The sequence below is a fragment of the Pimephales promelas genome, chromosome 6, assembly GCF_988280905.1.
Source record: "Pimephales promelas chromosome 6, fPimPro1.hap1.1, whole genome shotgun sequence".
In the NCBI taxonomy this organism is placed as follows: domain Eukaryota; kingdom Metazoa; phylum Chordata; class Actinopteri; order Cypriniformes; family Leuciscidae; genus Pimephales; species Pimephales promelas.
In genome coordinates, this window is record NC_142774.1 from 18,338,656 (window position 1) to 18,393,460 (window position 54,805).

Genomic DNA, 54,805 nt, shown 5'->3' on the forward strand with positions numbered 1-54,805 from the left:
AGACACCATGGAGGAAAGTAAAACGGAATGTGCCTTCAATGTGGAAACAAAGTTGGAAGCAGATTAAACAGGTGTCATCCAGTAACACTTATCACAATATACTGTATGATTTTGGATTTTTCTCTGACCTGTCAGAGACACACTGAATCCAGCCGTGATTGTACTTAAAAATGTTCAGTGAGAGTGAAAAGGGGGTTTCAAAATAGTGTTTGGTGCCTTATTGGTTACAAAGTTATAGTAGCAGTGGTTATAGTAATAGTTATTGACATCCCATAATTGCAACTAGACGGTGAGTACGCCTACTACATTTAATTCTATTTTCTTAATTTTCTTTTCAGGGGCAGTGCTGATTAGGGATCTCAGTAACACTTTGCAATGAGGTTCAATTTGTTAAATTGTCCATGAAATCAAAACTGATTTTTAAATTTTAATTTTAATTTTTTATTATAAGTGTGTGTATATATATATATATATATATATATATATATATATATATATATATAAACACTTCAATATATATATATATATATATTTTTTTTTTTAAATATTTATTTAATCCAATTTTCATCTCCCCCTCATAATATGGGACAATAATCCCTTTTATCCAGCAACATTACTCACACCAGATCACAGCAATTAGACAAAAATCCAATCAATAGTTCACCCAAAAATTAAAATGATCCCAAAGATCCCACTCACCCTCAGTTATATTAAAAAAAATATCCAGTCTCTTCCAAAATTGTATAATGGGAGTAAATAGAGCCTGAGTTTTGGAAGCGACATTGAGTAGGCCTATGGAGATAAACATTTGCCATTATTGTTTATTTCCAGTCATGCCAATAAAGTAACTTTTTAATTGAACTGAATTGATAAAGGTTAGAATTAATGATTTTTAAGGAGTAGCCATTTGCAGCACAACGTAAGTGTATTAGCACCCTTTGTTGTTTGCTCTTGGCTTCTAGGTTTGGTCATTTTAGTATAAATATGTTAGCCTATCTGTTATCGATAAGCGAGTGTGCTCCAAAACAATGATAAAATTTGCATTTTTAAAGGTCCCCTGACATGGGTTTTTTGTATTATTTTATAATGTTTCCTGGGTTTCCCTTATAATGTTAATATGTTTTTTAGATCAAAAATAGTCATAATTTAGAAATAAAAGGCATTTTTCCTAGCCTGATTTTAGCCTCTGCTTAGAACGGTCTGTCAGAAGGGGCGTGTCTGCTGTGGGATTCAATGTAACTGCCCACTGCTGTGATTGGCTGACATGCTTGCATATGAAATAGCTACATATTGCATAAACTCTCTTGAATACGTTTTACTACAGCTATTATACGTTTTTACTATACAGATATCAAGATTACTGATTCGTGAGAAGTTTTTGAAGTATTTAGATTCTCATCACATAAAATATTGCTGTAATGAGCATTGAGCAGCAGATGGCAGTCTGTCGATCGCGAGAATGAAGATCTTATCATTGTAATGCAGTTTCTGCACTCTCTGCTTTTTCCAATGCAGACCCGATGATGTACATACAGTAAGAGCTTCGTTGTGCAGCGTAACGCAGTTTCTGTTCTCTCTAAAGCTCGGAACTCGTCCGCTCTCGTTGAGGTAAAAAGCTGCACTTGAACTAACCGAGAGAACTGCAGCCGACTGTCAGCTAGAATGTGCGTTCTGCGCCTGCGTTTAATAAGCCAACTGTCTATTTCTGCAGATATATTATATATATTAGTCTATATTCGTCATTCAAAAAGGAAAACCGATGCTGCCGGCTGCAGATACACATAACGTAAACAAAGCAGCGCGTGCTTACCGTTTAGAATATCAAAAACACTTTCTTTAAATAAGATTATTTTCATCCTACTCAAAGAAACGATGTGAAGTCGACAATAGTCTGGCTTGACTTACTGATGCATAAACAGTATAGAACGATTTTGAGAGAAAGATTAACTTGCCTGTCTCCTAGCCATACAAAACTTTGGGAGTTGAGTCTGCGCATTTCCAGAGAAAATAAAATTAACCCATTGTTTTTTCAGAGGCGCGGATGAAGAAACTAAAAAATACTTTTGTGTTCATTTGTACATCCGAAAACTGAGCTACTGTCATGCTTCGCTCGTTTGCAAGCCATGATATTTCTCGAGGAAAAACTCAAATCTCAAAGCTATTTCTCTTGGGAAAAAATAAAACGCGCCTGCCCGTGTTCGTACTACCTGTTCCTAGCTCGTTTTCTCATGGTCGGTCTCTGGGCGGGCAAAGCAGAGAAAGGGGAGTAACCTTTACCCCGTATGACGTTATATAGGGGGAGATTCTAGATCAGCGCGTCTGAGATGCAGACAGATGCAGAGAAGAGAAAAATAGCCAAAGCTCGGTTTACACCGATTGAAAATTCTAGACACGGAGGGGACCAAATACAGTCTAGGGGAACACATATTAATGTTAAAAAACCTCAGAAAATGAAAATTTCATGTCAGGGGACCTTTAAGATATAAGCATTCAAAACTTACAGTCTTTACAGACTTCCGCCATGGGGATCAACGATTTTGATGACATCACTGTGCACTTTAACTTCTCATCAGACTTTGTGTCCAATCAAATGCTTTCTACAATCAAAAGTGTCCCGCCCCCTATATAGACGCTAAAGCTGTTTCTGAAATTGGTCACTCTTCACACACTTACTATTTTCTACATGGTGATTGGCACATAGTGCACTATATAGGGGATAGAGAATGATTCAGACAGTGTAAATATGCTTTTCATTCAGACGAATGAAGTCTGGTTTCACATTAGTGGCACACGGTCCAGAGACACAATAGCACAGAGCAGATCATATGCACAAGTTGGCGCAGACCACAAAAAGTATCGAAGTCATTTGAATTCTGCACAAAATGCCATATTTTTAAGTGATATGGAGGATACTTGGAGGAAACTGCGGCTTTGCCGAGCACAACGGCTCTGGCCGACCTATGATATTAATGATACGCTATTGGCTATTTTCAAAAAGGGGAGAAGCTGCTCGATAGGTCCTGCCCTGTCTTCCTGTTTCAGTGGAAATTACTTCAACACATTGAATAATGCTACGCATTTCAATACACTTCAGTGGGCCTGTTCACAAGCAGATTAGGCCTATATAGAAAGCTCGATCCTGATAGTTTATATTTTATATATTTTTATTTCTCAAATCTCTTGTTTATACAAATGCAACAGACATTGCCCCCCCCCCCACCTCACAATGGTTGCATAGGTGGACTGGAACAATCCTTCCTAAAACGTATTTAACTTTAGTTTACAAATAAGTGAAAACTCACCGAGTGGTCTTGCGTGTTCACTGATATGCTCACACAAAAATCTCTGCAAAAGATGCTTTCCAACAGGTATTTTACCATTAGTTGTAAAACTGTAGACCTAATTTTCCAAACGCCTCACACCCGTACATTCTTCCATTGAGAGCTTGAATAATAGACACTCCATCCCAGTTGGTGGCGATAATGCACCTTTGCCAATAGCAAGCAAACCACTGGCATTTCATTGAATACACCAAAGAAGCAGAAGAATACAAACAACCCCATTTCCGTTTCCAGCGGCGGAGATTGTTCCAGTGCACCTATGCAACCATTGTGGAGGTGAGGGGGGTGCAACCACAGAAACCGAAAATTCTCGGTCCAGCAGCATGTGCCCAAATTTGAATCAGAAATGATCTTTAAGTGTAAAACACTGAACTTTTCCTTTAATAATAGGCAAACAGTGACATCATTAGCCGCGTTTCTACTGCTGGGCTAGGGCTGGGCCAGAGCTAACAGCAACCCAATCCATTTCAGTGGGTATTATGAATTAATTTATTTTTTAAGTTAGGAAGATAGCATGTATATTAACTCACCGGCCATGGCTGCAATAGTGTCCTGATTGTCTCGCGAGTCGCCACTAACAGAGGGACGGTGACCCAACACACCGCCCATCAAGTCGACCCATGGAAAAATCCTTCTCTGAACTCTGCTTTGTCCATTGTGCGTTTTAATGGCCTTGTGCAATACTGCGCCCGCAACTTTTTTATTTTTTCCTGAACTTAAGGCATTGCTCGCTGAATGCGTAGAAAGTTCAGCATCGACGTATTTTGTAACATCCTCGTTTCTTCACACGCCATCAAATTGACGTCGTACCTTTTCTTCTGCCCAAATGCTCAGAAGAGCTTTATCTTCGACAAACCAGTACAGGCGATTCTCCATTCCAAGCAGTGATTTTTTGCGCAATATAAAAAAGTGAAATGTGCATCTTGCTTCAGATCATTACATTCCATAACACAGATAAACTCTGCCTTTTACCTTGAGCACGCCTCTAGCCCGAGCTGGCCCACTTTGGCCCAAGGTATTCGACGGGCCAGAAATCCTGGCCGTTGGCCCAGAGTAAGCCCCGATCAAGCCCCGGGAGTGACAATGGAAACGTGACTGGCCCTGGCACGCACTAGCACTGCTCGGCCCTGGCCCGGCAGTGGAGACGCGGCCATTGGTCCTGTTGCAAGGCTAAAAGTTTTGTACAGTGCAATATTTTTTTTTTTAATGGAATCTTTAAAACAGGTAATATTCAGTAATAATTATCATTCATTTTATTTGATAATTGGCTTTGTTAAAAGCTAGATAATGTAGTCAGCTCATCATCATCTTAATGTTAAAGGATTAGTTCACTTTTGAAAAAACTTTTGCTGATAATTTACTCACCCCCATGTCATCCAAGATGTCCATGTCTTTCTTTCCTCAGTCGAAAAGAAATTTAGGTTTTTGATGAAAACATTCCAGGATTTTTCTCCATATAATGGACTTCAATGGGAACCGGATGGTTCAAGGTCCAAAATATAGTGTTAATAACAGTTTTAGATGCAGCTTCAAATGTCTTTAAACGACACCAGACGATGAATAAGGGTCTTATCATGCGAAACGATCGGTTATTTCAAAACTTATTCCAAAAATGTAACTTTTCTAAGGACAAATGCTAGCCTTGCTATATTCTCTGAGGCGCGTTTGTAACGTCACGTAATACGTAATTACGTTCAAAAGGTCACGGGCGACGTAGCTGGAAGTACAGAATCAAAATCGTCCGACATCGTTGTTTTTCCTTTTAATTCCTTTTTTTGTAAACGGTGTTTGAGCTAGTTTGCACGTTCAACCTATGCGTTCAACTTGTAAACACTGACTCTGTACTTTCGGCTACGTCGCCCGTGACCTTTTGAACGTAATTACGTAATACGTGACGTTGCAAACGCGCCTCACAGAATATAGCAAGGCTAGCATTTGTCCTTAGAAAAGTTACATTTTTGGAATAAGTTTTGAAATAACCGATCGTTTCGCATGATAAGACCCTTATATGGAGAAAAATCCTGGAATGTTTTCATCAAAAACCTAAATTTCTTTTCGACTGAGGAAAGAAAGACATGGACATCTTGGATGACATGGGGGTGAGTAAATTATCAGCAAAAGTTTTTTCAAAAGTGAACTAATCCTTTAATTGTTCATTGTTAATTGTTAGTTCATGGTTAACACCAAATGTATTAATCTTAACAAACAGAATCCTGCCAGCATCTTTAAGTCAGGCCAAGGTAGCGGATAGTTCAGGTTGAGAATGCTCCTGGTCTCTGCTTTTACTCTCCTCTCCGGCAAGGTTTTTTTTTTTTTTTTTTCCATTGACATGGGCGCTCCATTCCACTGAATGAGATCTGATTTACTGTCTTGTAAACACATAGGAAGTAGCATTGAGAACGGTTTAACAAAGTCAATAAAAGCAGATATCATTCCTTGTGTAGGGCGTGCATGTGGTCTCCCTCATGCACGCACTTACACTCTCACACTAAAGCAAACACACACTTTTGTGCCTTTTGCTCCCCCTTTCTTCTGTTTTTCTGTTCTGGGCTGGAAAAAAGCGATTGCTTTTGCAGGCCTACCTGCAAGTTTGCTTTGAGTCTTTCTCTTTTTCATCTGGGTGCAGAAAAGTGGCCCCTGGTGTCCAAACAGCTGTGTAGACCTGGGAGGGAAAGAGGCTTGAAAAGGGACGAGAAGAAAGAGAGGAAATTCAGTGGACCTCAGAGACTCTCCTTTTCTGCCTCTTTCCCGTTCTTTAACTCTCTCTTTCTAGCTCTCTCCTCTCCATTTCTGTCTTCACATCCCCCCTTTTCTTATTTCACTTGTCCTCTCTCTTTGACATTCTGCTCTTCATCTCCTCCCATCTGTGCTTTTCCAGCCTCTTTCATTCTCCCTCTCTCTCTCTGCTCCTAAAACATCTTTAGGCCTCTGAAAGATGAGATAGAAATTATTTTTAAATCCTAAACATTTTTGTCCCAGGTGCATCATCGATCAGACCCTCTAGTGCGATTATGTTTCCGAGTTTTGAACTTCTTCGAAAACCCCTCCCAAAAGAGCTTTCTTTAGTACGGCATGGTGGTGGAAATCCCATTTGCTCAAAACCTGGAATATTATGTATAATATATATGGTCTGAATATAAATGTACAAGGTACTGGGCTTACTAAACTGTCATCTGTCCAAAGTTAGGGGGAGAGATGGCTGAAATCTTCCTTGGAGCTATATGGGAGTGTTACCTCCCACAATGGAATTCGCTCTGGAGAGGGTCACTGCTACCCTGTCACTACCTGCTATATCATCTTTCATCCCAAAAAAAGAAAGACGGAAAGCCAAAGATGAAATGGCTCGCTTTTGACCCTAATACTTGGACTTTTAACCTACCTTTTTTGGGGGGCAGAATTCTTAGTGTTAAGAGACATATGGTGATTGATAGGAAACTTGAAACAGAGCTCTACTGATCTCTGTAGGCTTGTGTTCCAATTGACCAGAAACTAATATTAATATTAATTCAACTTAAGCCTAAAAGAATAGAAGATCACTGATCCACATTTACAATGAAACATTCACAATACCTGAACACTTGCTGGAGGATTTAAGGTACCTCATTAGGTCGCAGAATTCAACTGTTTACATTTTGAGAAATCAGAAATGTTTATAACCCACCTGTTTTTTTTAAATGTCAAGATTTTATTTTAAAATCCTTTGCATACTTTATATTTCAAATGTCAATTACAAATTTGAAACACAGATCAGAGAAGCTGCAAAATAGGCAGTGTTGTAGTACTCGAGACTCGGACTCGTCTCGGACTCGGTCTCGAGACCATATTTTAATGGTCTTGGTCTTGTCATGGACTCGTGTGCATTTGGACTCGGAATTGACTCGTACTCGAACATTTTTTTTTTAGGACTCGGAATTATTCCCGAGTCCACTCGAGTTCAATTTAAAATATTTTTCATGATTATTAATGTATGTTAATAAAATAATTCTTTAAATTGATTGACACGCCCAGTGATTGGTGATTTTCTAGTGCGCAACTGCGCATGACAAATTGTAATAAAATTACTTTTAACACCAGCTACTATGTGGCCTTTTTACCCTAAACTGATCATATTTTTTCAACTCTAAGTAAATTCAGTATAAAAAAAGGATTTCTCTAAGTAAATAAAAGTAAATTAGGTAATCAAACCACACTGGTCTCGGTCTCGACCCGGACTCGACTCTCTCTGGTCTCGGACTCGACTCGGACTCGACTCTCTATGGACTCGGTCTTGACTCGGACTCGACTCTCTATGGTCTCGGTCTCGACTCAGACTCGAGTGAGGTGGTCTCGACTACAACACTGAAAATAGGTCAACACATCGGGTTGGTTCTGACACACCTGCTTCTCCAGAAATGTTGCAACACGTCTCTAGAGATTCTACAGAAAAAAAAGAGCAAGAGAGGGAGAAAGAGCATATGTATATATACGTGTGTGTGTGTGTGTGTGTGTGTACTCACATGCAAAACAAAGCGAGAAAACAGAAAGGGATTCGGCTGGCCAGTGTTTCAGAGGGAACTCATCGCGGAGAGGATGAGAGGGGAAAAAAGGGCAGTGTTGAGAGCAGTAGTGTTTGTTTAGTCCCCATCAAAGCCAGGCGTAATTATTTTACCATGCTGAGGTTTGCCTGCTGCAGCTTCTCTCTCTTCAACCTTAACATCACCCACACAACGATCCAACGTGTGCTCCCTCGAAACACGATTTTTCAACATTTTTCTACATGAAAACACACATTTTTCATGGTTTAGCAGGGGTGTGGTGTACTGTAGGTAGATGGCAAGATGAAGAGGATAAATGCAAAAGACTAAACCAAAGGATTAACCATAACCAAACTCAAATGTTAACGAGAACCAACAAATGAGAACTGAAAAAGGCATATAAATACTAGGAACATATGAATGTAGCTACAGTATGTAGGTATGAAACTTCAGTATGTGTGTATGTACAGTATGTTTGCATGTTTGTTTATATGTATTATTGTATGTACAGTATGTATGTACATTATGTTTGTATGATGTATGTACAGTATGTATGTATGAATGAGTGGACGAACACTACTAATAATTATTATACGCAAAGATCTGACATGATAAATCTGGTGGTTTTGGTTGGTATTTTGTTTGACATTAGTTTGTTGGCATCCCCAGTCCTCCATATATCCCATGGTGCATCGGTCTCACTGCAACTGTAAAAGTCACTGTAAAAGTCAGCTATTTCATCATGGAAACATTGCACAGCCAGCCTGGAGAACTAATCATCTGTCTGTCACAGAGGTGAAGCTGTATATGAGTGTGTGTGGCAAGGGGGTTAAATGTGACCCCAGCTTACACCATGACCCCCATCTGGGTGGGAGACAACCACAAGATTGTTAGGGGACCACAAACTCTGCAGAATCATGTTCCTCTGACCCCATCTTCACTCCATCCTTTAAATTTGTCATCTCGTGAGCTTAGAATTATAAGGTTCTATCTCCACTTTTGGTCAAAATTGAGTTTTTGACATAATCTGATCCATTAGGTGTTTATTAATGCCTGTGTGGTGTTATTTTTGTAAAAAAAAAGATTAATAGATAAAGCTATAATAGAAGATTATACTATATAACAGTTTTGCCAGCTGGGATGTAAAAACTTTGATGCTCAATATCTCGGAACTAACCGAAACGGAGATAGAACCTTATAATTCTAAGCTCACGATCTTGCTCTATTATAAAGACCACACCTAGTGTGTGTAAAATAATGAATCTTCTCAAGCTGACGAGTGCAGTCATCTGAGATATTTAGGAGAACCTTTTAAATGTAGCATAAAAACCTTTGTGGGGTTGTGCGACATTCAGAGAATATGAAGAGTTCAGATGCAAAAGCCTCTAAATGCCATTTGAAATTTTCTTCTTTAATGATGATTTTTATCAAACTTGTATATTTAAGTTCAGTAACTTAAACTTGCATCAGTAACTCAGTAACTTGCATCTGAACTCTTCATATATAGAATATATCAGTTAATTTTAATTTTATTTCCTTCCAATTCAGTTCAAATTTAATTTCTGTTTACTTTTTGCTACCTCAATTCAGAGTAAATTAGATTTCAAGAATCATATTGGAATTTAAATGTAATTGTCAATTTATTTCGGAATGGCACGCAACCCTGCAGCCTCCACAGTTTATTACCATTCACATGTAAATTTACAATGAGATATTTTATTTTTTATTTTTGCTGGGCTTGTCCCAATAGTTGGGAATGCTTTTACGTAAAAATGTTCTATCGGACACATCAGAACTTGAGATTGGCACATTTCAGGGGCATTTCTGTCCCCTGTCCCTCTTCAGGCATCTATCATCTCTATTATCAGGACACATACACAGTCGATCTGCAGCACCAGTTTGGGACTGTCAATGTGTTACAGTAATCACCTTAGAATGCAAGAACACACACACTCACACACTCACACACACAGACATACCGTTATGTGGGTCACCAAAAATCCAAATAGTAATAACAGTATTATAAATTACCAACTAACAATACTACAGTAATAATAATCTAATCATCATCAATCATAATATATATATATATATATATAAAATGATTGATGATTATGATGATGATGATGATGATGATTAGATTATTATTAGTATTATTAGTTGGTAATTTATAATATATGTATATATATATATATATATATATATATCCTGTGCCATTGATGTAGTCCAGGTTATATTTTTTTTTACCCTGTTGATTAGTGTTTGGTTTGTCCCAGGTGTGTCTTATCATCTTGTTACCTCTCATGGATATATACCCCTGTGTTTCCTGTGTTCATTATCAGGCCTTGTCCTGTTAGGATGGTGTTTCAGTTTTGTTCTGTTTCAGAAAGAACCTCCATGTTGGTGACAGGTCCAGGACAGGTAGAGAGTTCCGACAAGTTCTGAGATGCAGATGTGTGTGCGGAGGCACTTGCCGTCAGAGGCAGCACCGATGAGAGTGGAAGGACATCTGGGACAAACGGACTTGAGACCACTACTTGTCCACTGGACGTGAGGCCACCGTACTAGTGACCACTGGACTTGGAAGCACTAAGACCAACAGACTTGCCCACCGGACTTGGAAGCACCAAGATCTCCAAACTTCAGACAACTAGACTTGGGACCACTGGACTTGGAAACACAGATTCCACCAGACTTGGGACTTTCACTGGACGTAAGACCACTGGACTTGGGATCATCTGACTAGGGACCACCAGACTTGGAAGGGCTGAGACCTCTACACTTGGGACCATTGTACTTGGATGTGCTGAGACCTCCGGACTTGGGACCGCCAGATTTGGGATTACCAGACTTGGTGCCACCGTACTAGTGACCACTGGACTTGGGATAACTGTACTAGGGACCACTGATTTAGGGCCGCCAGTGGGCGTGAGACCACTGGACTTGAGACCATTGGATTAGTGACCACCAGACTTCTGGGACCATCGGAATAGAGACCACCAGATTTGGAAGCACAGAGATCATTGGACCACCAGATTTGGAACACCTGACTTGGGACCACGGGACTAAGGAGATAGATAGATAGATAGATAGATAGATAGATAGATAGATAGATAGATAGATAGATAGATAGATAGATAGATAGATAGATAGATAGATAGATAGATAGATAGATAGATAGATAGATAGATAGATAGATAGATAGATAGATAGATAGATAGATAGATAGATAGATAGATAGATAGATAGATAGATTATAAAAATAATTATATAATTATAATAATTTCCGATTATCATAGAAACATCATAATCCACACATAGCAGAACACATAATTCTGTGTGCAGTAATCTTTTTTTTTTTTTTTTTTTTTTCAGCAAAAATACCTAACTGTATGAAAAAGAAGACTTGGCTCTCCAGGGTTTCCTGTGGATGAAATGTCTGGAGTCACAGGAAGCTTAGACAGGTATGAAAAACATGCTGTGCCATACAGGAAAGATAAGACAGAGCTCGAATTCCATGGCAAGTTTTTCAAGTGTTGAAAGCATCTGACTGATATGTGCTGGTATTCTTGACAATGAATAGGTGGGGAATTTGGGGAAATTGTGTGTGTGTGTGTGTGTGTGTGTGTGTGTGTGTGTGCACGCCACGCACGTGTGCTTAGTAGGGGCGAAGGGCGGATGGATTGATGTAAGTGATAAGAGCTTAGTGGACACTTGACACAATCTGTCAGTGACAGTGTGTTCTTGCATGTCTCGGGTAGAACTGAGAGGAGTGTTCATCGATCATCAAACACTCTCTCTATCTGCCGCTCTGTCACTCAAAGCCCAGGAGGAGATGCTTGGATGCTCTACCCGAATCTCAGAGTGATGTCCCTGGTTCACAAAACCAGTCACAAGTAGCACGGCTATATTTGTGGCAATAGCCAACAATAAATTATGTGGGTCAAAATGGTCAATTTTTATTTTATGGCAAAAAATCAATAGGATATTAGGTAAAGATCATGTTCCATGAAGATATTTAGTAAATTTCCTACAGTAAATGTATAAATCATTTATTTTTGTGAGTGAACGCAGCACAATCGAACAAAAAACTTTAAAGTCGATTTTCTCAATGTTTTGATTTTTTTGCACCCTCAGATTCCAGATTTTCAAATAGTTGTATCTCGGCCAAAAAGTCCTATCAAACCATACATCAATGGAGAGCTTATTTATTCAGCTTTCAGATGATGTATAAATCTCAATTTAAAATAATTGACCCATGTGACTAGTTTTGTGGTCCAGGGTCACAATGGTGCAAGGTGATCAGGTGACAACTCTACCATTCCTGTCACCTGGGGTGCTGGAAAATGATTCCCCGTGATCATAACATGAGGCTTGTTCAGTTCAGTGCATGTTTATAGACTATGTAAAAATCTCAAAATAAATAAATAAATTGAGAGAAATAATTTTATCACCTCTCATTGGTAGAGACCTTTTTTCTTTTGCCCTACCAGATCATTTGAAAACTCATCTAGGTTTTTAAACTGCATGGTGTCCAGGAACCCCTAGGGGGCCACAAAGGGATGCCCAGCAGATATTTGGTTTACATATCTATAAGTTTGAATAAAACAAACCGTTTCTCTTCCAATTTATACATCTAATACTGCAGATAATATTTTTGAGATATTTTTTTTAATCAATTCTTTTGACTATATAAATAAATAATATAAATAAATACAAATTAATTTTACAAGCACCATGTGGTCTTTATATCTTCACACTTTCTTTCTCTCTCAGATAGTACATCTTCCTTTAATTTTTTTTAAAGGAGGGAGTCCGTCACATGGGGAAGACCCAAGTTTTAGGAAACTGGTCATATTTATGTCCTCGACGCCCTCTGCTGTTTTTTACCTGCACATGTCAAATGTGGTCTTTAATTAATAAACACACTATGAACTATGAATAAAGTGTCATACTGCTTTTCAGATATTTGACTTACATTGTCCTAATTTGGTTATAATTATTTTGATAACCCTTTATTGTTCAAGCTATGGATACCCCTTCTAATGCAAAAAAGACCGTATTCATTTTCTTTGTTATTTCATGGCTTGGCTTTTTTTTTTTAACCTTTTGAAATCACTTTATTTGAGCATTTAATATTTCATGATCTATAAATTTCATGATTTATGAATATTTCAAATTTCCTGTTTATTATCACAAATTCATATTTTAATATTTCCTAGGTTTTGTGTTAATACATCAACACACATGGGTCTAAAATGACCCATCCAGGCTATGCAAGCGTGATAAAACAAAAGAATAAAAAACTTTTTGTTAAAATATCACAGTTGTTTAGATTTTGTTTGACTGGCCACTTTGTCACACAAAACAAACCAAATTGAACTGTAGTACAACTGTAGGGGGATCTCCCCACCACCAATGTGCAGCATCCACCCGGATGATGCGAAAGCAGCCATAGTCCACCAGAACGCCACCACAAGACGGCTCAAGTGACCGATAGCATTGATTTATGACCACAAATAAAAATTGGAGGTCCAAGGATTCTGCCCAGCAGAGACAATATATACTTGTATATATCACTTTCTATTGCAACTTTTATTTTGTTGACCTAGCTAACATTAGATAAAATAGAATATGTCGACCCCAAGCTAGCTAAGAGTATTGGACATGTTTCTCTTTTGCACTAGTAATGGATTTCAAGGTCAAGTTAACCTTAGCCTAAAATTTCAAATATTAGGATACATCTATAACAAATATTTTCTGTGACAAAAAAAAATAAAAAAAATGTATTAAATAAAACTTACATGCATGAAATATACAAAAGCACCCGTGTTGAATTGTGAAATGTGTGGAAGAAATAGTTTTCTGCAGTAAATATAGTTATACTATTTATAAATATCAAAGGTTTCTATATTGGTCATTTTTGACCCATGTGTGTGTTTTTTTAAAGTAAGAAAGAAAAAATAAACATACTGATTTGTGTAAATCAAACACAAGATATTTAATGAATACCTGGATTAATGAATAATAAAATACATTTCTTTCAAATATTCAGCAAAGAAACATGAATTCGGGTCTTTTTAGATCCATGTTGCGCATTAGAAGGGTAGTGACACAAAAACGATTTTTATTTGAAAAGTAAGAAAGGAAAAAATTAAAAAAGGATTTGTAATGATCTAAAACAAGTTAATTTTAGGAATGCCTGGAATACTAAATGATGAAATGAATTTATTGCAAAGATATAGAAAATGAAAACTCAGTCGGGTCTATTTAGAGCCATGTTCTGCATCAAAGGGTTAAGTGTGACGGATGAGTAGTCCACCTCACATATTTTGGCCTCTGTGTTTAAATTGGTTATTTTGAAATTTAAAATAATATGTTATTGTGTTATTTATTTAAATCCCTTATTATAAGATTTAAAAAAAAAACAGGACAAGTTAACAAGTTAGTTTACTAAGTATTTACTGTACAGAAGAGTGCAGACTTCTTATATTCCTCTTTACTGATTAACTCAAGATTCCTCAAGTCCATGGTGTGAGAGGGAAAGGGGATAGGCGATGCTTCAGTCTCCCAATTTGTGCTGCTCCAGAGGAGATTGAATTTTTATTTTATTTCATTCAGTATTATTGTTGTTTGTAGTTTATTTGGTAAAGGATTCTTTTTTTTTAATTTACCTCTATTTTTCATGACCTGCTGATCACAGTGTTTGTTACTTTGTTATTTGGGCCTGTTTAATTTATACTTTCAGTTAACATCCATCTCAAGTCTTTGATTTTTGTATGGACTTTGTTTGGAAATAATGTTCGTTACATCTGATCTTGTATATTTTTTTCTTCTTTTTTTTTTTTAATAAAATAAACCTTTTCATCTGTCCACTGTCCTGCCTGTTCTTGGTCATGACCACAACATTAACTTTAATAAGGCTGCGATTAAAAACTACTGAATGGACAGTGGTAATAATATTAAAACTTTTAGCTTTCAATTAAACTTTCAGTTTTAAAACTTTTAGCCATGTTGTAACTGCCTGGTCACAGATTTCAACGTACAGGACGAAAAGAAATACTCTTTATCTTTAAATATACAAACCAAATAAGAAGCACTTTACAAGTTTTTTGGTTATTTGTAATTTAGCTCATGTGCTCTTTTCCAAAGAGACTTGCAATACAGAAACAGTTCCCTGCAATGCAGCCTGAGGACAGTTATGTGGAACCAGAACCCATATGCTGTTACTTTTCCATAAAATTAGCATCATCACAAATCATAAATTATTCTTTATACCAAAAAGGTTCACGGTGACTATGGGCCGTCACACCCATAAAAAAACTTCATAGAGGTACACTGTCATTCAAAAGTTTTTTTTTTTTTTTTTTTTGGTTGGAAAGAAATTAATACTTTCATTCAGCAAGGATGCATTCAAGGGATAGTTCACTTTGAAATTCATTTTTGATACGTTTTAGCTTACCTCAAAGGCATCCAAAATGTCTTTTGGAAAGTGTCTTTGTTTCCACAGTATTTTCAATTTTGATATTTTTTGGTCAAACCATTCTTGTCTGTCAGTCATATAATGGAGGTCTATGCTCTCAGAGTACTTGGACGTGATTGTGATTACAAGAGGTAAAAACGATATAAATACTGTTCGTTTTCACACACAAAACGCTTGTTTTGTGTCTTAGGCCATCAATACTTACATTTACGAGTCATTAAATCGTGTTTAATTTGGACTTCTCTGTTCATGCTCTTTGAGGTGGTGACCATATACCTCCATTATATGACTGACAGACAAGAACGGTTTGACCGAAAAATGTCAAAATTGAAAATACTGTGGAAACAAACACACCTACATCTTGGATGAAATTCAAAAATGATTTCCAAAGTGAACTATCCCTTTAGCTAATCAAAAGTGACAGCAAAACTTTTACATAAAAACATTAAGCAGCACAACTGTTTTCAACATTAACAATAAGAAATGTTTATTATTAAGGAATATAAATCAGCATACTGGAATGATTTCAAAAGGATCACGTGACACTGAAGACTAGAGTAACGGCTGCTGTAAATTCATCACAGGAAGAAGTCACATTTTAAAATATATTAAAATAGAAAACAGTTATTTTAAATTGTAATAATATTTTACAATATACCGTATTTTGAATAAATAAATAAATGAGTCCTATCCCAAACTTTTGAACAGTAGTGTAGTCCAAATGACTTTTGCTCTTCACAAGGTATACAATAGCTTTGTGTGATGAAGCTCAGAGGCAGTTCAAATTTTGTAGCGTTCAATAAATTGATGACATCTTCAAACAAACTGTCAAATATGGATGCATCTAATATGTAGTTTTGACACAGTCAGGCAACAATGTCTGATGTTGATTTCCATTGAGGCTCCATTTTTGTCAGATAGATGTGGGAAGTTTTTCTGATCATCACACAACCTACTGTATGGCTTTCAAAATACCTGCAGTAAATACTCCACATAATAATTCTTAAATGAAAACATCGCATTCTCACAGCACTCGGAACAGTGTTTTGTAGCACCAGAACACAGCATACGGCCCTCTTTTTTCACAACTATTTCTCTATCCTGTCCATTTTTTCCACATCGGACACCAGTGATCCATACCCATTCATCTTTTTGAGCCTGAGTTGGTCAGTGGTTCCCAATGGCTGGTTTTCAATTTCACAAGCGTTTCTTGAGGCGAACATCTCACTGATCTCCACAAAGGTTTTGTTCTTTGTTTCAGGGATGATGAAGTAGACGTAGGCTGCCACCCCCACACACACACCACAGAACACCAGGTAACAGTACGCTCCAGCTGACATCTGAAATACAATTCAAATCTGGGATTCAAATCTATCATTTTAACCTGGAAATGTCTCTCAAATTAGCATGCTGACAACATCATTTGCAAACAGTGTTGTGCAAGTTACTTCCAAACTGTAATACATTAGGTATTACTTGTTACTGTTATTTAAAAGTAATTCATTACCTTACAATATTACTGTCCCAGAATTGTAATGTGTTACATTACTCATGTATTACTTTTGAGTTACTTTCACCAAAATAACTAAGTAGAACTTAACTTTTGGGCTGTAACGAAATGCAATATGAAACCGAAATCGCGATTCGCCACACGACTCAGATCCACGAACCTACAGAATCGTGACACACCTCTTCCAACTCCAAGCGTTATTCTCCTTACCGTCCAGATCCAATGCTGCCTTATCTTTAAATTAGGCTATTAGTATTATTTGAAGTTAACATTATAAAATACGTAGACCTACACCACAAAACTAGTTGAGGATAAATTATTGAAAATTGGGGAAGTCCAGCATTATGGACATGACATTTGCAGTCAAAACTTGAAATAAAAATTCTCCGAAAATTCATGTATTGAAACGTAGGATATAGGCTACTTCCTTAAAGGACTCCAGACATTAGACAAATATCAGTCTATGTTTTATTTTTCAATATTAGGGAAAAGACACACATTCATGCGTGACAAAAAAATAGGAGGCAAAAAATAATTTTTTTGTAATTCTGTTAATTACACTGCGCAAATCGGATGAGGAAGGTTTGGCTCTCCAGTCTCCATAGAACTTAAAATATTCATTTTATTTTAGTTTTCGTGTTCGCATTTATGAGGAAAAAACAATGTCACAGACGCGACCGCTCTGAACTGGCACTAAAAGACTGCTTTAAAACTTTCACATAGTCTGTTGCCTTTAAGAAGTAAAAGCAGACAATACACTGTAATACAACTGTAATACAAGCCTCACTGAACATGTAACGAGTAGAATATTACTGAAAATTGATTAGTAATGCCTTACACTACTGCGTTACAGCAAAAAGTAATATGTTACAGTAATGTATTACTTTTGTAATGCGTTACTCCCAACACTGTTTGCAAATAAATACATTGTGAACTGCATTCTGTCCGCAATATACAGCGAGCTCCCTAAAGAAAAGACGTACCTGAAGGAAAGGAAAGACAAATCCAACGGTGAAGTTCGATATCCAGTTGAGAAATCCTCCAACAATGTAGGCAGAAGGTCGATGGGATTGTTTAAAGAGCTCTCCTGTCATGAGGAATGGGACACCAGCTGTGCAGGAGCAAACATAGTAGCATCAAAGTCATATTAAAAAGATAAAACATTTAAAAAGCAACACAACTATATGATGAGTTACATAGTACATGACTCAACATCTTCTTTTGCAAACAAAATACAAATATACTCCTTCACCAGCAGGTGACACTATAGTCTATCATGATCATAGCAAACCTTGGCTTCATTTTAGAATATGCATAATTAGCTGCAGCAGTAAATAACAATAACATCTATTTACAAGCAAAGTGCATTAAACCATGTCTGACAGAGTTCATTTTGCTAGATCTAAAAAAAATTAAAGGGCAACCTTTAAGAGTAAGATGTACATGAAGGCATTAAAATGAGAAAAAGAGAAATTCCTGTTCAGTGAGATCCTCACCAGGCCCAATGCAGAATCCAGCGATGATTCCAACCACACAGGCCACACTGATGTACCGCATAAAGGGTAAATGAGCCTAACAAAAGACAAAAGTACAGGAGATCAATATATATAAAAGAAAAAAGAGAAATTCAAAAGTCTGAGGTCAGTAATAAAGACTTCAATTATTACTAAATAATTATGTCAACTAAATGCTGTTTCCCTCATGGTTTTTCACAATAATATTAAGCAGCTCAACTGATTTCAGTGGTCAACATCGGCAAAACAAGAAATGTTACAAATCGGCATTTTAGAATTATATTCTGAATGATCATGTGAAACTAAAGACTGCAATGGCCGAGTAATGAGCTTTGACGTCACAGGAACAAATTACATTTTGAAATATATTCACCCGCCTATTATGACCACCAGAGGGCACTCCTCCCATGTCCTTTGCATTTCCATCATGATCTACATTTCCCATAAACCTTTGCCTGGAATTATAGTGTAATTACATCCACCTGCATATCTTGGAGCAGTTGCACCAATTTCACTATTTCTGCTTGTATTGTTTTTTTTTTTTTTTCAAATGCTACATATAAATATAAATGTTTATACTCACAGACACACACTCACGGTTTTGGTATCTTTGTGGGGACTCTCCATTGGCGCAATGGTCTTTATACTGTACAAACTGTATATTCTATCCATTTACACTAACCCTACCCCTAAATCTACCCATCACAAAACAATTTCTGCATTTGTACAATTTTAAAAAAGAAAACCCCATAATTTAGTATGTTAATTAATCAATCCATTTCCCTCATGGGGACCACTGACTGATCCCCACAATGTAGGTGATTTCAGGTTTTACTATTTAAGTGGTTTTTACAAGATAAATCTCGCTAGACTTTGACATTTTCTGAAAGTACCTTTAAGATACAATTAGTTATAATTAATATCTAATAATTAGGGCTGTCAAACGATTAATCGTGATTAATCGCATCCAAAATAAAAGTTTGTGTTTACATAATATATGTGGGTGCATTGTGTAAAATTATTTTGTATATATATATATATATATATATATATATATATAAATACACACACATGCATGTATATTTAAGAAAAAAATATTAATTATATATAAAATATTTATACTTATATATAATATAAATTATATATAAATCTATATACAGTATATACATGAAAATATTTCTTAAATATATACAATGTGTGTGTATTTATATATATAAAATAATTATACACAGTGCACCCACATATATTATGTAAACACAAACTTTTATTTTGGATGCGATTAATTGTTTGACATCCCCAAGTGCCAAAATTCTTGAGGTCATAGAGCCGAGCAAGTAAATATTGGTGATGATAATTACCTGTAACATGAGGGAGAAAGTGATTCCCGCACAGCACAAGCCCATAAAGCTGAAGCCACCAATCATCAGAGGCCTCCTACCCACACGCTCTATAGTAAAGCACTGGACAACATTCAAAGAATAATCAGATTATGAATTACTCCGTGTTACTTAGGAGCCAGTATCAAAGGTTAAATTTGAACCTAAGGTATGTACAGAACAATCACAAATGCAAAAAACAATGTAACATGGTTTCCTAATAATTACGGTATCGGTATGCCTTTGATGTCAGTTCTGACATGTTCTCACCCCTATGAGTCCAGCGATGACCTCTATGGCTCCAGTGCCAACGGTTGTGTACTGAATCTGAGGAGCAGGAATGCCAGCATTCTCAAAGATAGTATTGGTGTAAAACCAGATCTGGAAATAGAAACCAGATGTTCCATTTTATCAACTCAAATAATGTCATTGCCAATTTATGGTAATTGTCATCCCCAGTACCACTGTTAAAAACACACCGCATCGATTCCGGACAGCTGCATCCCAGCATTGACCACAATGACTGTAACAAGCTGCCAGCGAACAGAGGGATCCCTGATGAGCTGCAATACTGAGACAGTGTCCATTGAGGATAAAGAGCGCTGCTCTTCCTGCATCTCCTCTACTTCAGCCTGGATGTTAGACTTGGTACGGTACCACTTCAGTGCTGCAAAGAGGAATCAGGATGTGAGTGTGTCATTATATAGGAGTATCGACTCATCAGATCATGTCAGAACAACAGTGAATCAGAACAGCAGAAAACAACTGATCATTTTGGACTAAAGCATTCGCATGTGAAAAAGAAGTATGCTTAAAGTCCCCCTGTGGTGAAAATCAAGTGTTTCATGTTGTTAATACATTTATGTGGTGTTTCAAATGGGCCATTTTACCGAATGGGTGACATTTGCTTGTTGTAACTCTTCAAAAATAAACTTTTTTTTTTTTTCAACATTGAATCTAATACTACACATATTTAACTATTCAAAATGTGTATTGCTCAATCTAAGGCAACTTTATTTATTTTTTACAAGGTTTAAGCAGAATATGGACGCATGTTTTCTCAATCCTGTTACCGAAAATCATGTGTCATTTAAAAAGCAAGTTTAGAAGCATGTCAATTAATTCCTTTGTTTCCCCCACAAGAAAGTGATTATTTTAAAGAACTTGATTTTTTTTAGAATTAATTAATTCAATAATTGTATAAATTATGGGCCAAACAAAACTGATAAAAAATAGTGGTTTAATTTTATTTTTTTAGAAAAAGAAAAAAATAGTAACAGGACTGAAAGTAACAGGATTGAGTTTTTTATGCGAAAAGTTACCAAAAGTTAATAATTAAAAAAAAAAAAAAAATCTAAGAAAAAGTTTAGGTAACAGGATTGTATTTTGAGATTGACCTTCTCATTCATAGTTACAATTTCATAAAATATACAGAAATGAAAATGAGAGGAGTGACTTGTAGTCACCCCATTGCCTTCAGAAGATCAGATGATGCAACTTACTGTTGAAAATGTGTCTTGTGGAATATTCTACGTTTTTTCAGAGGGGGGACGTAATGAGTGAAAACCCGGGGACAAGACTAAAATGTGTATTTTATCTAAAATATTAGATCAAATGTCTTTTTTCATTTTAAAGCAGGATATAAAGTCACACAACAAGGATTTCTGAAGGATTTTAATCATAATATTTCATGGTAAAGCTTAAAGATGGAGAGTTGGGACATGCAGAAAAATGCTATTTTGCAAGACCATGCTGTGAACCAGCTACACCAACTGAATATGCTGGTCCACCAGCACCATACCCGCATAAACCAGCCAGGACCAGCATGGAATCAATGCTGGTTTAAGCTGGATTTTTCAGCATCTTAAGATGTGCTTCAATTAGGAACTCAACATGATGTTAAGCCTCATAACATTATGAGCTACATCGTTTCATGATGACATTATCAAAATCATCCCCTTAAAGGATTAGTTCACTTTTGAAAAAACTTTTGCTGATAATTTACTCACCCCCATGTCATCCAAGATGTCCATGTCTTTCTTTCCTCAGTCGAAAAGAAATTTGGGTTTTTGATGAAAACATTCCAGGATTTTTTTCCATATAATGGACTTCAATGGGAACCGGATGGTTCAGGGTCCAAAAGATAGTGTTAATAACAGTTTCAGATGCAGCTTCAAATGTCTTTAAACGATATCAGACGATGAATAAGGGTCTTATCATGCGAAACGATCGGTTATTTCAAAACTTATTCCAAAAATGTAACTTTTCTAAGGACAAATGCTAGCCTTGTAATATATTGTGAGGCGCGTTTGCAACGTCACGTAATACGTAATTACGTTCAAAAGGTCACGGGCGACGTAGCCGGAAGTACAGAATCAAAATCGTCCGACATCGTTGTTTTACCTTTTAAATCCTTTTTTATAAACGGCGTTTGAGTTAGTTTTCACGTTCAACCTATGCGTTCAACTTGTAAACACTCTGACTCTGTACTTCCGGCTACGTCGCCCGTGACCTTTTGAACGTAATTACGTATTATGTGACGTTGCAAACGCGCCTCACAGAATGGAGAAAGGCTAGCATTTGTCCTTAGAAAAGTTACATTTTTGGAATAAGCTTTGAAATAACCGATCGTTTCGCATGATAAGACCCTTATTCATCGTCTGGTGTCGTTTAAAGACATTTGAAGCTGCATCTGAAACTGTTATTAACACTATCTTTCGGACCTTGAACCATCCGGTTCCCATTGAAGTCCATTATATGGAGAAAAATCCTGGAATGTTTTCATCAAAAACCTAAATTTCTTTTCGACTGAGGAAAGAAAGATATGGACATCTTGGATGACATGGGGGTGAGTAAATTATCAGCAAAAGTTTTTTCAAAAGTGAACTAATCCTTTAAATCATGTGCAAATATACCATAATTCTGAATGGAAATGTCTTCTACTCTTCTCTAATCCTGTCACATTCTTTGCTGTCAGTAAATTCTCCACCTGGTATCTGCTGTCTGATGGGCCTTTGTAACGGCGCCATTATCTGAAGAGATTACAGGACAATAAGTATAACCTTATGAGAGTCTCCTCCTGGCCACTAATCCCTCTAACACAATTCAATCAGCTTTAATGCAGTGAAGTGAGAGGAAACATTTAGAATAATTTCTAGAATTCTAAAATCTTTTTACGGACAATTTTAAGTAATTTTTAGTTTCAAACTTGACACAACAGAGGATGCAGTGGTCAGTGTTTTCCATGCAATAATAATGAATGGGCACAGATACAAAAGCACAAAAGGTATCATCAAACTCGTCCAGGCAACTTATGTGCTGTATAAATCTTCTGAATTTAGAAAATAGCTTTCTGTGAGATGAAATTTGGTTATTCACTGATAATCTTCATTATATTCTCAAAATAAAAAAATCACCTTTTGTGTTCCAGAAGAAAGAAAGTAATATAGATTTGGAACAACATCCGAAATTCGAAATTGCATATTTTCTGACACTTCTCTTGAATTAGTAGTTACTTTGTGACCATATAGTATGAATGTGTGTAACATGAATGTAATCCGGATGTACAGTACAACATCCCTCATATTGTCATTGTGATGTGACCAGCGTCAATTGTCTCACTTCACTGTCATTCACAAATCCTCTCTAATTGCCTCATGGGATAGTAAAGTGTCCATCGTTTGCACACTTCAGAATCTCGACAGAAGCTGCAGAAGTCATTTTGCCTACTGTTTTATGAATACTGTGAATTCAGACATGCTACTCTTTTTCAGCTACTAAACAGTAGGGAAGTATGCAATTCCGGCTGCAGCCATGATTTAGATATTTGGGTGAACTGTTTCTCAAAGTGGGAAAAGCTTTTACCTTTGATAGTGGCATGAATGTTTCGCTTTTCAATCAACAGATATCTCGGACTCTCTGGAAACCACGGCAACAACATGAGCTGAATGAATGTAGGCACCACGACTAGGGAGAGAAACAGAGGCCAGTGCTCTTCCTGTGTGGAACAACCAACAGCTCTGTTTAACATGACAAAACATGCTGGTACAACACAAGTTAAAAATATATCAATCAATATATCTGAAATATTCATAACAGAGAAAGAAAATCAAATGCTATGAAATGAAATTGAGAGGAACAACCTTGCCCAAGATCTCATGGAGTCCTAAAATCTGAGCGATAAACACTCCTATACAGATGAAGATGCTGGGCACGAGCCCAAGGAAGCCCCGGAGATTCTTTGGAGCAATTTCTCCCAGATACATTGGCACAACGCTGAGAGATATTCCTACAGCAGCACAGCAGAAAAATAGAAAAGATGAAAATTACTGATGGCCCTATGTCACAATTCCTGTCTTGTGTTTTCCTAGTCTTGTGTGGACGTTAGTTATTTCCTGTTCCGTGCTATGTTTTGTAGTCCTTTGTAGTTTTTCTTGTTGATTAGTTCCCCCAGGTGTTTCTGATTTACCACGCCCCCTTGTTCCCTTGTTTAGCTTGTTTGTCTGTGTATTTAAACCTCTGTGCTTCAGTTTTTGGGTGGTGGTCATTGTTTAAATGTTTGCTGTTTACAAGTTCCTGTTCTTGTTTTTTTCCCTGGATTGCCTGTTTGTTTTGTTATTATTAAAAGTGCTTGCATTTGGATCCATTCTCCGCTTCATTTCTGCCTGCAGCGTAACACCCTAGAAATCGAAGGAGAAAATTCAAATCCTAGACAGAGTCAAGTGTACATTTTTACGAAGGTCAGAGGATTCCTTTCCAGGGGAACAGAGACACTGCGTCATGGTGTTGATGCTATGCAAATGTCTTCAGCATGAGCCAGAGTCTGTTTGTAATGACATCCCAGATAGCAAACTGACATTGAATCAACGTGGAAATATGACATCAAAACAACGTTGATCTGACATTGTTTTGCTCATCGAATTAACGTTGAACCGACGTCAGGCGCGTCATCCTTTCAAAACTAACGGAAAATCAACTTGAAATCAACGCGTTGTTTCAACGTTATGAAAGCAAACCAATTTTCGATTTTCATTTAGCTTTGAAGAATGCCGCGTCTGACGTTGGTTCAACGTTAATTCGATGAGCAAAATCAACGTTGTTTCAATGTCATGAGAGACGTCGTTTCCACGTTGATTCAATGTCAGTTTGCTATCTGGGATGTGACGTGTAGTACACGCCAAGCCATTGGCCAAGGACGAAGTCAGGTGACGCAATGCCGTTCGTAACACCTGCGCAAAAGTGTCACCAGCTTCTTGCCTTCGGAAGCCGCTTTGTCTGTCACTTTGTATGCAAAAAACTACATTAACATGCAGCCAATTTTCGGGTTATGGTCAGGTTAAGGTCACTATTCGGGTTTCTGAAACATTAGGAATAACCCGTTTACATGCGTGAGCAGAGAGAGTTTCTCCTGTATACATGGAATTGCAATATCCCGATGTAAACAGTGACGCGCGGTTAGCGTCTAGAGGTACAGACAACCTTAAGACGCAAAATGCGTCATTTCCGATTCTTTGTCCTGTATCCAAAGACAACAACAACAACAGCACGCGGATAATGAATATTTAGCAGATAGCGATCGCCTTTGTTTGCGCTTTGATGCTGGTAACGTTACTGAGCTCGCTCCAAAAGTATACTGTCCTGTGTCTAGCCTGGACTCGCCATGTTTATTTCCGGTATACTGCACGCAGACTTTTGTATGCGCCGAGAAGTTTCTCTACTCAAAAGACCAAGATTTCTTATGAATAAAACATGCACAGAACCAGTGGTGGAATCAGTGGCGGCTGGTGAAAAATATTGGAGGGGGGGCTGAATAAGAGGGGGGTCTGGGGGTCCCTTACCTATACCAATAAAATAACTTAAACCAGTCAATACCAATGGTCAAATAATACAATAATAATAATAACAGTTTGACAGTTAATGATAATGAACAAGTTGCATGTTTATTATGCTCTGTGTGCTGATAAATTTTGATAAATTATAATATAGGTAATACAAAAAATAATAGGTAATACAACAATCTAGTTTAATCAATCCCCAGCTGTAGACTACATATTTTTGACAAATTGACAATTGGATAATGGATAACAATGTGTTGATACTAGAGAAAGAGAGAGAGAAAAGGCTCTGAAAGAGAGGGTGGGACAACATTCTTGAGGGTAACACCCAAGTATGAGAAGAAAGTTGATTTTAGCTAGTATGAAACACAGTAATCTAGCTCAGAACTTAAAAACATCAAAAAACAAAGCAAACACACAGGTATTAATATTCCTAACTATTTTAATATCAAATGTGTGTGAACAGTGTTTATGTGTGTGTGAGTGAGTGAGTGACAGAGACAGACAGGTCAATTCCCACGACTAACTTTACATTATTTCCACTCGACGTCACTGGCGCTGCCATTCTGCTCTCATCTGAGGTAAAAAAATGTCCCGTGGTGCGCGTGCACGGTGCACTCCCCTAATCTGATACTGTGGGCGATATTTTCAGCGCCCCCAAACCATAAAATTTGACGACGCTGATTGGCGAAATATAAACTTTTTTGCATAGCAACCGGGGAACCATTGGCTTAAATTCCAGCACTGTGGGGCTGAGCGAACTGGCGCCCTGAGAAGACAGCCTATTGGCTGTACTACTACACCAACATGATAAAAGTAACGAAAGTGAATGCAAATATCATTCTGGTGAGTTCAAAACACTTTTCAAAGTAAAACCATTATTAGCATATAATTAACACAGATTATTTTTCAAAATGATAAATTATAATATATATTAAAAAAACAGACAGACAGGTCGGAGGGAGGGCGGCGCCCCAGCGCCCTCTATGGGCGAGCCGCCCCTGGGTGGAATGTAACGAAGTACAAATACTTCGTTACTTTACTTAAGTATATTTTTCACGTATCTTTACTTTACTTAAGTAGAATAAATAGTGCCTACTTTTTACTTTTACTTCGTTACATTTTGCAGCAATTATTATACTTTCTATTCCACTACATTTCAACAACTTCTGTTACATTTTCGTTACATTTTCTGATCAGTTTTTCCCCTGCCAAAACGTAATCTGACCGTCCGTTCGTTGCACGTTTGTCTCACCAGTGACGTTTGGTTGTCATAGATAGAGTATATCAACCCGGTCACACTAAATGCGTCTCACACGCAGTGTGTTTATCATGCAACTCATACGCGAAAATTTGTTTTTACGTGCATAGGAAACACACCGTGTGTAATATATGTTTGGTTTGGTTAGGATTATGGCAAGCCAAGAGGTTCAGAATTACACCATAAATGAATCGCGTTTACTGCCAAATATAGTTATTAACATATAGTAAGGATAAGCATGATATTGCCTAATTGCAAGCTTGTTTCAGAAATGGTGACATTTTTTTCCATCATTATTGAACATCATTATAGGAGTAGGCTATTAGGTTGAATGAGTTAGAATTAAATGTTTTATTAATCATTAGAAAATAGACATTAAGATAATAAATTGTTATGCAAGTACTTTTACTGTTAATACTTAAAGTACATTTAAAATAAAGTACTTTTTACTTTTTACTTAAGTATGGTTGTCATTGTGTTACTTCTACTTTTACTAAAGTAAATATTTATCTGGGTATTTGTACTTTTACTTAAGTACTGAGATTCAGTACTTCCTCCACCACTGCACAGAACACAAATCACTATGGGGATATGCCGATACGCGTTTACATGACCAAAAATTTGGGGATAATTCGGGGCAAAATAGCTATCCCGGTTTTTAAAATCCGGGATATGAGCATTCCCGTGTTTACATGGCCGTTCGCGACCGGGTTATTGCTAATATCCCGGTTTTGAACGGGTTATTGGCTGCATGTAAACGTAGTCACTGTCTGTTCAGAGCAGGTGTTGAAAAAGAAGTTTAGGAGATATCTCGCTGTCCCCCCCGATCTATTCCTGGGGAAGATGGATGCAAGATTTTCGCAAGTTTTCTTTGTTTGGGAGCTGAGCACCCTCGATCAGCTCTCGAGATGATATCGCACCCTAGGCCTGATTACGTCCTTAATAATGTTAACCATTTTGGTGACTACATTTAGTTAAAAATGAAAAATTCCACCCACAAAAAAAAAAGAAATTCAAATAGATTTGGAATTGGCATGAGGGTAAATGATGACAGAATTTTTATGTATGAAATGCTTAAATGAAATGCATTACCTGAATGTATTCCTGTAATGAAGCGCCCAATGATGATCATCTCTGGAGATCCACATAATCGGCTGAAACCCATCAGCCCTCCAGCGATGAACACCAGAACTGTGCTGTGTACCAGTGTCCCTTTCCTACAAATTAAGAAAATCATTCAAGCAGCCTGTATTTAGTCTAATGTATTACGTGTCAATTTATGTATAAACCGCAGACTCTACCTCCCAAATCTGGTAACCTGCATTCCCACTGTGAGAGAGCCAACCAGGCCTCCAATGGCAAATATAGACACAGTGACTGAATACATAAGCGTGAGAGTCTCTTCATCCAGTCCTGACCCATTACGCCTGACAATGGTTTGGTTAAAAAAGTCCTTTATATACTATGAGAAGAGCAAATACAAAGAAAATATCTTAATTAAAATACATTTCTAATACCTTGTCTGTGCATTACCATTAACGCTTACACTATTATAATATATGATAGGCAGCGTGTGAGATTCAGTTACCTAAATGATTTATTCTAACTTATTTTACACACTTAATTAAAAAAAAAATTCTCAGTTGTTTGCAAATTTTAATAAAATGGGCCTCTAGTATTATGTAATTGAATTGTAAAGAATGATAGCAAATCAAAATAGCAAGTCAAAATTACACAGTGCAGACAGGCATAGATGAATATAATCACTGTAGAGAAAAATTCAGTCTATTTTTATATATATTTGTCTTTTTATTAATTTCCTTTTTTGTGTACCCTTTTTTGCCATTGTCATATTTATTTAATCTAAATGAGCATGGATTTATGGCATACATTTTTAGCTTCACCATTATTCTTTCACAAGCTGCAGTTACACAAGCTTTCAATACGATCACGCTCTCATACTTCTAGTCAGGACTCGTGACTTGTTGGCAAAGGTACAGTATGTACCATTTCAAGCCTTCACTGTAATGAAGATTTAATTATTTCATAGGCTATTATTTAGCACCTTCATTCCAATTAAATGTTATGTCAGAGGGCACATTTTAAGAGCATAATATTAAAAAGCCCTCAATCAACATTAGAAGAAAAGAAATTGTGATTCAGTGTTTTAGCAAGCAAGTGATTCAATCCAGCTGCATAAAAAAACAGTTACTGCGAGGCTATGTGAAAACTTGTGTTTGTTGGTGTCAGTCACCTGAGCAGGAGAATTAACCACAGCCAGGTTATAACCATAGAGCATGGAGCTCCCAAAGGAAGAGAGGAACGCCACTGCCAACAGGGATGGGGTTAGATGCTATAGAGAAACATGTGACACACAACAGTTTTTAATAACATTCCTTAGTTTTGGGATTTGAACTTTTCAGATGATGTCTGTCTGGTAGATTAAGCACATTATGTGTTTTTTAACACATTTTTTTTTTTTACAAAGAAGGCTGTTTTGGTAAGGAAATGAAACTATATGAAAATGAACAGACCTTTCTTTAATCACACATTCTCCCTATATAAGCAGCTTTTGGAGTTCAATGCTGTTGGCAATGGTATAGGCATCATGAGTAGATTACAGAAATATTTGCATTTCAATGCACACTGCAAAAAACATGGAACAATGAAGTAAGAATTTTCTATCAAGAGTACAAAATCACAGTTCGAGCAAAAACGTGTTAACTTTTTTTAAAAACAGCCCACCGAGTCTGAAGTGTTGGATTCTGGCGCTGATCCATTTAGCATGTGACTGTGTAAGCATGAAAGTGGACTATGACTAGATCTGGCATGGGTGTTCACTGCCCAGGCAAACTGAGTTACAATAATTATCCTGCACATGAACAAAATTCTCAACACTATCACAACCTGCTAAAAGTGTGAAAGCAGTTAAGTGGAGAAAATTCTCAGCTGCAGGAGATGGAAGAACTGGAAAACTGAAAGCATGAAGGTTGTCATTAATTAGATGTTGCCCGTGAATAAATAGAGCAAAAATAGAAATAAACAGAAGTTCCTTTGTTATATTTTACAAACCATCTTTGTTCTGACTTATAGTGGTAGTAGGAACGACTAATTGTATTATAAAATAAATTAGTAATGTATTGTTGGAGACTGACATTCAGAGAAATATTTTTAAAAAGCAACTAATTGTTTCCAAATTTTCTCATGAGCTGTAATAGTGTAACAACAAACCAGGCCAGGATGAGGTTACATTTACTCAAAACGTTATGGGTGGGACCTTGTCACAGGGCCCCAAAAGATAACAGGGTTATTAGTAAGAGAGCTTTTTTTTTGCATCGTGGCACAAGATGTTCACAAGATGCAGTAGAGTTCTGGATTTAAAAAAAAAAGTGTTTCAGCGCATAGATTGAGCCATAACAGTATACACCTTTCACATTTTGAATAGATTTCACAGCAAACAGTGACTCTAAGTCAATAGTTTCTTATAGACATTTATAATATGTTTACATAATTCATTCCAATAACTCCATTAAAAAGGTACCTTTTAAAAAGTTAGGATTTTGGTTGGCATGAGTCATTTTCACATAAAGAGGTGCCTACAGGAGACAGCCTTATACTTTTGTTGTCATATTTTTGCTTAAAAAAGTTGTAGTGTTGTGATTAATCTCTGAGTTTGGTTTGGAGAATTTGAAGTATTTTGAATCCCTTCACAGAAAATGAATGGGAAATATAGTTGTATACTGTGTCCAGGTCCACATGACAGCTTTCACATTACCAATTTTTCATGCAAACCATGCATGCTCAGTTTTGACTAAACTGCCAATGTGAAAGCCCATTATAAACAAATCTTTATGATTTAGAGTTACTGTTTGGGGTAGGGCTGTGGGTTCTGCTTACAAAAATCTACATTTACGACTAGTGATAAACAGTTTTTCCTGAATGACAAGATGTGTCACTTATCTTTCTTGCAGCCATTTTGGTCAATTCCTAGAGAGCTTGCACCTCGCTAAAATACTTGGGAGCATTTACTATAATCTTAACTATGCAGCATGAATATGCATAAAATTTTGTTTATTGGATGAGACAAATGCCAAATAAAAGACATTTTGGACCACTGCATTTAAATTAATTTATAAGAACCAAAAATTAATCTAATCTCTAAAGAAACTTTCTTAAGTTGGGCTTCCTTTACAAAAGTGTGAAAGCACAAAGTTGCATGAGTCATTCTGATTGGCTAGCAATCTTTAGCAAAATTTTTTTTTTACTTTTTGTGTGGGGAGGGGGGGGGGTTATTTAACGAGAGTAGCAGTGTTAGTAGAGGTAGCTTAGGTAACAGTATGACACATGCCAACGAAATTGGATATCATTAGCTCTAAGATACAGAAGAATATAAAAAGCGTTTATTAACTTTATTTAGCGTATCTGAATAATAGCCTAGTCATTAGATTCAATGGACGCCTGTGTAAATCTAAATTTCTAAAGTTTCTAACTCTAAAGTTAGAATATGTAATCTGTCAAACTAAGACAATAAATAGCCTATATTTTTTTAAATTGGAGAAATGCTATAAAAACAGGCAATATGCACTATTAGATAGCTTTTATAGAGAATACATTGCAGGTATAGCTACATAAAGGCTTTGCAAACAATCACGCGTACAAAATAATATTTCTTTAGCTATTGCCAATTTCTCCATGTCAATGCGAAGGAATTCCACAGATGTCTCATGGCATGAGAGCCTTTTAATCTAGAGAAAACATCATGTTTTATCGTTGAATGCTCTCTCTCTCTCTCTCTCTCTCTCTCTCATAACTCTTGCGTTGCTTCAACGTCGCGTCAGAAATTAAAGCCACAGCTTTTGTTAATTTTGTTCTGCATGTATTATTATAATAATAGTTTAAGATGCAAAGTAGGACTAGGCTAGCCTACTTACCCCTCTAGATTTCCCATTTGGATCTATCAAAACCTCCTCTGCCATATGAGCACAAAAGAAAGCGACCCTCTGATTAAAACCCGAATGACAGCGGGTATTGTTTTCCCCTAAAAACTTTATACCACCGGCATCCCAATGCAGATTATTTCGGGAAAGAAGACTTGCTGAATAATGATGCTCATTTAAGAGAGACGAGGAAGAGTATATGACGTACGTTTAACCAAACACTTCTTGCTGTCAAGCTCCGCCTGCAAGTATTTCCCACCATTTTAAAAGGTCAAATTGTAAGACTGACATTGTCACATGTTAACAACCCGCGTGATTTAACTCTTTGTTCAAATTAACTGGCCCTTCAATGCGTCTGTGGACACTACAGCTTTCTTTTGACAACCGTATAGGAAATAACTGAAGAGTATTTGCCTTCTCAAAATTAACCATAAATGAAATGCAAGAAATATTTGGTTATTTCTGAAAATAATAATCATAATTTTAAAAAACAATAGTTGAGTGGAGTATTTATACTTCTTTTCAAAATGCAATATCCCCTTTCCCATTGAACGCAATGGGCTCTATGCACAGCTCCACTACTTGCCAAACTTCAGCCAGCGTCTTGTTTCCTGTCTGGCATTATTGGACACATTGATTAATTCAGGTGTGTCTGAATATTGTTGCCGTGACTACTGAGGTCAAGCACACCTGAATTAATCAAATTGTCCAATAATGGCAGACAGGAAACAAGGAGCTGGCTGAAGTTCAGGAAGTAGTGCAGTTGTGCATAGAGCCCATTAATGGTAACACTTTACAATAATAGTTCATGAATAATCATGTACTAATACCTGAATTATTAATTACTTTACTATGAACTAATGATGAGTTAACATGTACTAATGAGGAACTAACCTTAACTATGACATGAGTCATATGAATTCCTGAATAGGTATAGGCTACTCTAGAACTTGCTCTAGAAAATGGACACATTTTGTGGGCCAAAAGAAGAGCAAGACCCCTAAATGACTAACATCCGACTGCATTATGATATAAAGACAGTAAACCAATCCTTAAAATAGCCACATAAATAATGTGTTCATGCTGTGCTTGAAAATTTCATCTGTCAATGAATATGTTAGTGTAGATATTTCACTCTTGATGGAATCACTTAAAACAGATTGAGATTAAATTGTTAATGGTGAATGCATCATTGTGTGTTCGGTGAGTAAGGTTAAATGTAAACATTGCAAGACATCTTGTGTCATTCACTATGTCATTTTGTTTGTGACAGTTGTTGGTGTCAAATTTATGAACAATTTTACATTGTGCCCTTTTAGTACATCTTTCTTCTGATTGAGAACATGTTTGATTTAGTTTACCCAGAAATGTTAATAATGCATTAATTAACAAGCATGTACAAACATGTAGGTAAGGTATATTCAGGAATTCACTCATGTTAAGGTTAGTTCCTCATAAGTACATGTCTTAACTCATCATTAGTTCATGGTAAGTAATTATCAATTCAGGTATTAGTACATGATTATTCATGTACTATTATTGTAAAATGTTACAGACTTAGCAATGAACCACGATGCAAAGACACTAAATAGACATTTTTAGCCTTTATTACTTATGTGACTTGCATCAAAACCCCAAAGCTTGAACTTTTTGTGAACCGTTTGTGTATTTAATCAGATTCAATAGGTTAAGTGCAACCACACAGTAGGCGCTCAGATATAAGAAGACCAATGATTCATTGTTCTACTAGATAGATGTTTGATACAAGGATTGTGCATCATGAAGGTGACAGACTGGTGAAATTGAAACTCCTGATCCCATGTATCACCACATTTAACTCTGAAATCTGCTCATGAACTGTAACTGAATAGCTAAATTTTAAATTTGTAAATGTCTTGCGGTGCGAATTAGCACCGCTTTTTAAGCTCTCACGTGAAACTAGACTGCAAGCCACTATCTTAAAACATTAGTCATGGTTCAGTGACCTTTGCTTCGCATCAGGCACACAAGGGCTTAAAAAGTTAGATCACCCAAAAATGAAAATCCTGTCATCATTTACTGACCATGAAGTAATTCCAAACATGACTTTTTGTGTGTATGCGTGTGTGTGTGTGTAGAACATAAAATAACATATTTTGAGAAATGTCTGAGCTTTGTTGGTGTTGTTATTCAATGAAAGTCATTGGTAACCAAAACTGTATACCAACATTCTTAAAAATATCTTCTTTTGTGTTTCAGGCAGTGTAAATGATGCCAGTTTCCTTTTGGAGGTGAATTATCCCTTCACAAACTAATTTAAAACAATTTTATGTGTATCACATGAACTCAATTCAAAAGAAGAATTAATAGCACTATTAGTATACAACACAATCATATGCATGCCTATATAGACAGATGATTAAACATTAAATATATTTGTTTCCCCACAGTTTCCCCACAGTTGCTCAGTCTTGTGACTAACCTTTAAGAAATTTAGAAATAATAGGTCTGTGTTTGGATTTATTTTGGGTCTGCAATAGCTCCCTCTGGCTTCTTTTCTTGGACCTCTCTCTTCTCACATGAGTATGTGTTGGTGATCATTCTCCCATGCCTCACAATTTACACAAAAATGATCAGATGATAACTAAATCTTGTAAATGTTTGGGTTGTTTAACTTCATTTACAGTATTCTGCTGACAGACCTGGCAGGCGTCTTGTGCTTTTCTGAGTAATACTGTATGTTCTCATGTCAAATGGTTTGAGTCATATGACTCGCAGCGTGGAGTGATGTCCGTAGCCTTAGACAAATTGTTGTGAAGAATCAATTATTATCTCACACAGGAGGTTATTCACTCTCTTTACTCGCGTCACTCATTCATCCAAATATCTGGAAATCTAAACGGTAATGAGAAATGTTACTGCATCGGGCAGGAACACATGGAAAAATTTACTATGAGAGAGTCACGGCTCCTATGGGAATATTCATGTGCTTTTGTTTCACCACACTATTTCAATAACCTGCACTGCATGAAAATATATATTTCTTTGAGAAATCTAAGAGCAGTATTTGTGGCTGTTTAAGTGTTTGGAATCAGGGTGTTCTCGAACGCACACAGGTATCAGTAATTTCAACCCTATCTCGTGAGATAGTGTTGGTAATTTCCTACTTACCCACTGACACTGTAAAAAAGCAGGATTCCCCACTGATGGCCATCCATCTGTGTGCTGCCTAAATTTTTTTTCCTCAAGCACCATCTAAATTGGTAGAACTTTTAGCGGTGACATTATTTTTGGAGGGCTCTTAAAAAATGTCCGTATATTTTACTTTGTCTTCAGCCTTTGATGAGTTATCAGTCACATGACAGATGTTCAACAACATATTGCCTGATAACATGCAAAGTTCATGTTTTATTTAAGATATTTGTAGTTATGACTGCTAGACAACAGAATGCATATTACAAACAATATATTATCATTTAGGGGCTAAATCCTTGGTATGCCAAAGGTAATTTAAATGATATTTTTTTCTTTACTCTTTTTTTTAATATACATTTAACTGATCCTGCCACAATGTATATTTGTAATGGTGGGAGGATCCGTTGCCTGTTATTTGCCAGCAGACTGTGCTATTGCTCCAAAATTACAACCTTTCTTTTGTTCAGTTATACTCTTTCATTTGGTTTCATAAGTTTTCCACACGTAAGATTCCGACAATATTTTTTGTTTGTTTGTTTTGTGATTGTAAATTGGTGTTAACAGGGCAATGTAATATTTGATAAGCCTTATCTTAACATCTCCAAAGTCCCCTGAAATGGTCTAACAATATAGGCTTCATAAATGCATAATTTTTTTAGATATTATTCACAGATTTGAAATGAAGAATGACCATTGTAATATTACAACTGCATGGACAAACAATAGGGTTATGATTATATATGGAGGTTTGTTTAGGGATAGTTGCGTGCAAATATGCATCATAACACTACATATAGTTACAACATGTAACATATGTAACAACAATGACACTAAAGTGTTACCAATATATATATATATATATATATATATATATATATATATATATACGAACACAAATACAAAGAAATAGGAATTTGCAAAAACACACAACTACATTTCTAAAACTTTAACTAAAATATAAACAAATTAAAATGTAAACAGTACATATCACAAATAAAATCTCATTTAAAATGTTAGCAAAAATAATTCTATCTGAGTAACATTATAAACAGCATCTGCCATTATTTATATTCATTCTTTAAAAAAATGTGTCCATATACATTTTTTACATTTTAGTTTGTTATTTTAGTACTTAAACTAAACGAAAATAAGAAATGTTGTCTGATATACACTATTATAGTTTTTGTTAACATTTTAAATTAAATTGTATTTGTTATATTTCATTCATTTCATTTCATTTTTGAGTTAAAGTTGTATATTGTTGAAGAACTAAAACAACTAAAATAATAAATTAATCAAATACTGATTGGCATCCTTCTGTCTTCGAGAGACAATGGTTTGGAATCTGCACCCAGGTCAGTCTATGGTTTGGTTGCAGACTATGACAGTAGAGTCCGATGCGGGAGCGACAGTACCGCTGGCACTTGCTACAGGTGTAAGCAGTGGTGATGTCACTGTTCTCTTCTCCTCCCACTGCAATTGTCCTTTTTTTTCGGTTAACAGGACACCAGTCTTAAAGGAGAACTCTGGCAAACAATGAACCTTTGGTCTAATAAAACATCGGTACCTAGTCAATCGTTCTCTGAGTTTTGTTTTCATGATAATCGAATGTAAAGAGTTTTATCTCTAAAAACTGTTTAGCGTATAATGCTAGTAAGGGGGGCATTGACTAAGTAAAAAGAAATCGCTAGTTTATACCACTAACAAGGCTCAAAATAGCCCCACACTAACACAGTAACATAATGAGGCTCCATACATGCAAAACGAAGCATTGAGAACTTTGTAAGTGTACAGACCGTTTAATAAGAAGATTCTTTATGAAGACTTCACTTCGCGTATACTGACAGGAGCCATCTTAAAAAATAATCTCGATAAGTCGATCCCCGAACGCCGTTCATACAGTTCAGAAGTTCACTGAACTTCATACAGTTCAGATCACGCACGACGTTTATGGTTTGACTTATCGAGACTATTTTTTAAGATGGCTCCTGTCTGTATACGCGAAGTGAACTGTCTTCATAAAGTATCTTATTAAACGGTCTGTTACACTTACAAAGTTCTCAATGCTTCGTTTTGCATGTATGGAGCCTCATTATGTTACTGCGTTAGTGTGGGGCTATTTTGAGCCTTGTTAGTGGTATAAACTAGCGATTTCTTTTTACTTAGTCAATGCCCCCATTCCTATCATTAAACGCTAAACAGTGTTTAGACATAAAACTCTATACATTCGATTATCATGAAAACAAATCTCAGAGAACGGTTGACTATGTACCGATGTTTTATTAGACCAAAGGTTCATTGTTCGCCGGAGTTCTCCTTTAACGATGGTTCATCAATTTTCGCGGCCCGATGTCACTGCTTCCAAATCAGCCGGACAGATGCTGCACGTTTTCAAGTCTCACTTGCAGGCGTCCTTATAGCGCAGGGTTGGCCGTCCAGATGGTCGTATTCCTGTGGCAAGCTCCCCGTACAGAATGTCCTTTGGGATACGACCGTCATCCATCCTGCACAGGTGACCAAGCCAGCGCAGTCGCCTCTGTGTAAAGATGGTGAACATACAGTACTTGGCATACCTGCCTGGGCCAGGAAGGCTATGTTTGTGATACGATCCTGCCAGGTGATGCTCAGGAGTCGTCTGAGGCAGTGCATATGGAAGGCATTCAGTCTTTGCTCTGGCGAGAATATAGAGTCCAAGCTTCACTGCCATAGAGTAGGGTGCTCAAGACGCATGCTTGGTACACCTTCAGTTTTGTTTTGAGTGTCAATAGACTGTTATCCCAAGCCCTCTTTGCTAGTCGAGCCATAGCGGTGGCTGCTTTGCCTATCCTTATTTTGAGCTCAGTATCCAAGGATAAGTTACTGCAGATGGTGGAGCCTGGGTAGGTGAATTTCTCCACTACCTCCAGGGTGTGGTCGCTGATAGTGATTTCAGGAGTGGTGTTGACATCTTGCACCATTATTTTGGTTTTCTTGATACTGATGGCAAGGCCAAACTCTGTGCATGCATCTGTGAAACAGGTGATAAGTCTCTGGAGGGCAGCCTCAGTGTGTGCAGCAAGAGCAGCATCATCTGCAAACAGCATTTCCCGTATAAGTACCCTTCGGACATTGGTTGAAAAGGTTCCCGTGATTCCTAGTATGGAGGAAGACCTCGTCTTCAGAGTTGCAGAAGGCATAGCGCAGGAGCAGGGAGAAGAAGACGCCAAACAGTATTGGCGCCAGAACACACCTCTGCTTCACACCGCACTTGATTGGAAAAGGGTCTGAGGATGACTCGCCATACTGGACTGTGCCGATCGTATTCTCATGAAATGATATAATCAACTTCAAGAGCTTGGGGGGGGGGGGGCATCCAATCCTGTGTAGGAGAGTGGAGAGGCTAGTCCGACTGACCATGTCGAACGCCTTGGTCAGGTCTATAAAGGCAAGGAACAGCGGACGTCTCTGCTCACGGCACTTCTTCTGTAGCTGCCTAAAGGTGAACACCATGTCAATTGTTGACCGATTTGCTCGGAACCCGCATTGCGGTACACACATTGCGGTACACACGATCGACGAGCAGTTGTAGGCGGTTAAGGATGCCAAGGCATCACCTTTTGACCATGCTTTATTTGACGCTTTAGGCGCCCTTTAGTCAGTTACACGCCTGTCAGTCACATGACGCGATCCTATGGCGTCATCTAACTGACGCTAAAGGGAAAGCGTCAGTTAGCTGACGGGTATGGTCTGGGGTGGGGGTAGGGTTACACGCGATCCTAGAGCGTCATCTAACTGACGCTAAAGGGTGCCTAAAGCGTCAGATATGGAAGCATGGTCAAAATGCTGGGATGACACGTGCAAAGGCTTTCCCCACAACATGAGATCCCTCAATAGTAATTGCAGTCATTGCTATCGCCCTTGTTCTTATAAAGTGTCAGGATCTTAGCGTCTCGCATGTCTTGGGGTAAGCTCCCCTTTCCTGTCTTGATAATCTCTGGTGGAATTCCATCACTGCCTGGTGCTTTCCCACAGGCAAGTGAATCGATGGCCTTTCCTTCCCAAATTAATCAAATATGTGGTCTTTTAACACCACATGAAAATTTAGGGTGCTTCTTTCTTTCTTTCTTTCTTTCTTTCTTTCTTTCTTTCTTTCTTTCTTTCTTTCTTTCTTTCTTTCTTTCTTTCTTTCTTTCTTTCTTTCTTTCTTTCTTTCTTCTTTCTTTCTTTCTTTCTTTCTTTCTTTCAAATGCAGGCCACTGCCAAAGATTTATTACTTAATATTTGTTGATAACAGGATATAATGAAAATGTAAAAAAAAAATGTAGCTCCTATACTGACCTCTGCTGGACAATCCGTGGATGGCCAATTGAATAGAATAAACAGATCACCCAAAGTTCACCCCAAAAAAATACTGTCACCGTTTATCACCCTTCATGCCAAACCTATAAACCTCTTCTGATTTTATCCAAGTAGTGAAAGATAATAACATATTCATCCATTCATTCTCAAAACTGCTTATCCCTTTAGGGTCGTGGAATAATAAAATGTTTTTCAAAATGTCTTCTTTGGTGTTCGACAGAGGAACGACATACATACAGGTTTCTGAGGTTTGGAATAATGACATGAGGCAAATGATGATTTTTTTTTTTTTTTTTTTTTTTTGAGGGTGAAAATGCCTTTAACACCAACTATACAGTGAACATTCTCAATTACAGTTCACACAGAATAAACTGGGTCATAAAACGTACATTCATAAAAACGCACTTGCAGGTGCGTGCAACAATGAGACCATGTCTCCATGGCCTCATGCTAAATGAGTTCTTAATCACAGTCCATTATGCGTTTTAAACTCCTGTTGGCTGATAATGGCTGTTCTCCAGTGCTGAGATGCTTATTAAGTTAATTTGTCTTTCTTTGCATGATAAATCACTCTGTCTGTCTTCTCCTGCCCTCCACTCCAACATCAAGAGTGAAAATCTGTCTAAATTGGTTTACGCTGACAGATATTTTCACACAGATTAAGACTGCCCCTCCTTATTCTTAACCACCGAAAGCTGATCTCAAATCAGATAAGACCACTGTCAGAGCAGTGCAGATGAAACATCAGTCATCATAAGCTCTGGAAATGTTCTCTTGGGGTGTCATGCTGAGAATAAGATTAATTGAATTGTACCGAATATACCAAAGGCTCTTGATTTAACAAATGATATGTAATTGTGCTGTAAGCGAATGTAAGCATATTTATTGCACTGGGAATTTTCTAAGACAATGCTGATTTACACAGATGTGTAGAAAAATGTGCAGTCTCTGCTAAAAAAAAATAATAATGAGACATCAAAATAACTATGATTAATATATTTGAATATTTGATGTGCATACAGTGAAGCTAAATGTGACTGGCTGCTGGAAATGCTTGTGGTCAAAAAATAATTCTAAATTCTTTGTATTTTATGTTATACAGGTCCTTCTCAAAAAATTTGCATATTGTGATAAAGTTCATAATGTAATGATACAAATTAAACTTTCATATATTTTAGATTCATTGCACACCAACTGAAATATTTCAGGTCTTTTATTGCTTTAATACTGATGATTTTGGCATACAGCTCATGAAAACCCAAAATTCCTCAAAAATTAGCATATTTCATCCGAACAATAAAATAAGTGTTTTTACTGTAATACAAAAAAAAGTCAACCTTCAAAATAATTATGTTCAGTTATGCACTCAATGCGTTGTAATATTTGGTCGGGAATCCTTTTGCAGAAATGACTGCTTCAATGCGGCGTGGCATGGAGGCAATCAGCCTGTGGCACTGCTGAGGTGTAATGGAGGGCCAGGATGCTTCGATAGCGGCCTTAAGCTCATCCAGAGTGTTGGGTCTTGCGTCTCTCAACTTTCTCTTCACAATATCCCACAGATTCTCTATGGGGTTCAGGTCAGGAGAGTTGGCAGGCCAATTGAGAACAGTAATGGTCAGTAAACCATTTACCAGTGGTTTTGGCACTGTGAGCAGGTGCCAGGTCATGCTGAAAAATGAAATCTTCATCTCCATAAAGCTTTTCAGCAGATGGAAGCATGAAGTGCTCCAAAATCTCCTGATAACTAGCTGCATTGACCCTGTCCTTGATAAAACACAGTGGACCAACACCAGCAGCTGACATGGCACCCCAGACCATCATTGACTGTGGGTACTTGACACTGGACTTCAGGCATTTTGGCATTTCCTTTTCCCCAGTCTTCCTCCAGACTCTGGCACCTTGATTTCCGTATGACACGCAACCACTGAGCAACAGTCCAGTGCTGCTTCTCTGTAGCCCAGGTCAGGCGTTTCTGCCACTGTTTCTGGTTCAAAAGTGGCTTGACCTGGGGAATGCGGCACCTGTAGCCCGTTTCCTGCACACGCCTGTTTCTACTCCAGACTCAGTCCACTGCTTCCGCAGGTCCCCCAAGGTCTGGAATCGGTCCTTCTCCACAATCTTCCTCAGGGTCCGGTGACTCCGGTCACCTCTTCTCGTTGTGCAGCGTTTTTTGCCACACTTTTTCCTTCCCACAGACTTCCCACTGACTGAGGTGCCTTGATACAGCATTCTGGGAACAGCCTATTTGTTCAGAAATTTCTTTCTGTGTCTTACCCTCTTGCTTGAGGGTGTCAGTGATGGCCTTCTGGACAGCAGTCAGGTCTTACCCATGATTGCGGTTTTGAGTAGCCTAATGAAACAAGCTGGGAGTTTTTAAAAGCCTCAGGAATCTTTTGCAGGTGTTTAGAGTTAATTAGTTTATTCAGATGATTAGGTTAATAGCTCGTTTAGAGAACCTTTTCATGATATGCTAATTTTTTGAGACAGGAATTTTGGATTTTCATGAGCTGTATGCCAAAATCATCAGTATTAAAACAATAAAAGACCTGAAATATTTCAGTTGGTGTGCAATCTAAAATATATGAAAGTTTAATTTTTATCATTACATTATGAAAAATAATGAACTTTATCACAATATGCTAATTTTTTTAGAAGGACCTGTATTTAATCAGTAGAGATGGAAAAAAGGAAAACAGAAAGGACATTTTATTGAACTGAAAATGAAAATGCTGAATTTATGGCAACAGAAAAAGTTGCAAGACAATTCATAGTGAGCTAGAATCTTTAAAAATTTCTAAACTTCTTTTATTTAGAAAATGAATCCATTTTGTCTTGGAGTTCTGTGAAATATGTGTTAGATGCACATTTCCATTAAGGAACATCTAATCAAAAACATAAAGTATACATTTACATTTATTCATTTAGCAGACGCTTTTATCCAAAGCGACTTACAAAGTATAATGAATATCAACAATGCATTTTAGCACCAGCTCATTTTAAATTACTGTAAATAAATTTCAGCTCATTTCTGATTAAAATTGACTGTTGACTGTTTTGAATTACATGTTTTTGTTTAATTTTTTATGTATTTAATTTATTTATTTATTTACTATTTTTTTTTCTACCACACTAAGAAAAAAGAAAAAAAAAGGACCAAGACCACTGGAATTTTAAAAAAAGTTTAATATCTTTTATATATTTATAGATAAATATATATTTTATATAATATATCTTTTTAATATCGACTAGAATATTCTAAAATGTTAATGGTAATTCAAAATTTTAAAGAAGCACAACTGAAAGTCAGTGTAATCATCTGCAAACATCATCTCAATGGGTGGTAATGCTATTAAAACACCAAAGGGTTTTAATTACTCCGCCTCCACCATAAAGCACAGACTCACTATGCTAAAGACCTTTGAACTCAGCTCAAACACTCTGCACATACTCCGGATCGCCACAAAGACACGAGTCCAAGTCGAGCCGCACCGTTAGCAAAGCGACCAAGCAAGGGGCCGCCCAAACTGTCTGTCACGTGTGACGAAGCACCCTCTCCATCACTGGAAATAGTGAGCCTTTTTTGCCATCCTTCTCAATTTCTCCCAAACACTCTTCACTCCGTGCTCCAGAGGGGGCCGCTCAATGTAAGTGAACCCCCTGTCACCCCTCACCCTTCAGACCCGCAGAGTGTGCTGTGAGACAGCTGTGCTCTGCTACACTGAATAGCCGGGACAAGGGGCTGTGTTAATGTGTAGCTCCTCTTTGTGGCTCTAGTCTCTTTGAAGGACAATAGAGCAGGCAGGCAGAAAAGCGGTACGGGATAGAATAGAGTCACTGCCTATTTAGGCCTAGTTCATAAAAACAGGACACCAAAAACCCATTGGATTCATCACTGTCTTATTTGGCTGGGAAAGCATGTGGTTTGGTCTGTAGAGGAGGAGATGTCAGTGGCTCTACTATATTTAGAATAGATTCAGAGAGCAGGTGAGCTGTAGCAGAGATATACAAAGCTGTGTGGGTGAAAGGTATTGTTAGTTTGTGATTACAGTATTTGTCTATGGTTTTATTTTGTTCGTTCAGAGCCAGTCCACTCACAGCAGGGTTTTAAACTAAGGGTACGTAGACTTACTATTGTACAAGTTACATAGAAAGTACAGAGAAGACATGAATCACATACTTTTCCTGTAAATAATGACTTTTATAACAATCTTTTTATGTATTATTTTTTTATTATTATAGAGAATACTGCTAACAGGGCTGTAGAATGTGAGGGGAGAGTTACAGTCATGGTCAAAATTGATGGCACCCCTGGTATAAATATGATCAAAACTGACATTAAAAAATAAATCTGCATTTTTTTATCCTTTCAATCTTTCATTCAAAAAATCACGAAAATCTAACCTTTCATTGAAATAAAAGAATTGAAATGTACTTCAGAGATATTTTTGTCATAAAAAATCTAGGGGTGCCAAGAATTATGGCCAGCATGTTTTGGAGAAAAACATTTATTTCATAATGTGATTTCTTCAACACATTCTCATCCCAAAAAGTCATATAACTGACGTCTTGGGACATATTTTGACCATACGTCAATATCCGCCTTTTTAGGGGCCGTCATACAACTGACGCTTTACCTTTAACGTCAGTTAGGTGACGGGATAGGTAGGTTTAGGGTTAGGTTTAGGTCTGGGGTAGAGTTAGGATCCCATAACCTCATCTATATACCGACGTTTAAGGGGGCTCTAAAAAGCCGAATATTGACGTATGGTCAAAAGACGTCCCAAAACGTCAGTTATATGACTTTTTGGGATGAGACTGCGTTGGATTTCTTTTACTTCAATGAAAGATTTGAATTTTGTCAATTTTTTTAATGGAAAATCAAAAGTAAAAACAATACAGATTTATTTTTTACATGCAGTTTTGATCATATTTACCAGGGCTGCCATCAATTTTGACCATGACTATATATTATTATTATTATTATTATTATTATATAATGTGATAATGTTATTGTTTTTAATTAACTTTAGGCTACTATATTACAAAGGTATCCCCTGATCTGATAATATAATAATAACTAATTATTTTAGTTCGTTGTTATTTTATAATTTAATGACCTTATTGTTTTTAATGAAAGTTATTATAAAGGTCAAATGTAAGAATAACTCTATAATCTGATATGAATTACACTGTAAATACATTGTAAAATGTATTACTAAATGTATATGTGAGAAAGCATATCAGAGTACATTTATGCTATGAATTTTCTCATTAAGAAAATTATATTTAAATAGAATATTGAGTAAATGAGAACAATTGTGAAATAAAATCAAATAGATAGAGAAAAAAATAAGGAGAAACTATAGAGCATGGAAGAAGGAAAGATCTTTGATTTAAGCTAACTTAAGCTAAAGTTTTTTTTTTTTTGTGTGTGTGTGTGATTTTTTTTTTATTCAACCCTCTCCCTTGAACCTCACATCCGTCATGTCATTAAAACCTCCTTCTTTCACCTTCGCAACGTCGCCAAAATCAGACCCTCCCTCACAGCCTCTGCTGCCGAAAGACTCATTCACGTCTTCATCTCCTCACGACTGAACTACTGCAACTCCTCATTACTCCTTGGTATCAGCTCAAACTACAAGAAAAGACTCCAACTCGTCCAGAATGCAGCCGCTGGACTCATCACCCCATAGACATATACACTAGACCTCACCTTGGGGCTCTAAGCATGCGTCAAAACCGCCGCCATCTTGGAACAGGGGTCTTGTCATAGGAAGTAGCTAGGTAACGCTGCTATCTCTGCCTTTACGTCGAATTCATTGATAGTGGCGGACTTTTGTGCAGCGTATGATGTTCACGGATGAAATCTGAACTAGGAAGAATGTTTTTAAAAAAAAATAAATAATTCTTTCTGGAATCAATGATAAATACATGTCTGACCGTTGGAACAAACCAAAAAAACAAGAAAAATCGCATTCATGATCATTTATGGTGATTTTATTTCCGTTAGACCTGTGTCTACTACATTGACGCTGATGCATTAAAGTGGAGGGGCTCCCCTGTTTCAAGATGGCGGCTCTATTGACGCATTCGTTCCAATGAACTGCCGTAGCCAAGGTGACGTCTAGTGTATATATCTATGTCATCACCCAATCAAAATCCTGGCACCACATCACTCCAGTCCTAAAAAAACTACACTGGGTTCCCATTTCCCACCGGATCACATAAAAAATCCTGGTCCTTACCAACAAAGCCATCTACCACCTGGCCCCCTCACTGACCTCCTCTCCTCCCCTATACCAACCCTCACGGTCCCTCAGATCCACCTCAGCCGGTCTCCTCTGCATTCACAAGTCCAAGCTCCGCAGTTTTGGGGACAGAGCCTTTTCCAGGGCAGCTCTCGGGTTCCCCCACATGAGATCCACACCTCTGAGTCACTCACCATCTTCCAGTCCCGCCTCAAGACCCATCTCTTCACCTCTGCCTATCCGTAGGCCCACACCCCTCACATCTCATAATGTAAAGCGACTTTGAGTTTGAGAAAAGCGCTATACAAATTCAATTTATTATTATTAATATTATTACTAACTAGAGTGATGAGACAGCTAATTTCTCTTTAGGCAAGGCAAGTTTATTTATATAGCACATTTCATACACAATGGTAATTCAAAGTGCTTTACGTATAAGAAATTAAAATAATCAAAACAAATAAGACTAATCAAAACAGTTTAGAATAAAAAGTAAAGTACATAAACAGTCGGACGAACAGTGGCATAGTGCTCATTCAGTAAATGCACAGCTAAACAGATGTGTTTTGAGTCTGGATTTGAATAGGAGCACATCTGATCTCCTCTGGAAGCTGGTTCCAGCTTTGGCTGGCATAATAGTTAAAATCAGACTCTCCATGCTTGGAGTTAACCCTTGGTATTTCTACTGTAGCTGATGTGATCCTAGTGATCTGTTAGGTTTATTCAGTGAGCAAATCTGCAATATATTGAGGTTTGAATGATTTATATACCAGTAATAATACTTTAAAATCAATCCTAAATGTAACTTTATTTGATTTTTCTAAATGTAACTTTTTTTATTTATTTTTTTTGAGTTTGTTTTCTTTGTGCAGTATTGTTTGTTTAGGCATTTCATTCCAGTCTCGCACTATACTATGACAACAATGAGGCCAAACAGACTCCGGGGGCAATTGAGTATGCTAATGAGCCCACTCTCCTGTGATTGGCCGGCTTGTTAAACGGCCTAAATGGCTTTTACTAACCCTTCTGATTGATGAGTGTCTGACAGGCTCAATGTGGGAGTGTTTGGGCCAAACTACAGGCGACCAAAGCCTCTTTGACACAGACAGATACTCTTCTTGTACAGTATACACACACACAAACACAAAGCTCGACGCTGCTAAGTAAGTGACTTCACAAACGAAAACAAAGACACACTCACTCAGACACATACTTACTCACATACAAAGAGCAGCTGAGCATTTCTCTTCTCTAATGCCATCCCATTCATCAAACTGAGTGTAATTGATGTTAAAGGCTCAAAGCAGATCCCCACAGCCCTCCCCCTGTCTCTCTGTGATACGTAAAGCTGGGTTCAGTCAGAGCAACTCATTGATCTGACGAGAAGACCATATGACTTCCTAGTGGCACAATATGCTCAGATTCAATTATGTTTCCGACAGACACCAGTGATGCAGGTGATCTTTTGCTGTAAAGTTAATATATAATGAGCAATTTCTGAACAACTTTTCACAATAAAGTAATTTAAAAAATAACATATAAAGCAAGTTCAATATTACAGCCTTTACAAATGAGGGTTACTAGTGAATATGGCTAGACAAGGATGTGTTACTGTGACCTACAGTGTCCCAGGAAACAGGGAATGTTTGCGTTCTACGTTAGCAAGGTTCTCTAAAAGTTAACATTCTCCCAGTGACGTTAAAGGGATAGTTCCCCTTAAAACGAAACTTATTCCATAGCTATACACTCCTCATGTCGTTACAAACCTGTAAGGCTTCCGTTCATCTTCAGAAGCACAAAACTTTCTGTCCCTCCATTGACAACAGACACTTGGACTCTTCAAAAAGATCATAAAGAGATTGTAAAACTATTGAGAATCGCATGTGATGAACAGAACTTTTATCAACTTACACATCAGTTGTGGTAAACGGGAGCTCAAGCATGTTTGCTTGAAATGTGAGAACCAATAAGGTTCATTCTTCATTACGCAGCATATTTGAGCTTCCGGAAGAACCAATGAGGTTCATTCTCTTGTTACGCAAGTTTGTTCTCGCGCGTTAAACGGGTTCAGTTGAGCTTCTGTTAATACTTGCTGATCAATGTTTATATGCACTAAAAGCCTAACTTCAATCTTTTCATCATGTAAAGCAATTCTTCAGAAAAATTGGATAAACCATTTGGATTAGTTTTATGATCTCTTTAACTTTTTGAAGCATCAAAGTAGTGTAGCTGTCCATGAAGGGCCAGAAAGATCTCAGATTTGTATCAAAAAGATCTTCATTTGTGTTCCAACGATGAATGAAAGTCTTCATTTTTGGGTGAACTAACCCTTTAAGAGTGTGTTCTTCATTCACAGGTATCCGGTCCAATGTTCTCATGATGTTAGCACAAAAACATGGAATGTTTTTTTTTTTTTCTGAAACATTTGTTCACTACTTGTTTCAGAACGTTTCAAGTTCAAAGGTAACGATCTCATGTTTGCAAAATCATCAAATGGAACACTCTAAAAAATGCTGGGTTGTTTTAACCCAACTTTGGGTCAAATATGGACTAACCCAGCCGTTGGGTTAAATTTTTACATTAAATTTTTAACCCAACATTTCGGGTTTGTCCATATTTGACCCAACATTGGGTTAAAACGACCCAGAATTTTTTAGAGTGAATGTTCCTTAATGTTCAACTAAAACATTTTTTAAAAGACATTTTAGAGAACATTCAGATAACTTTTATTAATTTTGAGGACATTAGCTAAATGTATTGTTAGCTGTGGTAGTCCACTGCAGTGTACAGTTTAAAGTTGTTAATAAAAAAAAAAGTTCATTGGAATATGTTTTACCCACACTCTAAAAAAAATGCTGGGTTGTTTTAACCCAAATTTGGGTAAAACATAAACAAACCCAGCTGTTGGGTTAAAAATGTAATTTAAACATTTAACCCTAATGGCTGAGTTTTTCCATATTTTACCCAAAGATGGGTTGAAACCACCCAGCATTTTTTTTAGAGTGCAAAAATACTATCTCAGCATATCTTCTGTACTTTAAAATTTCATATTTATTTCAATGTGTTTCTTTAAATATTTGTAAAATTTACTAGCAATTTCTGAGTGAAAATCGTTTCAAAGTAAATCCTACACTTTTTTCACTGTATATAGCACACACAGATATAGCTATACGCACACATTTGCACTTTCATACACACTTGAAGAGTCTCACTCATTTCAGTATGGGCTGCACTGAAACAGTTTCCATTGTTGGGTTCATTAAACACTTCAGGTTGGACACTTTGACCTGTCATTGAGCCAGTCATTTTTGTTGTTGTTGTTGTTGTTGTTGGTTTTAGTCACTATTTGCATTTGTGTAGGCTTGCCTAATATTGTTTGACATGTTTTATCACATTAGTGTATTGGAATGACATGTTTTCATGTTTTCCTGGAATAGAAAAGCATTCCTAATATGCTACATTCTCAAATACCATTAGGGGCAACCGGAGGTATTTTGATGCCAGGCTGTGTGAACAGCTTTCAAAGGGAATGACTGTGTCCGCTGGCATCAGGCCTAACCAGCAGACAGGCACAATGCCACATGGGCGCAGTGTAACAAATGTTCTGCCATCGGGACAAAGAGGCAGCAGACTACTGTGAAGCCTCAGTCCCGTTCAGTGAAATACAGGTTGCATTTTTTGAGTTCAGCCATTTCTAAAATGAAAGAATCTGGTACAAATAGGCCTATATTTTTTTAGAGTAGCCTATAATTTAATGTTACACATATAACAAAGCGTTATGTGGCTATGGGGCTCTTCGACTTATCGTTCTTGTTCTTGTGTTGTTTTACAGACAGTCAGTTTTAGAATCATCATAAATTATTTAGGTTCCTCGTCTCTCCAGTAGGTGGCAGACTTATGTTAGTGAATCCTCAAGACAGCGGCACAGAGTTCAATAAACCGCACACTCCCATGCTTTCCGTTTACTGTTCACGAGAGGTTTTGTTCAGGCCTGGCAGGGGGTTGTCATTACGAAAGCAACTTACCCTATAAAAAATCTAATAAAATATTTATTTAAAAAAAAATCTGATTTTAATTAGGCTAATAAAAGCCTGTCTGAAAGCCTATATCAAGGCTAACCTTGCTCGTCATATAAATGATGCGAATTTGATTCAAATTAATTTTATTATCATCGAATTAATATAATTAATATGGTTAATATATGAATATTTTATTAGGCTAATATAAGAGAAAAAAATATTGATCTCCTAATCGATAAATCGATAATCTAGCCTATCTGTTTTTTCAGTCTGTTGTTTTCACCAAAGTAAAAAAAAAAATAGGCCTACCTCTCAAATTTCCAGCCCATTCACCATACCTTCAGGGGAAATACACAATTACATTAATGTTCCTTGCTTCAGTTCATTATTTAATGGTATTAAAATCTCTTTTTCACTTTTGATGAGCTTTTCTTTCTTCTGTGATTTAACCTTTTAATTACACTGATTTAGAATCTAATTATTTGTTAGGCCTGAAGCCATTACACAATTTATATTCACATTAAATTTGGAGTCAAGAAATCTCACATTTTTTCTCATGTTTTTACTGTTATTTGTTTTTACACTGCTTTTTCAAATCCAGTATGTTTTCTAAATTAAATGTTAGGCTACTGTTTTTCTGTGCTAAACTAAAACTGATCCACCACAATGCACATTGTAATACTAGTATGTGTTTTCTGTATAGTTCCAGTGTTTGCAGTAATGTGCTTTATTCTCTTTTAATTTAATAGATATGTGTAATTTTACCCCATCTCCGTTGGCTAGTGTTACTGTGACTAATCTGAAGGTTGTGACCCTCAACATAAGCCTGGCCTGTTTGTTCACAATAACAGTCAATAACATTGATCTCTGACCTTTTGATATCCTGTTCTTAAAGTGCTACAATCAAATATTACAAACATTACAAAGTGCAATAATATTAATTATTTTCCTTGATATAAATACATTTTTCAATATACATAAATAAATACACACTTCAACTATTATTACCACTACTACTACTAATAATAACAACAATGTAATTTTCTTTAATTGTAATTTTTTAATTTGTAATTTTCTTTAGTTGTAATTTGTTATTTAATTTGTAATTTTCTTTAGTTGTATAAAATATGTTTTACAAAATAATAAAATATAACAAAACATCTATTTTACGAAAGACAGATACAATTTGTGTGACAAGAAATGATCATAATAGCTTGTTCTAAATAAAAATCATGTTGCAAATAAAGGCATTTCCACCTTCATGGGGCACAAGACCCTGCAGGAGCTGACTATGAGTATATGTACAGTAGGTATATCATTGTTATATACAAAAGAAAAAAAAATTGATATGGCAAAGATAAACAAAACCCTTCTTCCTCGCTAATGGAAAACGATTTGCACTGCAGGCATCTTTCAACCAACACTGCATGGTGATGCCATTGTAGGGCTTTTGCAAGTAAAATGCCTCCATCTTTACCCTAAATCCTTTATCCGCTTTCATTTGTTCAATAATTAATTGATTTGAACACCTTGAGCAAAACTGAAAATTTCACATAGTGAACTTTTCTGCAGTGCGTGTGTTCAGGAAACTGTTGAATCTGGCATTTAAACCACATTGATAAGTTCATTGTACTTTCTTGATCATTTTGAATGTAACCAGTGATGAGGATAATTAAATTCGACTGAAGCTCTCATTCTTTTGGGAACTTTGTTTCTTTGTGACTATTCCAACATTTTGATACTCTGAACTGAAGGCAAATTACATGAAGCACACACACTTTACAGCTGTTTACCGCATAACTGGAAGATTAAATCACTTAAGATTCACATGAAAATGTATGAAATGCTGGCATTTATTCACAGTAAAAAAAATATTGTTGGTTTAAATTAAAAAATAAGTAACCTGGTTGCCTTAAAATTTTAAGTTCATTGAAATGGAAAAAAATAGTTAATACAATGAAGGAGATTAATTTAATCACCGGAAACTCAAAATATGATGTTATCTGAACTACATAAATTATGTTATAACATAAGTATGTAACATAAGTTGATTTGACAAAAGAAAAAATGTTGTGATTACAAATCATGAACATTTTTTTAATAGTAACATAATAGACAAATAACTGTTAAAGGTTTGTTAAATAATAATATACATCAAAACAGTTTTGTTTTTATTTTGGAAACTTGTACGAAGCTTTTGGAAGCTATTCAAAATCCATTCATATTTTAAGTGTCTCTTTATTTTCACATCAGCAGACACATAAAGGCATTCTTGAGCAATCTAATTCATATTCTTCCTTTGTAAAGTTGTATAAACATTGAAAAAAGTCTAAAAAAGACAATGGATTTAACATTAGTTATTTTCAGGCAATTGCATTAGTTATCTATTGATGAGGTATCTTTCTTAAAAAGTCAGATTCACTTTTCATATACAGTATTAACCAATCCGCATGGTGGCGGCTCTATCAAGACAAGGCTGTTAATGATCTGTGAGATGAAACGCTTGTATTATACAGAAATGAACGTTTGGTCAAAAATGTCACATTCTTATGTAACTTAATAATCATTGAAGGTGGTCTGTTTTAAGGGGTGGGATTTAGTGGATTAGCACAAGTTCATGTTTCTCTTAGATACTGGATACAGTTCACCTTCCACTTCCTCCATCTCTCCAACTCTCACCCTATCACATTCACACGTATGAGATTGCACAATTGTTTTTTTTTTAATCATAAGTCATTTTAAACATGGGATTTCAATGGGTTCTTATATTATTTATCTATTTGACACTTTTATTTATTCCTCTATTTATTGCCTCCATATTTGCCTCATATATAGCTCATCAGATCAGCCGTTTTATGACTTATAAATATCACTCTCTCTGAAGGACTCAGCTGATTTACTTTAGGCAGATGATCTTTAATCACACCCAGGCTGTTTATAATTTCCCTACATTATACAATATGTGGAGATCACACGATTTTAATTATTTTGAATATTTTTAGATTGATTAATCTTCCAACTATAATACATTTCAACCAAATTTTAACATAAAGCCTGTTTGAATCAATGCAAGATATTTGGTGTAAATTCCTTCCTTTGTATTCTTGTCTCTCTTCTAATGAGTGCTAGGCTTCATGTCACTAAAACACAATTTACTCTGATAGAGTTATAGGCTTTGTAGTCCCAGTTAATAAAGAAAAAACAGTAAACAAAGAAGGCAGCCAGAGGTCAAGACTGCCATTAACTCAACAGTCAGAGTGCATTGACGGGCTAATTCATGTTTCCTGCAGAAGCTGCAAGAATAGAGTGTCTGCTGTGTCTGTTGTTTGAAGAAAAAAGAATAAATGATATTCATTGGATGACTGATTCGCTCTCTCAAATTAAACAGTCATGTCTGTTGTCAAAGTTAAAGTTTGTGCTCTTTTTGTGCTCTATATTAATAGGAGAACTGTGAGATTTCAGTTTTCTTCATTTCTTCACAAGACCCCAATAGTTCCACATTGAAATAAAAAGCTTCATATAATGGTAATAAACTAAATAAGCCCAACCTTTGTCCTAATTTTCCCTTTTTCTTTATCCAATGGCAATTTGCTCTAGTCTGCATATATATTCAAAGTTGCATGGGCACTAACTGGAGGAGCAGATTAATCTTTGTTAGGTTGCATATCTTGGACCACTTCTATTAACCTCTGAAGTTGAGAATCAATATTTCTTAAACGTTATCTTAATGATTTTTTAATTACCTTATACTATTTTTTTTATTTCAGAAATGACTTTAATGGGGAATGAAGGGTATTTATTTGGGGAACTTAATAACTTAAGTTCTTTTTTTTTACAAGGTGGCATGTTTGGCAGGATGGTAAAAGTTTTGACCTTATAGCACTTTCAGACTTTTTTGCAGCGCTTTTTAATTTTACATAAAAGGCTAATGAGGGGGGAAATCACTTTGGTTAAGATTTAAAGAATCGGGAAATAATATTTAATATTTTGCCTACTTAGAACTCAGGACAAAGGCATGAGTTCCGATATTAAATGGATAACAAATAAAATGACAAATTTCAAATGTCAATATGTTTTATGTAATTACATAATAATTAATACTGTAGGCCAATAAGCCGCGATCGCATAACAATAGAAAATGCATGGCTCACTTAAAAATATCGACTCTCTCTATCTCTATCTCTCTTAGCATTTCTAACAAACGGCACAGAACCATTTCCCTCCTTATCTTATGAGAACAATAACACAGACTAATGTGCTAAATAGGCTATATTTGGTGTAATATCAGACTGCTTCGTAAACAATGTTTATTTCTGAATAATAAATAAAATAGTGCACACGTTTATTGATTATTGATTGAAAAAAAATGTCTCGAATGCTTTTTAATATTAATATCTCACCAGTTGTTCACTTTTAATGAGCTTTAAAATTTAATTATGGATAAAACAACTATGATGCTTCGCTTAGGACTGTTCGTGTCTTGTGTAGAAGGCAAACAACGACTCCGCCTTTCCGTCATAGTTAATTAAGTGATCACTAAGTCTACTCAGTCTCCAGGACTCTACAGAACTACAGAGCTGTCAAAGCACAAGACTCGCTGCTACTTGCTGTTGGATGGTGAAGCTTGGTGTGATAATAACTCGTTGGACGTTACGATTGTAGCTGGGCAGTGCTGGGCATCAATCACGTGCTGCAAGATTATTGGAAAACTGGACAGAAAGTGATTGTTTACTACTGATTTGATAGCTGCACTTCTCTTAAACACAAGTTTTGTAACCAAAGCTGATTGGAAAAGGCTTGGATGACGACCACCAAAGTTGTCAAAATGTGCGAGGAGAGGCGTGGGATGAACCCCCTGGACCACCTTCCACCACCGGCGAGTTCCAACAAGCCCTTAACGCCCTTCAGTATCGCAGACATCCTCAGCAAACCTATTGTCAAACGACCTCACAGGATTCACCGGCTTCCAGCATCAGAGAGAGCCCGGCAGAGCATCACTATATCAAGGCAGACTCTCATCACTCAAACATCGCCTCTGTGTGCTCTGCAGGAGCTGGCGAGCAAAACGTTCAAAGGTCTCGAATTAGGCGTGCTCCATGCAGCAGAGGGTAAGAAAAGACGACGTGTAATTTAAGTTTTAGATTGTCAAATAAATAAATAATAATAATAATTCAAAATTAATGTAGGCCCACAAATAGTAAAAAAAAAAGTGACGAATAAGTTATGACAACACATGTTTTACATTGCTTTAACTCA

The 54,805-nt window shown here is 36.7% G+C and overlaps 2 protein-coding genes across 2 annotated transcripts in view; one reads left to right on the forward strand and one right to left on the reverse strand.

Annotated features, from left to right (window-relative positions):
• Positions 1-15,446: 15,446 nt before the first annotated feature.
• Positions 15,447-31,970, reverse strand: slc2a15b (solute carrier family 2 member 15b). The gene is made up of 12 exons (XM_039657489.2): positions 31,765-31,970; positions 29,088-29,186; positions 28,135-28,295; positions 27,926-28,050; positions 23,881-24,026; positions 23,603-23,735; positions 20,218-20,405; positions 20,009-20,119; positions 19,721-19,822; positions 18,345-18,420; positions 17,832-17,959; positions 15,447-16,678 (listed from the first exon to the last, which is right to left on the reverse strand). The coding sequence occupies exons 1-12, from the start codon at positions 31,807-31,809 to the stop codon at positions 16,427-16,429; spliced, it is 1,566 nt and encodes a 521-aa protein (XP_039513423.2). The 5' UTR covers positions 31,810-31,970; the 3' UTR covers positions 15,447-16,426.
• Positions 31,971-54,091: 22,121 nt separating this feature from the next.
• lbx1b (ladybird homeobox 1b) overlaps positions 54,092-54,805 on the forward strand; it is a 1,967-nt gene continuing 1,253 nt past the window's right edge. Inside the window, exon 1 of the mRNA XM_039657493.2 lies at positions 54,092-54,657. Within this exon, the coding sequence (XP_039513427.2) occupies positions 54,351-54,657 (307 nt within the window). The 5' untranslated portion in view covers positions 54,092-54,350. The remainder of the gene's footprint in view (positions 54,658-54,805) is intronic.

Coding starts and splice junctions, on each gene's coding strand:
- slc2a15b (XM_039657489.2), bottom strand. CDS start 31,809: ATGGCAGAGGAGGTTTTGATAGATCCAAATGGGAAATCTAGAGGG. Junction 28,296..29,087: donor TGGTTAATTCTCCTGCTCAG/GTGACTGACACC, acceptor CTCTTCTCATAG/TATATAAAGGACTTTTTTAA. Junction 20,120..20,217: donor AGCTGTCCGGAATCGATGCG/GTGTGTTTTTAA, acceptor TTCTATTTCCAG/ATCTGGTTTTACACCAATAC.